Source organism: Lepidothrix coronata, unplaced genomic scaffold (genome assembly GCF_001604755.1).
Source record: "Lepidothrix coronata isolate B3197 unplaced genomic scaffold, Lepidothrix_coronata-1.0 Scaffold182, whole genome shotgun sequence".
In the NCBI taxonomy this organism is placed as follows: Eukaryota; Metazoa; Chordata; class Aves; order Passeriformes; family Pipridae; genus Lepidothrix; species Lepidothrix coronata.
Window position 1 is genome coordinate 70,559 of NW_016690362.1, and position 72,089 is coordinate 142,647.

The 72,089-nt window shown below is 39.9% G+C and overlaps 1 long non-coding RNA gene across 1 annotated transcript; it reads right to left on the reverse strand.

Annotated features, from left to right (window-relative positions):
• Positions 1-22,844: 22,844 nt before the first annotated feature.
• LOC108505030 lies at positions 22,845-56,872 on the reverse strand. The gene is made up of 3 exons (XR_001877349.1): positions 56,702-56,872; positions 41,012-41,116; positions 22,845-22,856 (listed from the first exon to the last, which is right to left on the reverse strand). It is a non-coding gene; the product is annotated as an uncharacterized LOC108505030 (long non-coding RNA).
• Between the last annotated feature and the right edge of the window lie 15,217 nt (positions 56,873-72,089).

Here is a 72,089-nt window from a genome sequence, read left to right on the forward strand (position 1 = left end):
ACACTCAAATTTCTGAACAGAAAAGCGTATCAATTACTTTCAATAAACAAAACTGTCCTCAGTCCTTTACCCAAGCCCCTAAACAATAAACCTCGCTGGTCCTTTCTGCAGGAGCTGACCCACTTCCTCTGACTCCCAGAGTGCTGTTCAGGAACGTGTGCCAAGCAAGGGGTGCAAGTGGCTGAAGAGCCATACCACGGACGCTCTTCTAACAAGAGCAGTGTGTCACAGTGCAACACGGGGAGAAGAGCTGTGATTCATTTAATTGTCTACTGAACATGAAATAAGTTTGTTTCCACCTGTGATAAACTGTGCTACCACTTGTGATACATATAAGGCATTGCTGCTACCGTGTCTTTTAATACCACGGTAAAATTAAAGGTTAAGCAGCAGTGAGTTCTCTAGCTTCTGCTGCATGAGACAGTGATAGTTTTGGCTGCCCTGGTTTCATTTCTAGACTCGATGATCAGACCTGCAAAAACAACAGAGGGTCAAGTGTTGGTCCTTTATTTGTCAAAATGTCCCACAGACATCGACACCAAAGGCTTGTTCACTCCTCATCATGAATTCCCAGCTGGGACACAGTGAGGAATGTGTGATTCCAATTATTAGGAAAATAAGTATTTTAGTAGCTACTCAGAACATGCATAATTTTTCTAGCACCAGGTCATGAGACCTAATAGCCTGCCATTATCCAATCATGCAGTCCCAGCAGCTGAAATACATGAATCCCAAGAGCTTTTCAGAGTCAAACATGGTTCCCTCATTATGCTCCTTTACTCAATCCAGTGCAGGCTAAAAATGATACACCCTGACAAGTTCCCTTAGCCATATTTCCACCACGCAGACCTCTAGGGCAGCACCAGGCCCCACAGCAGTGAACGCTGCTCGAGTCAGTATTAGTGTCAAAGAGGTGGTGACCAAACAGACACCTTCATACAGTTGTTGTGTTAGAAGTCTCCATGTGATTGATCTGCCATATGAGTAAAAATGGGATGGCATGTAAAAGTTTAATGAATGCACACAGATTTCAGCAAATATTTAATGAAGTGGCATCAAAATTTATCATGAAATAATATCATGAAACTAAATATTTTGACAGTCAAACAGTTTCCACTGTCACCCTTCTTAGGCAATTATTATGTCATTTCATATCATGACAGTCAAAACAAGTTTGTGTGTTAGGACACAAACAGGTAAGAGGCTGCTTTTCTTTCCAATTCTGAATGGAAAAGCATGAAATATTGTGATTTCCAGTACAGTGAAAATTTCAGTTTGTGGCTAACTCAAACTGTCAAATCTAGGAAAGTCATTATCTTCCTTCTCCTTGAGAAGTACTCTTAAGTTTAGGTGCTTTTAATGAAGAAATAAAGCTCCAACAGAAATTCTCAGCAAGGTTTCAGACTTGTGTGCATTTGCACTACCACTGTGCCAGTACTATACTTGTTTTATTTGCATTTCAACAGAAAGTCATCAAAATTAAAGAAAGAAAAGAATTACTTTTTCTCCAGACTGGTACATTTAATGGGTCTCAGAAACACAACCTTTCCTTCCCCTCTTTGATCAAATGCCAAAGGTGTGACAGATGCAGTATAGCTACAGGAGGTTCCATAACTGTGATGCAGTTGTAGCACAATTTACCTCAAAGTGCTACCCGAACACTGCCCCAAGAGCCTAACATCTCTTCCTGAGCACAGGCACAGCTAGGCGCAGAGCCAGGAGCCACTGCTGCTGACAACAGTAGCATCTTTGCAAATCTAACTCAGGAAAGCCAATTTTTTTAGTGTAGGACTGGAAGTCACAGGCTTCTGAAGTTTAATTGCAGTCTAAAAATGATTCCCCGAGCACCCTCAGGTACATCATTGCTTTTCCTCACAGTTTCATCTTGGTGCCTTTCTCAGCTAGGCATAAGGTAAGATTTCATATACCCAAATCCAAACACCTTGAAAATAACAAGCGTTGCACTTCACTAATTTTTATAAAAAGGTGAATGGACATTAGACCAAGCACTCATCCTGCTTTTGTATCACACCGCACTGTTTTTTTAGGAATCAGATCTGAATTTCATGGAGTGTTGCTGGAAGTAACTTTAAAAGGAAAAACAAACAACCAAAATGCAAGGGTCAAATATTGTGAAAGTATTTAGACATTTAAGAAAACATTTGCTCTTGGTGGCAGAAAAAAAAATGCAGCCCAAACAACAAAACAGGGCTCCCCAAGAATATTACACCCCAACCAAAATGTATTTTCCTGCCAGAGGACCAGGACATAGCAGTGTTTGCAGAGGGGAAAAACTAAAGTCCAAGAAGCCCATTTCTTTGTGGGTTAGGTTAGACCCTAACAGACAGTGACAGAGTGATGAAAAATACCTGTGATTTTTTGGCATTTTACTAGGAACATTTTTACTCTGAAACTTGTTAGATACACAGGCAAAGTCAAAGTATTCAAGCTTGGGTAACTGGAAATAAGGTAAAGCCCTGTGCCTGGGAAGGACTGCCTTCCCTCAGGGAAATCCTGCCACAGCTTGCCTATTCCAGAGGCAAAAAATTTTCTCTGGAGAAATTAGTTTTATGAGCCACCAATGATTCATCCTTGGCAGAGTGATTTAACTTCAGTCAGCAAAGCTGAACTCAGACAGAAGAGGAAAATCACCCCGGTCTGTCATTTCAGTGGTAGAAGTGAATACCTTCTTGTTACCAAGTCCCCTTCAGAGCATCGTTGGATGCAAGGAACACTACGAATACAATTTATCAAGGACACACCACCACTGGCAGTAAGTAGCTCATTAAGGGGAGTACTATCATCATCCAACAGGTAGTCCCACCTCCAGCATTTTTCGCAGCACAAAGCTCCTACTACTCAGCTCGTCTCCAAGGGTTTAATTACCTTCTGGAAATGAAGTGTGGTTGTATAGGGGAAACTTCTGGGAAAGATTTAGTTTCATACAAATCAGTTAAATCCCAGAGGCTTTACATGTGCTAAAAGGTTTTAAAAGACCATGTCATTTTGTCAGTGGGCTGTTTAGCAGCAGATGTTTGCTGTATAAAGATCATTATCTGATTTAGTCTTTTATTAGCTTTGTCACCACTCCAGAGAAATGAGATGAACTAATACCATCACAGTTGCTGTTTTAGAAACAATATATGCTCAAAATTAGCAAACACCTCATTCATAAGACCAGGTCTATTCTGACTTTAGCAAAAATCATTAGAAGACATCTGAGGGCATGGTAATCATCTCATTTTTCTTCAGCTAAAATTATTTATAGAAAAGATCCTTTGCTGAGAAGGTCTAACAGCAGTAAAGACAGCACGTCAAAGATGATGACTCGTGCAGCTAATCCCCATATATCATACTGCATATTTACCCCTTGATATAACAAGATCTGTGTTTCTCTAAATAAGAATTCATCAACACTTATATCGCTGGTAAAAAGAAGACAGAGAATTTAAATTTGTAAATAGTCTTTATAAATAATATCAGGGTTTTTTTCTTTCCATCTAGCTTCCATTCCAAAAGCCATTCGTAACAATTCAATAACATAGTCATGCTGGCAATCTACAGTACAGCTGGTGTTAAAAATCCCACCACCTTCAACTAGAAGACACATGCCCGATGAAGTCCATTCATAATTGCAACCTCTTTCCTAATCTCAGATATCTGAGGAACCGCATTTCCCTAGGTGAGGCATGGCCTTCACAAAGCCCAAACTGGATTTTCAAACATCTTTGGTGGGTGCCCAATTAGCATGTGCCTACAGAGATGCTGATCTACAGCCTCCTGATCCAAGTTGGCTCAGTAATGGCTCACAAGCAGCATGCATTCAGGTCAGCACACACTAACACACAGCTCACTCTTGCTCTTCCCAAAACTTTATGCTTCCCAGCACATTCCCCTTCTATAATCCAGTTGCAGGGGATAAGTCAGAAGGCCTCGTATTTTCACTTCCAATTGGTGAATCAATCTCAAGTTTATGGCGGTGAAATCAAGACCTACACCTCCCTTCCTCTTTCCCAGTCTTCTTTGGTTGGGCTTGCAAAGCCCTCTCTTCTGTGGGAAGAGGGACAACATCCCTCACTTGCTGTCCCCTGAGGGACAAGGACAGGACAGCATGGTTGTCTCAGTATCCCTTTTCACAGAGAGTCTGGTACACCTCATAAATATCAGGGTACCCATGTGTCGAGTGGGCAACTGTGCAGTATCCAAGGTTAATACCATGCAGCAAACAGAGAGTACTGAAAACGGAACACAGGTGTTCAGGTGGCCAGAGCAGACAGGTTTCTGTCACAGGTTTCCCATCCTTGCTCTAGAGCTCCTCATAACAGCACCGGACTTCCGTGCACCGCAAGAATTGCAATCCCTTTATCTTTCTTCCTAATGGAAATCACAGGCCTGTTAGAATTGTATCAATAAAAGGAAAGATACTCTTTGCTCAAGTTAAGGAGATGAGCTGGAAGACAGTTGAGTTGAAAGGTTTGCTAACACTAACATTTCAGCAGGCTACTACAGGAGTAGTACAGAGCTCTGCTGCATTATTTGAAATAAGCTGGAAAAGTTTCAAATATAACATAAACATGAGACTATTACCAGACTAGCACAGATCTTGGAATTTATGCCTCTCAGAAAACCTAACAGAGAATGCTCTAATTGTCTATATATTATAAAAATCAGAAAGGGGAGGTTTTGAAACAGCAAGAGAATCCACACAGGGGTGATATGTTGATATATTTCACTGTGATTTGTTATGATTTTCTATAACTCTACTGTAATTTCATTGTTTAACTGCTTTAAGATAAGGACTGCCAATCTTCTGAAAATCCACTGAATGGGTCTTCTGTAAAATACTAACTTTTTAACTTCAGAGGAAAGGTGGAGGGTTTCAACCCACTCTATGTTCCACAGAAATTACATTACCAATTTACAGTCATCTACTCTTAGGATAAATGCCTACTCGTCTCTCTGCCATACTATGAACCAACAACTGGAAATTAATCCAAATTATCTATGAACTCAGTGCAACCACCGATCCACTCCAGAACTGCTCTGTCTACTCAAAGCACCAAAGAATCTGGCTCCAAATGCTTCACTGCATGATAAGGAGTGAAAACATACCAAAGCCACATTTTCCATTTCAGAATTTTAAAAAATTAACAGCTTATACTGCTTCATTTAGTCATACAAGGCCCCCATTCCCCAAAAAGCAGGGTAAGGGAGAGAATTATGTTTTTCTTGCTAAAAATCATCACAGAAATGATATATCCTGGCAAAACATCTTCCAGTATAAATTGATTTTAAACGGCACTACTTCCAGAAGTAGACTACCCTGTATCATGTCCAAAAGCAAGTATAAACATCTGGAAAAAAACTTACAAAACTGCTGAAGTATTTATTTTTTTCTTTTTCCTTCAACTTTTACTTTTTCTTTTAACCATTTTATTTGTTTATTTGAGGGGATACAACAACAACAAAAAAAAAGGCATTTAAATATGAGCTTGAAATTGCATTTCATTATGTTTTATGTTTTGCTGGGAATGGAATTATTTCTTTCCCTAATTCCACACCTGAGTTACTGACAGCCGATTCTCAGCATACTAATTTACAGCTAATGGTGACACAGGAGATGGGACTGTTCTAGATACTAGCTAAATATTCAACAGAATGGCTTCATTCATAACATCAAGCTCTTGTCATTGTGTAATTTTTTTCACTTTGAAAAAAAAAGGCAACACATGATTGGTTTACTGAAAAATAAAATTTTAAAAAAGGAACAAACTCACTACTACCTCATGTTTCCTCCCACCCTTGCTGCATTTAGCATAGCAATCTACACTACATTGAAGCCTTCATCCAATTGTCCTGCAGGACAGCAACAGAAAAAGCCATTATAAATTCTAAATATAGCATTATAGATATAAAAATTAAACAACAGTTACACAGAATTATTATTAGTCTCACAGAATTATTATTATTATTATGCATAGTCTTACAAATCAATACTTATTTTGTAGCAGAAAAATAGCCATAAAATGACATAGTTAATGAGTTTCTGGTAAGTAGGTATTTCAATCCACATCAGGAAAGCTGAAAAAAATACCTTCTGAAAGGTGAGAAAACTCAAGGTAATGAAACAGAGACTAGCTGTGTTGCACTTAGCAGACATTGCTGAGAAGAATAAACACATTTATTAGCCCACACTTACCACACATCTCCTCTACTCTATGGCTAAATGGAAACCACGCAGTAGCTATTATTTAGCTTTTACATTTCAAATTAGTTTAAAATGAAGTCATAGAGGTTCAGGCTTGTACAAACACTGGAACCATTAGTTCCTGTGCATTCCTTCATCACTGTTTTCTGCATGTAAGGGGAACTCCAATTAAGAAACAGCAAAGGACCCACAAGGGATGAGATTCAAGCTGAACAGCGAGGTCATTCATGATCTTTCCAGAGTAAAAGAATCATTTAAGAGCAAAACAGAAGGACTCCAATCAACTGACAAGGAATTTTCTCCTAGTAGTCTCACTGCTTACATAGCTTTACATGTGCCTCACTTTCACAGAATGAACAGTGAAGATGTGTACAGAAGAACTGACAACTTGACACTGACCGTGGTTCAGTAGTAAAAACCTGCCTGTTGCATCTCAGGTGCAAGAATGCATTGCAAACAAAGACAGGGAGAGCGTGTCCTTGCAGCAGCTGAGCTTTACAATGAGTTACAGTGCAATGATTCTGTGAACCAGCAACACACACACAGACTTGGCCTCCTGCAGTCCCAATGGACATCAATTGTCTGTTTCCAGAAAGGTTGCACAGCTGTTCCCCACTCTCTAAATGCTAAATGGTGACATCCATTCTTCTGTGTGAAGCATGGTGGAGAAGAGAAAACCAGAAATCCTGATCTACCTCCAGAAGAGTACCCATGGCAGTGTGACAGCAGCCATAAATACCTGTCAGAGACAGAGGCCATGTCTAAAACTTTAGAGCTGGCCAGAGGCAAAGCCTGTGCCACACTGAGTTTGGCCCAGCACACACAAAACTGAGTTTTGGGATCTTTCTTACCCCCTGCCCTGTATTTGTCTTCTCAGTCTGCTTGTGGCTTCATCAGGTGAGAGAAAGCTCTGAAGCCCCTGCTCTCAGTGCAGCTCAGCAGAGAGATTTGGCTGTCTGGGACCAGCAGTAACAGCAGGCTCAACACAAACAAAAAAATAACAACAAAAAAAGGCTTTTAAATGAGTCTGCAACAAAACCTTTCAAAAAAGCTTCTTTCATGATGGATTTAAAATCAATAGAGCAGTGCTCTTGATGTAATTACTCATTGATAGTACAGGACAGAAGTACAGGCTGCAACGGGAAGAGAGGCAGAAGGCCAAATCCATTCCTGATGTAAGCAAAGAGGTTTTACAGAAGACAGCAAAAACCATAACCTCTACTTATGTGTCTGAATCTGACCCACAGTGCTCCAAAAATCACTGCTGCTGATCACTCAGATGAGACTACATTAACCAACAAAGACACAGAAAAACTGAAATATACCAGTTATTCACTTTGTGATTTAATTATTATTTTACAGAATAGTTGCAGCCTTAATAAGATATTTTCAATTCATTAAAATGGCTTCTGAAGTTCTTGCATATGTTCCATTTTTCTGATGTAACTTATTTACAGCTGAGGGAAGCCTCCACTTACAAGGCTACAACTCTCCTCTTTGTCAGTTAATAGCAATTCCTACCACCAACATTCAAGTTGTCAGTCAAACAGACATCTGTTATAAACAACTTAATTTTTTTTTCATTTCTGCAGACACCTTTAAACAGCACCACTTCTCAATTCATAAGCCATATTACTGTAGTACAACATCTCTCCAGACCCTCTCACATAAAATTAAATGCCCATTTAGCAGCTTACAAACCTTACAGCAGTTGGTTTATTTTCTCTCATTATTGTAACAGAGCAATCAAGAACAGCAGACTATTACAGCTTCATGTGACGTGGCTTCTCTATCAACCCAGTGGCATAAAATTAAATGGCTATCTGAAAGATAAAGTAAAACATTCATTTATATCTGACAGTTTTGTTACACTACTAAGCAAATAACCATTGCAGACAGATTTCTAAAATCAGGACAGCTCAACTTGCCAAGGGTTAACCTGTTCATACACCAGGGCCTAAGCTTTTCTCTTGCTTAAAGACTGTTTAATTATGTATATCAAGTGCAGCAGCTCCAGCAGGAAAGATTAAAATCGACTCTCTCAGCCTTATGCAAGAACATTTAACCAGAACATTGCAAGGCTACAGACCAACGTCTCCCACATTTATGTGAATATCATAAGAATCAAGGTAAAAATTTCGTCCCCCAATAGAATAAATGAATAAATAAATAAACAAATAAATAAATCTGAAGGGTCTCAGTTATACAGTGAAGTAAGGTTTGGAAAACAGCTTTCATATGAAGCTTGATTTTCTAAGCCTGAACATCTCATGAAGTGCTTAAAAAGTGTCTTTGAAGTACCAAACAGAGAATGCAGCACGTCCATCAAGTGATCTTTTCCACCTGCACGGAAATAATAAGGTCCTTTAACTTAAAACTGATTTTCACAGGGAACAAAAGCTCTTAGAATCAAACATTTATGATGCTTCATGGCACCCTTCATCATTCATTTCATCATCAGTTTGCCCGCAACACACACAATTATTAGGAATACTTTTGAAACATTCTCAACATAACCTACAAGTGATAGAGGACATCCTTATGTTACCTATTTTTAGTTCCGCAGTATAATCTGCATTCACCATGTTCCTTTGACCAAAACACATGAATCCTGTCTACCTTGTCCAGCCTGATCAGGACTGTTTTAACATTAAAAGTTTCTGAGCAGTTTGATAGTTAATATTTATGGAAGTTGGAGGGAAAAACGTCCGCACAGCCATAAAACCCAAACTCATCACCTTTACCTAAAAACAAAATTAAAAATAAAAAGACAACACACAACCCCATCTCCAGAAGAATGCCCAAAGCAGCTCACTCCTCCTAAGAAATACATAAATATGCCATGGCACGGGGATGCACGGTAGTGGCAGGTGCAGAGGCAGTCTTCAGAAGGAAACTGCTCCCTCACCTCATAGGGCCTCTAAAGAGCAGAAGAGAGTTACCCAGGACTCAAATGTATGCAGCCAACACATTCTGGCTGATGCTGCAAGCCCTGGATGACACTTGGAAACCAGCAATAACATGGCACAGCTTTTCTCCCTTGTGCTGCTCTTTCTTTTTCTGACTACTGTAGGATTTTCTTTTACAAGCATTGTAGCAACACATTTGCACCAATATGAAACAAACATGCATATGAATGTGCAGTTCTCTGCAGAAGATACTAAAATTATTTCTGGACTGCTTTCCTGTTCCAGAAAAAATGTGGTTAAAAATACTGAAATTTTCTACAAATTAGTGCAAAGCAAAAATAATTTATATGGATGTGTAATTAGATAACAGGGAATAAAGACAGTAACAAAAGCAAAATAGGTGCGTAAAGGAAAGTCATCCTTCTCATGTCCCTTTCACCACCTCTCAGCAGAAAAACCAAGGAACTCTCGATAACAATCTCCTTTTTTTCCACCCTTTCTACCCATCGCATTAAATTTCAGAGAAAGAGGAAGCATCTACAATTTTATTTTACAAGCCCCTTGGAAAAGATAGATTTCTCAAGCAACAGAACTCTTCAAGTCTCTTTCATATCTTCTTTTCTCACAAACAGATGCCTCCAGGGAGCTCCTCCTGCCCCCCCCTTGTTAAGCCCAAGCACCTACATAAAAATCAGGAACTCTAGGGCTGACAAGCAGCAGATTCCCAGAAGCCCAAGGTATATTAATATGAAGCTCTCCAGCATGGTCTCAGAACTTACCAGCGCAGGTTTTTTTATTTTCTGTAATTTAAGGTGAAAATCTTACAAGTAGAACACAAGCAGTAAGTGGAGGATAACATGTGCTGTGCACTTGGAGCAACCTTCCCTAGACTCCTTTAGCTCTGTACAAAGAGCTGCATTTTCCAAGCCCTGTTCTCTGTGGGGCTTGTATTAAAAATTAAAACAACAAAAATATAAAACACTGCACAGAGCCAGTGTAAAAGTTATGGTAATTGAGCATGTGTGCTCATTTAGTGCAACTTTTTAATAGGCATTAAACAAATTCTAAAAAGCAAACTATTAGCAAAGCAGCAAAATCCCTCTCCATACCACACTGCAGTCCATGCACTCTGGTCTGCTCTTTTAGGAACCCCATTTTAAGCATTTAACAGTAACATGGAGCTGACCAAGCACCTCAGTTCCCTGAACAAATTAATTTCAACTTGAAATGCTGAAATGAGATCAAGGGAAGCCAGTGGATGTAATCTTTTGGGATTTCAGTAAAGCTTTTTTTCATACGGTCTCTCACAGTGTCCTTCTGGACAAAACGTCCAGCACATAGCTCGATAAAGATGTAATTTGATGAGTGAGCAACTGACTGATGGGTTGAGCACAAAGGCTTATGGGGTTACATCAGGCTGGTGGCTAGTCATTAGTGGGGTCCCACAGGGCTCCTTTTTAGAGCCAATTCTTGTCAACATCTTCATAGACAACTTGGATGCAGGACTCAAAGCTATACTAAGCAAGTTTGCTGATGACGCTAAACTGGGAGGAGTTGTTGGGTCTCTCAAAGGCAGGGAGGCCCTGCAGAGAGACCTCAACAAATCACAGGGATGGACAATCATCAACTGTATGAAGTTTTAACAAAGACAAGTGCCAGATTCTGCAGCTGGGATGGGACAACTCCAGATGTACGTACAGACTGGGGAACAAAATGCTGGAGAGCAGTGCCATGGAAAGGGACCTGGGGGTACTGGTCGATGGCAAGCTGAATATGAGCCAGCAGTGCCCTGGCAGCCGGGAGGGCCAGCCCTGTCCTGAGGGGATCAGGCAAAACATTGCCAGCCGGTCAAGGGAGGGGATTGTCCTGCTCTGCTCTGCACTAGGGCAGCCTCACCTCAAGTCCTGTGTGCAGTTTTGAGCATCACAATATAAGAAAGATATTAAGCTAAGTCCAAAGCAGGGCTGTGAGGATAGTGAAGGGCCTTGAGGGGAAATCAGACAAGGAGTGGCTGAGGTCACTTGGCTTAGTCAGCCTGAAGGAGACTGAAGGGAGATCTCACTGCAGTCTACAACTTTCTTGTGAGGGACAGTGGAGGGGTAGACACTGATCTGTACTCTCTGGTGATCTGTGACAGGACCTCTGAAGGAATGGCATGAAGCTGTGTCAAGGAAGGTTTAGACTGGATATTAGAAAAGGTGTCTTCGCCCAGAGGATGTCTGGGTACTGGAACAGGCTCTTCAGAGAAGTGGTCATGGCACCAGCCTGTCTGAGTTCAAGAAGCATTTGGACAGCACTCTCAGGCACATGGTATGTTTTTAGTTGTGTTGTGCAGGACCAGGAGTTCAACTTTGATGATCTTTGTGGGTCCCTTCCAGTGCAGGATATTTTATGATTCTATGAACTGCAGTTTTCTTCTTTTGAACATCCCAGCAAGTGTAGGTTGGTGGCATCTATATCCACAGGAAGCAAAAAATCAGAGTTATATGTGTCAAAAGTTATCAAAATTACAGCTGGGCTTCATCTGTGGCTCATGATTGACTGGAAACAAGTTACTGGACTGCACCAGCCCCTCATAGCTGAGCGCTCAATGTCACACAGGCCTGCACAGAGTGAGCCGGTATGATAGAGTACATTCCCATCAGTGAACACGTTATCACTGTGTGCTGCTCGCTGATACCTAGCTAGCAAATATTTAGTGAGCTCTGGGTAACCCAGTTTTCCATCAAGCAGAAAACCTGACAAGCTTAGCCAGCATTGCATGCTCTGTCATTAGGGGCATATCATACTTGAGATTTAGAAATGCTAACTGCTGCAGTCCAAAGAATAACAGTGCCATTTATTCAGAATACAGCACACTTCCGAGCACAGCATTAAGTGTCAAAAATGCAGGTTTGTATTGTTTCCTAAGAACATAGCTATGTTACTTCCAATAAATCCATTTCTATGCTTGCTTCATATTTTTGTGCTCAGATCTGTTTCTGAATCCAATAGGTCAGCTCTGTAAGGTGGCAATAAGTTGCTGTTCATGCTTATTCCTACTCAAACCACAGCATGCCTGAATATTCCCTTCTAAGGGCCTGATTCTCACAATGATGAATGCTGTGGTGATTCAGTAAAAGAGCAAATGGTACAATTAGTATTACATAAAAACAGTTCTCAAGAGTGGGTAACTCACAGCAATTTACACTTACTGGGTGAGCTAAGGAAACGGACAGAAATCACTTCCTGAAGATGCTTCAGCTGGTCAGTGGCAGAGGCAGCAACAACAGAAATTTAAGCTTGCTGACTCTTCTTCCAGCGTTCAAGTAACCATAATAACCACTAGTGTGAGCACTATCTTCTTTATGTAACTTTCCACAGACAACATAAACCAAACCAACCTGAAAGCCTCTGGTTAAAGGACAAGTGTAAGTCATGATGCGTGTGTAAGACAAGTGCATGTGTACAGCATTTGTCACTTCTGTGAGTCCTTTTCACTAAACTCTATTCATAATATGAGATCCAAACCTCAGCTCATCACAGTGAGGGCACCTCCAACAACTGCAGCAGGCCCTGCTGCAGTTTCCTGACTTAGCTCTCCTGGCAACGAGCAACAGTCCAGTTAAAGGGATCTAAAAGGATAATAAGCAGAGGCTGATCAGCCCCCATAAAAGTTTGCCATTTCTAGACAAGGACAAAGCAGATAAAAGACAAATTTAGATGTAGGTCAGCAGGTCTTGCAACATCATCGACACTTTCTTCAACATTTCATCACTAAGGTGTGACTACCAGGCCATATTAAACAGAGAAGTGTGTCAAATGCCTTGCCTTAAAATTTGGGATAACTACAGCCTTTTTTGAACATGAGTACTCCTAAGACATTAACATTTTGCAGTTTAGGGTAATGTGTTGCTGTCATTGCAAAAGCATTTCCTGGACAAGAACAAGAAAATCAGGACATTTTATATAAAAGTTTGGAACTCAAATATTAACGATGGTTAATATGACAAAATGTTTGCATGCATTTTCTCAGTCAATTGTGCTATGCAAAAGCTGCTTTGTTCATTTGGTTATAATATATGGCAGGCAGGTAAATTGACAAAGTTCAGTCTTATGCCTATCCTTTTAATTCTTCCATCAGTATCGATAGGACTAAACCACATATTAGCTGTTCAGATCTTCATCAGGAACCACTCATCAGTCCTTTCAGCCTCTCTTACGCAGCACCACAAATACAACCATCTTCATGTGGAATTTTCACCACACTGAGAGGAAGCACTTTGCCATTGGTACCATTCTATTTCCTTTAACATAGCTTTTGGTTATGTATCCAAGTTTGAAAAGTAATAACAACAGATTGAATTTGAACTTTATGTTGTGATAAAATCTTAGCCCTCTGAACTGCCCATTCAACCCTGGTTTCTATTTCTCAGAGCCCTTCCATGTAGCTCTACCATGACTTGAATGAAGATCCTTTTATGTTTGCAGCTGCATTTATGAACCCTAGCACTGCCCCAGAAAAAGAGGAAAACACATAGCCTTGTTATAACACTAAAATAACAATCTACTTTTATATATATATGGTCAAATCCTAGGTAGACATTGACGGGAAGGGACAAGGGCATATAATCAGCACTGCTCATACTGCTGCTTCTGTAACAAGATTCGGCTATCATATATAAAACTGAATTTTGAAACATTTTATTCTGCATTCATTGCTATGACTTGGAAAACACAAACTCTGCCTGAAATATTGTAGCAGTGTCTGGTTTAGCAGCAATCCCAAACCAAGCCTGGGATAACTGTGAGTGATGCAATCCACGCTGACAAAACGCTGAAGCCTACAGCTCTTCACCACTGCAGCAAGGCACATTGGGCAGTACTGACACCTGGACATCCTCTCAGACCAAGTGGTTCCTAGATGTAATTCCCAGGACAGAAGCAACAGTCTCTTGACTGTTCCAGAACAGTCGTGACTAACCCTCCAGAAAAATCCATTTTTCCTTTGAGGTAGACATAAATTGTAAATACAATAAATTGCAGATGAATAAGAAACGTGAGCATGCAAAGAGTATATTTAAGAGAGTTTTGCACTTAGCGGCACAGGTGCATTTCTCCTGGCTAATCATTTTGTTACTCCTTTCATTTCAGATTTCCAATACGCTGATAACAGAATTTCTGATTTGCTGCACCTGAGCACTACTGCCTCCAGCTCCAATAGTATACATAATAAAAAGGGCTTTGTTTGCTGCAGAAAAAATACAACCACTATTTTAGATATCATAATCCTACAAATATCCATTTGAACCTTTCAGCATAGATCCATTACAAATTAAAATGCACCACAGCTCATTCTATTGTTCATTTCCAAACAAAACGTAATTTTATAAATTTATTTTCATTTATATTTTTCTACATTTCTGTTGTAACAACTATAGCATCAATTGCCACTGCAGTTTAAAAAAAAAAGTAAAATAACAATTCATGATCATAATATACAAAAATAGCAAGTAGTAAAATTTGAAATTAAGTATGTTAGTGTTGCTAAAAGCATATAATATGCCATGTTCAAACTAAATTTTCTGGGGAAACAATGTGAAAGGAGACAAATTTCCAAACCTCTCCTTTTTTTATGTGAAATAGAATTATCAGTTCTCCAGCCTTCATGGGAAGGCTGGCCACCTTCAAGTCTCTCCACAGGGAAAAAGAGAGATACATGTACCATCCAGAAAAGCGGAAAACACAGCTGTCCTTCATCTTTTTAATACAATGTTCAGGAAATAAAGATATCCATAAATACCTGATTAAGTACTCCAAGCCTATAAGTTTTAAGATTTCTACCATTTAAAACAACTAATATTTTTGCAAGCTCATGCAAATAACTGGTAAGAGGAATGTTCAGTAACTGTTTCTGAAAAAGCATTCCTGGTTACCTGGAGGTCAGTGTGCATTTTTTTAATCCAGAATCAGTTAAACATGGCATGAAGGCTAAGGAGAACAAAGAGTGATCTTGGCCAAAAGGCTGGAAAATGATTGAGTCAATTTGCAGTCACAGAATTTTTTTTCAAAGAAAGACCCCAGACTTAAGAAGCTGCTCTTGGTGGCAAATTGGATTGCTAAAATATTTGAGCACCTAGTGAACATCAACAATTTCATTAACAACATTTGAATAGTACAACTCATCCATTCTCAAAAAACACTGCACATTTTTGTAGACAATTCTGAAATGAGATTTCTTGGCTTCAGTCTCATCCAAATAATGGGACAAAAATAAAATTAAAAAAAAGCAAAACCAACCAAACAACAGCAAAAAAACCAAAACCACCAAAGCACACCCCACACACACCACCCACCACCCCCCCTCCCACAAAAAAAACCAAATCCAACCAAACAAAAAACAACAACAAGCACCAAAAAAACCCAAACAAACAAAAAACAACCAACAAGCCAACTAATCCAAATACTTCAGCAACTTAGGGAAACACTGGGCTAGTACCAGTGTGTCAGAAGGTCACTGTAAAACAACTTTGCCCAGTATATAACACTAGTCTGAGAGTTCTCAGATCTACAAATCTAGGAGAATAGGAAGAACTACAGATAAGCTGGATGAAGCTGCTGGCTAACCTTTATCCTGTGGGAAAGCACCACACTCAATACTGCTTAAGAGAGCTACACTCTGCTCAACAGAAACAAAACATGTTTAAAAATTATTAAGTAGAAGAAAGAGGGGAGAGGGGTGGAGTGGGGGAGAGGAAGGGGATGGAGAGAAAGAGAAAAATAAAGACGTGCCTTCAAGCACCAAGCTGTCCTACATAATAAACAAATGAAGACATTCAATAAGGTCTGGTGGTTTGACTTGTAAGACATTCTAGGGCCTCAGATGCTGCACCCTTCCCAAACAGTCCATGCACGTGTGGTGAGACCTGAAGACACAGTAAGGTAGTGAATGGCAAGCTGAGGAACAACTTTACAGTTCACTGGCTCTTCTTCCCCAATTCCCAAGTATATTCATAGATATTTTCAAAGTGAAGCAAATAAGCATGTTTGCAAAGGCTCTTTCTCCACTGCCCCTGGAAACGCATCTGAGGCTCTGTAAGCTCAGAGCTCACCCCACCACACTGGGCATTACCTTACCATGGCAGAAGAGCCCAAAGCCCTAAGAACAAATAGCACCATAGCATACAGAAGACAAGCTCTTAAATTACAATGCAATATCTCTTATTCTGGAAGCTTATTGCACGGAAGAGTCATTCTTGTGAGAGCCATCATAAGAAGCTGTTTGTACTGATCAGCTGTATACAATTGCTACAGCCAATCTCACCTAATTCAGCTCCAGGGTAAGAAGAGGTATGAAAAGGTATAAACATGATATTCCACAGGTATTAAGTTTCAGACATTTTGGTTAAGGGCAAAGAAGAAAAGTAGGAACAATATCTTCATACGTTTTAAAGTAGAAAAACCCCTCCATAGTGATCATAGTGATCTCAACATATCTTCAATACTAAGAGTAAGCAACAAGTAACCAACAGAAAGAAAAAGAGATTATATTAAGTCTTGGTGACTAGTGTACTTCACTTGTGTATGAAGTAATGCCTCTCCTACCCTTTTTCTTGACAATCCAAAGAGTGAAAGCTTTATTATCTACCCAACCAATCCACAAATAAGGAAGTAGAACCATGCCAAAGACCGACAATGGATAAAAAAGTCTGTTCAAAAAAACATGGATATCCTATATTGTAGTCAGTAAACACAAATAAGCATAGGAACATGTTATTTTGCATATCCATGCATAAGCCTGGTTGTACTTAGGGATATATCTATGTCAGAGTACTTAACTAGATCAAGGAAAAATGAAATATAAGATAGTCAGGTTTTACCACTGGCTAGATTGCATCTCTCTAAAAACACATTCTTGATAAATCCACTAACAACTTAAACACCAAAACATTTCTGAATAAATTTAGTGTTAACTTTGCAGTAGTCAAAAGCACCTAAACCTGAGTCTTGCTTACACAGATTTCACAGGGAAATTAGCCTACATTTGAAGCATAAGTAGTTAGTAAATCTTGTAACTTACTAAGCATGACTACCCTATCCTCAGCAGGTTATGCCAAGGTCAGCAGAAACCAACAGTGCATCTTCTGCCTTACAAGAAAATCATCAGTTGTTTCTCTGTGAGCAGATGACAGCTTCACAATAGACAGCCGTCACCAAAGAAGTCACCCAGAAGGCTTGATCAGCAGTCAGTAGGCAGAGCCCAGCACTTGACAGTGCTAATGAAGCCAACTGCTACATCTGATAAAGAACACCAAATTTCTATAGTCATGTTACTGACAGCCTTTCAGGGAACAACCCATTCCCACACTGTCCTCTTGAGCAATACATGCTGCTGGTAAACCTGTTATTACCCCCCAGTACTACAAACAATATCAATGGTTGTTAAGTCACAAGAAACCTAAACCACTAGTACACAGCTGAGGAAGTAAAATCACATAGGTAAGTCATGTCTTGCACCACTACATAGTCTGTAATACATCACTTTTCTCTTGGTGAAAGTAACTAAGATGCCTCTTCAGAAGAGTTTACTGACAACACCATATAAATAAAGCCCCTGCCAATGCACACTGCACTTCCGTCGTGCTGATGCTTGGGATTAGGTTCCATGATGCAATGCAAATGTAAAAAGGGAAAGAGTGTTTCACAGAATTTAATGTATGGAAAATTCATACTTTGAGACGATTGCATTTCTGTTTTCATGTTTCAGACATATATTTTGTATAAAGTAGAAAGAAGCTTTCAAGAAGAGTCTAGGAATTACCAAGGGAAAAAAAATAGAGAAAATTGATTTTTAAATGCCGATCTTTTTCATATTGACACTCCTGTTCCATGCTAACTTCTTTTTCTAAGATGAGTTTATCCAATTTTCAAATAGATTATACAAAATGACTATACAAAATGACAAGGAAGCACATCTAGGTTGGAACTAATCCTAAAATATTTCTTAATATCCGCATCTTTATTGTGAAGACAAGGTCCCCTGGCTTTAGCATTCTTAATACCGTGAGAAATTAAAATATTTTCTTTGGAATCATTTTCTCAGAGGTGAGAGAAAACTGATGGGAGCACTTTTGGTTAAGAGAGTAGACTTCATAGGTCTACATATGGGGAGTGACAGACCTCCACTTATACATGCACCCACATCAGAAGAAAGTAAATGAGAATGACATTTCTGATTCAGTACCAACTAAAATTTACAAAAGGTAGAGTCATCCAGAAGTTGTCCTCCCCAAGCAGTGTACATACTTTACACAGCTTTACTGTCCTGAAGACCACAGTGATTATGATCCATGCCTCCATGCTGTTTAAAACTGGCAAGTAGGGAAGCTATTAGACTGCTCATCAAGGGTATCTGCATTTCAGATAATCACTCCAGCAGTAGCACTATGCTATTGCAGTCCAAGGCACTGAACAAATCATTCAGGTTCCAGGAAACATACTCATTTATGGTGCCATTACTAAGGGTCAAACAACAAGGAAACATGCTTAAAGAGAGAGGATGTTTACAGCATAGATTCACATGAACACCAGATGTTGTACCGAGCCACACCCTGAAACTTCTTCAGACTTTCCGTGTTCATACCATATTTCCACTATAAGAGCTTTAATTATCATAAGTTAATCACATCCCTGAGGCATTACAAGGCAGCAGGCAATGGTGGATGCCTCTAATCCTTCTGGGGTGTAATTATTTCATAACCACTATGCTTCAGGGTTACCTGATTGCCATTATGGAAAATTTTATACTCTCTCTTTTCTCAACCCAAGTCTTTTAAAATGAAATACATCTCTGACCTATTTTACACAATCTCAATTCTTTCCCTTAACATGCAGTGTAGGACTTTGTTCTTTTCTAGACAGTAGAGGAAAGCTAATCTTCTCCCTCCACCCTCCGCTTTATGGCACATCTAGCACAGCGTAAACTACTTGGAGGCAGTATTTTCAAGGTGACAGACGGGATTTGAACAGAGATTTTTTTCACTGTTTGATGTAGGAAGGATTATGATGCTCAGCTCCACAATGAGAATTCTACAAAAGACTTGTTGTTGTAAGAAACCAGGGTCAAATACATGCAGATGTGTTTTCAGCTACAGCTTACTACCCTTCTAGTGGAAGGGATTTTTTGATGTGATGATTCATTCCTCTCAAGTTGCTTCCATCTAAGATAAAACCAGATGTGGATCAACATGAACTTTTTTTTAAATTATGAAGCCCTTTTTGCTTCGTCTATTTTCCATCTCAAAATTCTAAAAGGAGAGTCAACGAAAGAACCATAAGTAAAATAAATTTAAGAAATTTTGCTTACAGAATAGGCCTTTCTATTTTTAAAAACTGCCAAGGGCAGACGAAAAAACCATTTTACTAACCATGAAAGAAAGACTAGGTTGGGAGTACAAGGAACTTCAGAGAGTAAAAGATAAATGAATCCTCTTTTCCTCACCCAGACCCTGGCAAAGTACCCCAGCAACTTCCCAAATTACATGCAGGCCTCTGAATGGGAACAACTAGGACAAAGTCAAGACTTTTAAACTAGTGTAGTGCCATTTCTAGGTCTTTTCAATACCCATCTATGCAGCTCTGGCAGAAAACACAAACCAAAAAATTGCAATGACACAGTTCCCACACTGATGTGAGCAATAACTGACTACGGCAATACCTGGCAGTGCTCTCATGGCCTTGGTGGGTCTGACATTAGGCAGTGTTCAGACACAAGCAGAGGAGAATGAACTAGACTGCATTTGATCTGATGATGCAAATCTTGGAACATGCTAAAAATAAAATTCTTCCTCTTAAATTTTAAAGATCTCAAAACTTGGTAATATTTCAGGCTTTCCTCTCCCTGTTCAACAGGTTTGAGGTCCTTATGGCATTTATTTTGTGGAGTGCACACAGGAGATAAGGGTAAAGAATAAGTAACAAAAGCAAAGGGGTGAAATAAAAAGGGGGAAAGTACATTTCAGACTGAGATTGCTTGCTCAGCTAGAAACCAGGCAAGAATACTGCTGCTATAAGGCAGAAGCAATAAAAAATCAATATAAGTGTAGATGTCATTAGATGTCACACACCTTAACCAAAGCCTACAGTACCTGCCACTTGATCTTGCACCTGGACATCTCTCTCTCTCTGACTATAAACAAATGGATACATAAATAAAAACTTAGGGGCTGAGTTTGATTTAAGAGTGCTCTTTTAAAATTCTGGCTACAGGATAAACCTTCATCTCCTTTGCTCTACTGCTGGTTTAAGGTGACACTCAAAGTATTGAGAGTAAGCTCTGCAGTTCAGATGCCAAGCTGTCTCTTCTAAGGATTACTGAAGCAAGATAAGAGGGAAACTGTTGCTGGGAAGGTAATTTGTCTGCACCAATTCTTCTGAGGTAAATTGTGACTCATTAGGTAAAAGTATTTCTAAAAAAATGTTGTCTGCAGTTCATCGTTTACTTTAAGATATTGTTAATAAATCTCCTACAGATATCCTATAATAAAATTTCAGGTAAATTAGGGTAATAAAGGCAAAGATGTCATTATTTCAAAAATAATGATCTCATCTACATAATGTGGACTATGAAACAGGAATCTTTAGTAAACTTTGTTAAAGTTGGAAAAGGAATCTATAAATTACTTTTAAAAGTCCTTCAATTTTCTATTCTTCAGTGATTTCTTGATGTGTTTCTATAAATATTAAAACAAAATACTGTTCTCCTTGATAATGGAAACATTTTCTTAAAGATTAATGACCAAAACACAGGAAAGTACTTGAGTTCACTGGCTTGCAAGTCCATACCAAAATAAGGTTAATGTCGTTTCATTAACTGGATAAAGCATTGGGGGAGGGGGCCAGTTTTAGCTACTTAAACACATATTAACTCTGTATTCCAAGAAAACAGAAGCATTGATAGTTATCTAAATCATGAAAACTGAAGGTCTTATCTTTCAAATGGCTCCACCTTACACAGAATTACAAACACCACTCCAGAAGCCTGAAAATAGCACTTTTTGAGATTGTGGGTTTCCTCCTCCGATTTAGTTATTTGACACTGTTATTTTCTCCTCAAATGGAGCAGAAACGAAGACAGCTAGTCAGGACAGAAAGAGATCGACATAACGGTAAAAATAAACAATTTAACACATTTATATATACAGCCTTCAACCTCCATATAACTGCTTGGAGTCTAGCACTAAGAGGGTAAATAAGATAAAAATGTAGTTCTGTTTCATTACACAAGTGCTTATCGGAACTGCCTGATTTGGTTGGATTGTCACTGTGTAACTGAGAGCCACTGTAACAGCAACAGCACAATACCTTAGTTACTGAGTGAATTGCTGTCTCTGGCAGTCTCAGAGGAGAGTGACGGACTGGGAAGAAATTGAAACTTCAACCATCTATCGTAAAGTACATACAAGCATGAAGGGAAACCTCAGCAGAAGGAGAACTCACAGATGTTTGATTAGAGGACTTTGAACTCAAACACTGCCACATGAGAAACTTCCACCAATATTTTAATACTTTGAGGAGGAAAGAAAGATAAAAACCAGAAAACAGCTGTTGGAACTCAGCATTGTCTCTTCTTTCTGTTTGCACACCTTAAGACAGTTCAGGCCCAGTCCAAACTGCAGGAGAAACCTTTATTAGTTTCTTCTAGACCACAAGTTCTCACTTAGCATTATAAAATATATCATTTCATATATATATATATATATAAAGTATATAATTTCATACTACTTGCCACTGAAGATCAAGGACTCAGCAGAACATTTAAGAATATTTAAGATCTAGTGGACTACATACACCTGCTGGCTGCTAAGCACAAGGGAGTATGATGAAGAGGAGATAGCTGGTAGAGGGCAGCTTCACAAGCCAAAAGGCTGGTTCAGAAATACAGTCAATTAATCTGCTCTACAAATTTAAAACATAGATAATTTGACAGTCTGTCTCCTGTCTAGTGGTAACAGAAATCTGAATATTTAATTATCTTTGTGTTTTGAATAACTATGGTTTGTGGAACTGCAATTTAAAGCCAGTGGAGCAGAAAGAATATAAGCTGTTTTGTTAATCAGGACTTCAGTTACTCTTTCATTTGATTTCTAGTTCTAAAAGAATACAACAATGCTTTGTTTTGCTTTAAAAATCATATCTACATCATAAACCATATGTGTATCTTAAGTAATAAAAAACATTATGATCTGTCAGGAGGCAAATGCTACTCTCATTTTACAAGAGAGCTTTAATTAAAGTATTATAAGCCTCTCCCCTTGGGATGGGGCTCCTTCTCCGTAACTCAGAACCAGGACTGAGTTCAAGTCACGGGCCATTAGGCTAAGTGCTGCACAGGCACAGGCAGAAAGGATGTTCCTCTTATAAAGAATAGGCTGAAAATATGCTAGAAGGGATGTAGTAATGCTAACAGACTTCTGCAGAGTTGGTTTTGGTTTGGTTTTTGTTTGGTTTGTGGGTTTTCTTAAAGCTTTAGAAGTTAAGGCTTTTAGCCTAAGTAACAGAGGGCAAGAGAAATATCAAATGAAAAGAATGACGGGAAGTAGATGAGAAGCTGTGGAAGCAGAAAAAATATGCACAGCAGGAAGTGACTAGTTTAGCTAATGACAGAGCAAACCAACAGGTTAAAGGCTAGACTTAGTCTACTTAGATACAGGATCTACTTAGATACAGGAAGATATAAATATAGTGAGCGATGTCTTCAACTTATTAATATAGATGTATACTGGTGATTAAAAACAATGAGGGGGCTGTGCTGAGGGACAGAGCTCCTCCAGCAGTGCTGACCCTGGGCTCCTCCTGAGGTGCCTGCTTGCAGGACCAGTGGAAACCAGGCCTGGCACTTAGGGCAAGCTTTAGTTAGGATGGGATATTCACCTAGTCAGTTATACAATTCTTCAAAACTTACTTTATTATTACCTTAAGTTTATAAGATACCATGTGCAGAAATGCTTTCATGCAATATGATTATGATTTCATTTTAATTCTGGGATAGTGACTCTAGAGGATCATCTTCATTTCATTTTTGATATTTTTATGGTGTGTTGGTTTTCCTTGGCATCAGAACAGAAAGACATGCCAAAGCCTTCTCAAAAACAAAACATGAGTTATCTTCTGGCAAACTGTACTAGCAAGAAGTTGTCACTGATAGAGGAAGAAGTTGTCACTGATAGAGGAAGGGAATGATACAGGAAAAGCAGTGTTTTGAATAGTTTTCATTAAATGGACTGAGGTAGAGTGAAGTCAAGTGAATTGAAGTAAGAAAGAAAAATAGACTCAATGAAATTTCTCTCTGCTACCTACATCACAGGATATTTCTCCCTCTCTTTTCAAATATGATAAATCTGACACAAATATTCATATACTGTACTTATGCAAAACCTTATGCATATACACGTTATACACATATATATGCATGCACCTTTATATTATAGATGCAAAATATGAATATTGCACATAGGTATGTTGCATTTACTAATAGAGGATGTTTTCTGTATAGCTTACATCTAACAGCCCAATGGTTACTATTCTTAAATTTCCTTTTCCTGCTTAACTTCCTACCATATTAATATTCAGAAATTGCATATAGAGGATTTAGACTTCTATCACTAAAAAATTTAGCCCAGTCTTCTGCTGCAAAATTATAGAAAGAATTTATACTACTGTTGAACACATCTAGAAGGATTCAATAATCAAAGATAAAATAATTTTATTGTATAAAGCAAATTAGAATGATCTGTGATACCAGTATTGAGTGATGCCAGCAGCTGCCAGCCCCCTCCCACAAGCTGAGACAGAACAGGCAATAAGTAGTAGAAGGTGCTACAGCCTTTATTTTCACAGGTCAAATCTGCCCATTTTCAGAAGTGTACCTAGAGAACCAGGTTGGCCAGGAGGGAGCACAGGAGGGCCTTTCATCTGCAGTCCCCTCCAGATAGGCTGCCATGGTCAGAAAACCTCCTCAGACATCACAATAAGCCTCTTTGGTAACATATTCAGTGAAGCATTGTCCTTCTAGTGAAATTTCCTCCCCCTAGCACTCAATCTGAGCTTCCCAAGCTGCAATTCCCAGTCCATGCCCTTCGTTACATCATCTGGATTTACCAAGAAGTGCTTGTTTCCTTCAGCTTTGTGATTACTCTTTAATTGTCTGCAGACTGCTATTGGATTTCCTCTTTGCCAGGCTCAACAAGCCCAGCTGCCACAGTGTGCCTTCATGAGACACGTACTTCAGGCTCCTGATCATCTTGGTATCCTGTGCTTTTGGACATGAAGCTCTCCACTGAACAAGCTTTACCCTCCTTGTGGTGGTAGATCTCAAGTTTTAAAAATCATATGCCCTAACTTTAAAAAACATCCAAGAATATCCCAATTTCTACCATAACGGAGTTGGCCTCTCAGTAAAAACAGACTTTGACTTTTTCACTTACTCTTTTAAATTACAGCTGACACTCAAGAATAAATATAGCTCAGCACACATCAAAACATACATGCACACATGAAAACATACATAAATACACATACACTTTTCCACATTTAAAAAAAATTATTTCAGGCAAAATCCAGCAACCCTTTTCAGTTATAACTGCACAAGTCCTGATCAAAAGCTTGCTGAAGGCAAGGGGATTACATTCAATGACTTTCATTGCTTTTGGGTTGAGCCATTAAGAATCATAAAAACAGCTAAATCTGAATTAGCATTTTTGTAAGAACAAGTCCAATTAATAAGTGGGAGAACTCCAAAGTAGATGTGGTGTGCCTCAGAAGCTGTGCTGGTAATTCACTGGGTAAGATCAAATCCCCTGCTCAGTACTGTTTTAAGGCAGCTCTCAGACTTTAATGTCAGCTACTGACTGAATACTTTTTTTTTAATGATAGTAAAGGTATCAATCCCAGCATCTGGGACAAATTTCAATTTGAGTTATTACACTCAGATCAAGCCACATCTTTCTACAGTATCTTCACATACAGAACACTGTTTCAGCTCTTAATATTAAGCAGCTTCCAGCTCTGAACTCTATACTTACTCAAAGAGTGGCTGTATTTCAGTAGTTTTATGAAATTATTACGTATAGCAAAATCTCTGGAAACACTATGGGTATTTATTTCATTTTAATTTGAACCCATAAGTTAGGAAGAAACTCCATTCCATAGAGGCACATCCAATACAGCAAATTTAGCTTTGATTTTTTAACAGTATTACCACTTAATTACTTTCCTGAAATTACAGTGGGTGGAAGCATGATGTTAATTTTGCCTGAGACTAAACTACATACTGAAAGACTGGTCACTTTAATTAGTTCAGCACTCCCAAAATCATTAAAATAAAAAAAAATGGAGAGCAAACAAAGAATAAGCTGCATGCCACATGCTTAATTTCACCTGTAACTTCATATTGCATGTTTGATGTAAAAAATGTTAGTTCAATCAGCCACAACAAGGTACTCAAATGTGGCTTTTGCACAGACAACCCAAATCATAAATAAAACCACAGTAACTTAAAATGCAGGTGACAGAACAGAGACAGCAGTGTGACCTATAGGGAAAAAAAGCACAAGTGATATGGAAGGCAGAAGACAGTGTATTTACCCTGTACAGATCAAAATATCAAACCTCCCTCCCCATTCCCAGTATGAAAAAGCCACCCTTTGTCCCCAGCATCACCACGATGTCAAACACCACAACTGACCTTCAGCTCGTTCACTACTCAGAGACTGTAACACAAGCTTTTTGCAGTTATTTCTTTGAAGCTTTGCTCTCAAAGGTTCTGTTATAGAGTCAGACAAATTATCAGGACTACTGATGCTGTTAAGTATTACTGATGCTTCAGCTGCTTTGCATACAAATAAGTAGTATCAGCTTCTTCTTCCAGAGGACCTAAAACATTTTCACCGGGATACAGGCACAGGGCAAACTTCTGTAAAAGGTAAGAGACCTGCAAGCTTTAAAATGAGCCCCCATCTTCCCCAGGAACCAAGTAAGACACAGATGAACACTGAGGTCAGCAACAAACATGCAGACTAAGTAGCCTCCTGGATCCTCCTGTTCTTATGACATATTACTTATAAAGATCCTCTTGCACAGATGAGCTGGATGAGGCAGAAACAAAATGTGCACGTCCTAAGGTGACATTCCCTGCACCATCTCAAAGTGAGTCAAGACACTGACCTCAGTTTCCCTCCACTTGTACATAAGGTTTCAAGACAGTAACTTTGAAGGTGCAGCTGGGAACACCAGCACAGAGTCTAGCTGTAGTTCATACACATTTCCTCAGCTGCCTGCCCTGGGAGAGCACTTGCTGCAGCAATCAAGTAACCATTATGTTTAAGTAACAGATTTGATGCTAGCAATATTTCCCTTTTAAGAACAAGCAACTTCAGGATGCTATTTAATCAGGCCACCATCTATCTGTGCATTCTCAAATGATACAAATCCAGCAAATCATTCTTTTCTCTCTGTTTCAAAGATCAGATGGGGGAGGGGGAGAAGCCACAGTGAAAACATTACAAAAAGCCATTAAAGTAAGAGACAACTGATTTTGTAATCAAATTCTTTATACACTGGACACAGACTTGGACAACAGTACCACAAAAGCATTACCCATTAAGAACTCTTGATTTAACCATTTTGAGATGTATTTTAGAAACCACAACAACAAAACCTCCGAAATGTCAGATGCATAAATTGAGGCCACCATATCCCAAGTGATTAAACCAGAGTGATCTAATATTCATACTTTCCCTAGACTATGTCTCTTTGTCTTTGAGTGCTGTCTTGAGACTCCTTGGCAGAGAGGAAGACCATGAAGTGCAGCTGAGCAGCCCTCTCGCCTGAACTGCTCTCAAGACAGCACTTTGATACAGGAGGAGACAGGACTCAGGAGAACACATAAATATCTTATAAGGTGCTGGAACACTCAGTAATTAATTTTTCAGCAAGGAGAAGCTTTTATTTCAGCAATGTGTAAAAAATAAATTTCTAATTCCATTCCCTCTGCCTTGCTACTCATGCTCTGACCCAAAGTAATAGAAGAAACTGAAGAGTAACAATTAGAAACCTGCATAAAAGAGGCTAAGAGTTCCTGTTTTTACTTAACCTAATTTCCACAGCAGTATGTGAAAGCTGTATTTCCATTACAGAACTCTGTGGAAAATTTTGGGTTTTTTCTGTGTGAATCTAAGAGAAAAAGAACATTTTGGCTTTCATTAGGACAAGAAGGTCGAGGGGGGTGGGTGGAGATCCTGAAAGCTTTACCTGCTTCAGCACAGACATACTTTTGTCATTCTGAAGTCTGGGGTAGGTTAGACAAAGCATGAAAGCATTAGTCACAACAAATGGGAATGTCCAATTTTTATGGGAGCATTACATTAAAAGTTATGATGAGTCAGATTCAACACATAATCTGATGGAAAAAAGCATGTTCCTCCATCCCTCCTCTCCTTCCTAAGCACTGATTTTGCCTGAGACTCTTCCTACACAATTTTAACCCATCTCTTTTGGATATATTGCTCTTCCAACATGAGAGACCACTTGCCCTGTTCCAAGCTCTTCCCTGAAGTCCTAAGTAAACAATTAGAGATACCCTCTATTAGCTCCCTGACCTGCTATGTCTGGCAAGATCTGGGGGACAGCTTCAGATGCGCACCTAAATGGTTTGCTACACACTTCCACTTTCAGTCAGGAAGTCACAGAGAAGAAAATCTGTTTCTTGTGATGATTCTAGAAAACCTTTCAAGAGCTGTGCACCTCATGTCGCAGCACCGGTTTCAAATACCTGCCGTCAGTGAGAAGGCAAACGAATCTAAATCAAGGCAATGTGTAGGGTAGGTGCATTGCAATACCTAAGCTAGTCTCAGTCTCCATTTCTGCATTTGCTAAACACACCACCAGGAACCCAATAAAAATCCTTACTGATACCTTGTTCAGAAGTTTTCATAAATGGCTTATTTACATAAAAAAATTCTCATCCTCATATCCCCAAACAAATGTACCTCACAGCATTCAGTTCCTCTGTGAATTATAGAGCCATTTTATAATTCAACTATGTTTCAGCTGCTTGCAAACATACTGAGCTAATTCTTATTAAACAATTCTTATTAAACATTTCAGATGTTTCCCTACAAAGGTCTCATCCTTAGGAATCCAGGAAGATAATACTGATTTACATTAGGTAAACATTTTGTCAGCAGTAATTCAAGTTTTGTACACTAGGCATTCCAGAGAGGTAAAAAGACATTTCTTGGATCTGATTTCAGCACCAGCAATGAATGCTTACAATCTAAGGCAGCAACGTTTGAAGGAAAAAAAACGAAAGCAACAGAACTCAAACTTAGTAAATACATATGGACATGGACAGTAAGGTCACTAGATTACCAAAGACAGAATATCATAAAACACGATACATTCAGTGTTCCAGGTAGAGGCAGCAGCAGCCACATTGCCTGTCACCTTTTTGCTCTTAACAGTTACAAACTGGCAGAGGAAAAGTCCTTTTCCAGGAATCCCTAAACACTTCATTAGGCATTTACCACCATATTCACCGTACTCACGCATTCTATTCAGTTGATGGTGGTGTTTTTCTCTGGGTTTTGTTTTGTTGTTTTGGTTTTTTGGTGTCTTTTTGTTTTGTTTTGGTTCCATGTGCACCTCACAGGCACTCTCCTGCTTCAGTCTAGAGTTGGGGTTTGACCTTTCCAAGAGCTTTCCTTAAATTTTGCTGAAGTGCAATTGAAAGATAACTCAAGATATAGGTATGATTTTTATCCGAACTGCTGAGCACCAGGGGGATGACCAGAACACCTAAGAGGCCCCTTCAGAAGTCAACCCTTATGAGGTGACAGGGTGCCTGAAGAGCTGGAGGGATTCCTTTGTGCTGAAGCTGCTGCCTTTCCTTCTAAGCCCCTGATTTCCCATAGAATCAAATTTTCAGGTCCTGTGAATACAGAACCCAAAACCATCAGAGCCAAGATGGACAGACTGGTATTGTCTGGACATCTCAATTCATACCACCCAGTGTCTCCAGGGTAATTTTTTTGCAAGGGGTGTCTGTCTGCTATAAAATCAACCAGAATGAAGTGATTTCCAATAGACCCAGCAAGAGATGGCAAAATGTCACTGTTTTCTTATTTTTTGAATCACATCTGGCTGTGAGGTGGAAGCCTAGAAGCTAAAACAGCCACCTTCTCTCTCATTACAATCTCCCTCCATTAACCAGTTTCCCATCCCAAGGGTTCTGTTTGCACTATTCAAAATACACGTGAAGTGGTACAGCTGCCACAGAGAAAGCTGGTCAACTGCCATAAGTATGAAAAAAATTAAGACACTATGGAGAAAATAATTAAAGTAATAGAGTCAGTGTACCCATTCCTGCATGTTTTTGTAGTTCATTTAGAAAGAAGCATCTGAGCTGCTTGTCCTTGAATGCCCCTGGAAGCTCTCTACAACTTGACATATTTCAACGGTTTCTCTGGTCATTAACTCTTTTTCTTTGCACTTCAACTGAATGCATCAAAATCAGGAGCGTAAAGCAGTGTCCACCACAGAGTATATGCCCCAGCACATGACCATGTCTCTCTTTCATTGCTCCCCCTCAGCCTGGTAGGTGAACTCAGTGCTACTGAACAACAGTGGCCTAAAGGGCACTCAGGTTTCAGTTGATTTTCACCAATTTAAAATAGCTACACTGTGAGAACGGCCAGACCGTCAAATGAAACAAGAGAGAAAAAAATAAGTGCAACAGTGCAAAATGGAATAGGAGCATGTAGCTTCTGTAAGCCTTCACCTGCACCTCAGTGGTAACTCAGGGCCTCATTCTATGGCCAAATGCTTCTTGAATAAATCAAATTTATGCAATTAAAGACAATTATGTCAGCCACTGGCTACAGTTAGTGCTTGTGTGCAGCCCACAGTGAACTCAAATACTTTTAAGACTGCTGAAAAACTGCTTTAAGAACTGGGATTGTTTAGTCTGGAGAAGAGGAGGTTGGCGGGGACCTCCAACAACCACCTGAAAGGTAGTTGCTCCCTACAGCTATCTGAAAGGAGGCGGCAGTGAGGTGGCAGTTGGTCTCTTCTGCTATGTCTCAAGCGAAAGGATGAGAAGAAAGGATCTTAAATTGCACCAGGGGAGGTTCAGATTAGATATTAGAAAAAAAAAAAAATTCTCTGAAAGAGTGGTTAGGCATTGGAATAAGTTACCCAGGGCGGTGGTTGAGTCACTCTCTCTGAAAATGTTCAAGAGAGGTCTGGATGTGGCACTTGGGGATATGGTTTAGAGGTGATTATGGGGGTGTTAGGTTGACAATTGGACGCGGTATGTTGAAAATCTCTCCCAGTTTCGATGATTCTGTAAATATCTCTTGCAATTCTAAGTCAGTAAATACTGCTTTTTAAAAAACAATATTAAGTCTTAACTCTCTCTCCAACATGGATCACCCTTCCAGTTCACTTATCCATTCTGCCTACTTTTGGTGCATCCTCCTTCAATCCTCTATTTTTCCTTCAAGTAGTATTACTCACTAATGTGAGTAACACAGAAAAATAACAGTTTAGCAAAGACAAAAACAGTGCATAGGTTGTCCCACAAAACTTCTAGTCTGTCACAATTTTATGCAAGTTTGGGTCAAGGCTATGCTTCCTGAAACCCTCAGACATCTGTTAAGTGGGAAAAGAGTACCACTGATGCTCATCATCATCATCACGGCCAGTCTTTGCAAACGAAGATTTGGGAAAGGTCATTACCCCCGCACAGTGGATTTTTTAGGTGAGACACAGTGTGCGCTGAACTGAGCCCACCCTTTAATCCTAAGGTTCATCTGCCGGGGCCGAGCGAGCTCGGACGGTGGCAGCAAGGTCCTCAGGACGTAGGTTTGTTTAGAGTGACCTTCTCTTAGATGGATGGCCTTACAGGGCTGACGAGCTCCATCTGCCCGGAGGAGTTCCCTGACCGGGAATCGAACCTGGGCCGTGGCAGTGAGAGCGCTGCATCCTAACCACTAGACCACCAGGGGCCCCCCTACCATTGATGATAAATAGACTATAAATTACTTAAACACCATTTTCACTGTTGAAAAAGAAAATAGGTTTATTTCTCACATGCAGAAAGAAAAAGTTGGTATAACTCAATATATTTTAAGTGCTTTCCAGTCAAAAATACTTTAAAAAAATCAGTACCAAAGTAGGTCACCTTTCCTAGTAAGAGGACCAAGGGAGAAAACACTTAGGCTCCCTTTTTTCAAACAGATGCTTTCCCATTATTAAAAAATGCGGTTTAATCACTGTTTTTCCACACATAACTTTCCAGATACAAACCAATGGTTGGACTATCTTCAATACACAAATAGACAACAGTACTGCCATTATTGTAGCTCTGTTTTTCCACACATAGAAAAAATATAATTAACACAGCTCCTGCTAATTTTACTATTAAGAGCCTGAGAGGGACAGTGCAAGTGAAAAGAACCCAGTGCTGCCAAAGTTTTGTGACATTTTGTGTAAGTCATTGAATGAGCTAATTCCTATGTAGCTACAAGCAACACCTAGAAAAATTGTGTGGATTTACTGATGGGGAAAGGCATCTAATTACAACATCAGTCAATGAAATATTCCCTTTATTTGGGGCATCACACCAAGCCAGCTCCTGCAGCCACAGTCATTCCAACAAGCAAAGGAGAATTATGTTCGCAAATAGAGGCTGTTAGATAGTTTCCACAGCCCTCCAGTTCCAGGTCTCCTTGCTAAAACTTTCAACAAATGCAAGACATAAGGAATAAATATATGAAATGGTAAGAGAACCAACAAGGAAAATTCTTAATATGCAATTGCCACCAAAACTATTTTCATCAAATGAAGAAATGGTAGATGAGGAAAACAGAAGTGACACCTCTAGCCCTATACTCTGAGAAGACTCTAGTACGCAAAACCATTTCCATCTAGAGCTTAAATATGTAACCACAAAACATTTGTTTGACTTGTATCTCACAGAACCATGCTTTCACAAAACTAAAGTATGAATGAAATTGGAGTTGATGCACTTTTGCTCTCAAACAAGAAATAGAACTGACTAGTTCATTAATGTGTTCCTTGGCTAAATTATCTTCTTATCTATTCCACTTAGTCTACTCCTAATTAAACCCTTAAAAACACATATTTTGTAATTTCTTCTTGTGTATGCCACAAATATGTATAACTTTAGCTTCGGAGGCCCTTAATTATTGGTCCAAAGTATAATTTCCAAACACTTTAATGGATGGTAATAATAACTAGCTCCATTAATATTTAAGGAAAACAAGGTATGGAGAGGAGACATCTCATTTAAATTAACACCTTTGTCCCCCACCCCAAAAAACAAGTAGCTTTTGAACTAAAATACTGAATATACTCAAGAATGAAAATACAACTTTTTGTTAAGCAGACCTATGCATTTTCTGCAGTTCAGTTAACTTTGAAGAGACAAGGAAAAAGAAGATATAGGACAACGGGAGCACCAATAAAGCAAAAAGAATAAAAGTAATTGCTTCCCCTTGAACACGAACTGCTTCTCATAGAAAAGAGCAAGCATGCTTCAAAATGTCTTAGGATTCAAAGCATGAGTTTTTTAATGGACCTTCATTTGTATATTTTCATGGTCCCACACATGTAATGCTATTTATTGAACTAAATCCTCCAACTCAAATTTATTGGAGAGCCTTTCGAAAGAAGTTTGTAATCCTCTGAAGCGATATTTTATTAAAAATTATGTAGTTGAAGTTCTAATACAAAACGAAAAGACAGGGTTTCGTGCACATTTCATCCAATTCCACACAAATTCTTTTCTCTTAATACTAGGGTTCAAGATTGCATCTGAAATAGCCAGAAACTGCCTCCTGGAATGATCAGGGTGGCAGCTCTATACTGCTTCACTATTTCTTTTGGTTTGTTTGTTTTTTCTTTTTAATAAATGAAACAAGCACGTGGCTAAAATAAAGTATTAGGCAGAAAGAAAACACTCATATTCAGCATCCTGCCAAAACAACATGCAAGAGTAAATCACAAGTATAAGTAAGAAAGTAAAAGTAAAGTAAAGTAAGCAAAATTAAACACTATGAAAATACTTCAAGGCCATCACTTAAAATGGTGACAACAAATACACAGCAAATCATGTGAGAAAGATGCTAGGGGAATAAAACAGAACTGTTTTCAAAAATGCAAGGCACTAAGTGCTACAGCTAGAATAGCATAATCTTACCCTCTAGCTGAACCTTCCCTCTTTATCTCTATGCTAAATTTGCACTAGTTGCTTTGCTAAAAATATACTTAGAAGTTGTCATAGCTATTGGTCCTGGCTCATCTTTTTTCTGCCTCTGAGAACAGTTAAAGTAATAGATCATTGTAATTAGACTTTTATGGGTGCAAGAGACAGTTTGTTTCAGTCACAAACAGGAACAGAGAAACGATGAGCCAGAGAGGAAAAAGAAAACTAAGTAAGTTTAAATAAGGCAACCGCTTCTGAATATGGAGAGATTGAAAAAAACAACAACTACCAAAACCCAAACAAAAAGTTATAGGTTTATCACCAAAATCTCTAACTACAAAGAGGGATCCAACAAGAACTAAGGACATTTTTTCACTAGGGCTAAGGCCACCTTTTCCTAGCCAAGAAAGACAGATTCATATGTGTGAAATGCAAATGAATTACTCTGTGCATGCATTATTTGAGTAGAAAGATTTAAGGCATATAAGATATATAAGGAAATACATCATATATACATCTACATATAACATTTTAATATATATTATATATGTTCTGAGAATGTATCTCATATTAGGCTATGCAATATAGCCAGGATAAAACATAAAGGTTATTTATTTTTCCTCATTACTTCAAAGGCATGTAAATACACACACGTGTGTGTGTGTATACATATATGCATGCATTTATATACCTAAAAAGACAAACAAGAAAATAGTTATTTGAGGGTCTTCCTACCTATCTACCACATTACAAGTATTTCCTGATTTGTAACTTTGCACACTGCCTACCAGTCTGAGTTGGGTCTTCAACATCAACTAAGTCTTAACTATTATGGCAAGACAAATAATGGAAAAAACCAAAAAACCACAAAGTATCCAAAAGCCCTTCCTCCAGGTGGATCACCTCCACCTGAGTCTAAAAACATGTTTCTGCCACTCGTATGACAGCCTTATTTGCATCTAAACAATGATGCAAGTCAGCTTCTGAAGTCCTCTGGGCACTAACTTCCTGCAATTTTACACTAATGCCTTAAATCATTAATAATTCATACCATCTAACAGACGTGGAAATCAAACCCACAGCCCCCAGCTTTATCACGATGTTTCCCTGACAGCTACAGTCAAGGTCAGTGGCATTAGTGTTGTTCAAGGACACTGACACGTGTCAAACTTCAGCAGTACAAACTGTTTGGTATTGCATGAATAAAGGGTGTTTGAAGGTATTTTAGTCAGTCCCTATTCAAGGTAATCTGAAGAAGGTACAAACATAAGGCTAGAGAGACTTCTTGGCTCACTGTTTCTACTTCTCTCCTTTTGCAAGACACCACGACGTACAGACCTCTTTAAAAACATGCCTACACGTATCTTAAAACCAGATGGCTTCCTGGGTCTCAATACTCCTTGCAGTGGCTGCTCCAGAACTCCATTTTTGTGAGAATTAGGAACCACCTCCTAATTCCAAAATCGCTTATATCCATCAGAAATTTATAAAATTTGTCTACACGCAAGTACCAGCTTTTGCTCAGCTAAATAAGCCACTTGTTTCTAGTCCAGTCTGTGCAACCTTGAAGACAGGAGATGACAACAGAGAAGACTACACCATGACCAAGAAGAGGCCATATCACTGGCCCTTTGCATAATACTACTGACACCCATCACTCCTCTAGAAATATTTCTTCAAGACACTCTGGGATTATATTTGTGATTTTCATTGCAACTGCTCAATACTGGACCATAACTTCCCTATGACTTACTAGCATACTCAGGTCTCTCTTGGCTGCTGCTCCTACCTGACAGGCCTGTTGCACATGGCCATTCCCATCTTTGACACCCACTGTACAGCCTCTCTCTCTCTCTGTAGAACTAAATTTAATGCCACTACTGTGATTATTATCCCCAGGATTTTACTATATGAGTAAGGGAAGGAGAATTATTGAATACTACTCTTGTTATTGAAGGAAATGCCAAGAGGGAATCTCCTCAATAAAAAGCAGCCAGTTCTGCCATTATTGCACCCACAATTTAATGAATAGCCCATCTTGCACACTGGCATTTTCCCCCTTCTATGCAACACCGTACGCAGTCAAAGTTTTTGACAAGGTAATCAGCTGAATAAAGAAATTAGCAAGGTTTCAAGAAATGGCCAGCTTCTGTTTTCAGCCAAGGTACGTGAGCATTTGCAGTGATAAATTAACTGAAACCTCCTTTTCAATGTGCAATACAGAAGTTCAGAGTTAAAGTTGCCCTGCTGCCTAACCTGTATGTCAACACATCTTGGTAACAAGACTGGGTTTAAATTTATTTTCCAACACTAACAATGCTAGTTTGGGGGCTACTTATCAAAAATTGTGCATATTTCAATTCCCAAATTACCAATAAGGGCTCTCAAATTCAACCCTAATTTAATCTTGGCTTACCACTTTCAGTCTAGAAACAGTAAAAAAAAAAAATTAAATCACGAAATGTCAAGAGTAAGACAGCTTAAAATACCATAAAGGGATCTCTAATAACAGTACAGAAAAATGCTTGGGTAAAATCTTAAGTCTATAGGTTTACAGTATTATCAACTCATGCATTATCACCATCAATTTACAGTTTTATGTTAAAGAACCAGTTACAGAAGCAAGTGTGTAAAAACCTCAGATTTCATGTACAAAAATACGGTTCAAGGCCTTTGCATGCAGGAGAATCCTAAAATATATAGACACAAATAAAATAATGCCAGAAGTTTTCAACATTTTAAATACATTTTAGATTCTGCTGCCTTTCATTAAAGCAGTGTGAACTCCCAAAGGATTTGGGAAACCTCAAAAAAGGTGTGGACTGCTTTCATTTAATAAAAAATAAAAGTTGTATTCATGAAATCCACCTTACTTTAAAACAGTGCAGTTTTTTCTTTCTTTACAAGAAGTCATCATTTGGACCATACCCTTATGGGGTTCGTATACTTTTGGTTGCTTGGAGAGTGTCCTACTGAGATGGTTTTTCACAGCATAACTTGGAAGCAATCAAATAGCAGTCTTGGTCTTCTGACTAGCTCATAAGACCAGCATTTTTTTTTTTTTAATTAATGTGAACAGCTAATTTTAACAACAGTCTCTTCCCCCATCTTTCTGCCTCATGGTCCATACATTTTTTGCATGCATACACCTGTCTTCACAACTGCTTGTTCTCTCATTTCCTGCCCTATCAGTACATTAGACCAGGCCTGACAGCAAGATTCCAGCCTCTTGCCACAACTGAAACCCTGAAATCTGCCTGGAGAAAACCTGCTAATGTAAGGCTGCTTCTTTTTCTTTTTTTCTTTTTTTTTTTAATGATTTCAATTCAGATCTTAAATCAGCATTTAAAAAGATGGTAAGGCTGCCAAATACTGAAGGTAGCAAACAACTCAGATTTTTCTGAAAGCATCTTGTGGCAGCTGCAAGTTCGTGTTACATTTACTTAGAACAGCAATTGCCTTTGGAAATAAGATTTTCCTGCTTGTTCAAAAGATTTGTGATGAGTAACTATAAAAATTCAAAATTTAACTCGCTAAGTGCCAGTGTTAGCAAGCAGAGGTAGAAGATGTGTCTGGTAAAAATTAAGCAGAAATGGAAATCAACCATCAGATAATGCAGGTCATTTCTTTGATAGTACCCTCTGATACCCCTCAGAGCATGTATGCTCACAGTGGTTCTAAATATCTCTAAACAGTACAGTTTGCAAACTCTTCCCCATTACAAGAGATCTCTCTCAGGAACAAGTACATCTTGCTATCCAATCTAGATTTTAATTTCGGTCTTTTCATCCTTCTTGTTATATTCCCCAGGTACTCCTCCTTATTGGTATTTTCGGTTAGTTCTTCTTTAGTCAAACCCTAAATATTTCAATTTTTCTTTCAGTGACACGACAATTTTCCACCATCCTTTCTGTAAGGAGATTTGATTTGCCAAATTATTTTGTTATTTTGGTAATAGGTCACCTAATAGATCTGGTGCCAGAAGGTGTCCATGAACCATTTATCTTTCAATATTGTCTGTAAAAGACGAATTTTCAGACGTGGATTATTGGAACAATGAGCCAAAGGGCCCCTGGGACACAGTAACCAGCACTTGGAAGACAGAAAGGCAATCAAGGGTGGCTGGATTTCAAGGGAATGTGACAGGCATTTAAAATCAATTGATATTTTCTGTTACTGTTTGCTAGGAGTGTTTTTTCTCCTCTCACTGGCTTTTTGTTGCATTTTTTTCCTCCCATGCTGCAGCACCCACACAACACTCAGAGACTTAAGTGAAGACTGGGATGTCACTCCCTGCTCCCATGGAAAGGAGGGTAACGCATTCCAAACAGACTAAGCACTGTGCACCACTCTTCCAGGAGCAATTCCATCAAAAAAACGTATTAGTAACTTCTCCAGACGTGGCCAGACTGATTAAAGAAAACATGGTTCCTACATTTTACTCACAGAGCACTACTTAAATGGCAATGCAGTATCTGCAGCATCCTTACATTTTTCATTAGGTATCACTACGCCACACGAGATAAGTTACAGCACATCCTTACTGCAGCACTACTCATAGCCCTATAACCAGCTTAGGGCTCAGCACTGAGACATACAGACAGATGAGAGGAAGCACAAGTCCAAAGAGTGGAATGCAGCTTGCTTAATTATAGATGTCTACCATATGACATAAGTACCTGACAGCTAGGTACTAGGTACCCATGACTGTCACTGGAGACCTAGTCAATACAGCTCGTGTAGTTTAGGGTACAATTCATTTCAACAAGGGTAGGGTGAGGCAAATTATACTCGAAATACTACCAGCACTAACAAGTGCATCTACACTAATTCACACACAGGTGTCTTCCAAAACAGTGAGGCAACACTGAATATTTTGGATTAAAAAGTAACATGCCTCACAAACGGATAAATATCAACCCCCAAAAGGTTAACACTGAAGGTAGAAGAAAATAAGACTTATCTTATTGAGACCATCTGCTGTAGCAATCAAAGCAGTTAGAATCCATTTGCTTGCAGGAGTCCATAGAGAATATCATGAACCAATTTGAGTCAAAATAAATTAGTTTATTTTGTTCTGCACGGCCAAAACCCATCCCACTTAGTTTTACCTACCTAAATAAAGAGCACAGCCTGTTCTAGGCTTTTCTCCATAAACAAAACAAAGAGAGGTTGCTCCAAAGGGACACTCAATACCACCTAAGGTCTTATTTGTCCTTTAAATGTGTTTATCTCTTGTTAGTGACTATAAAGAAAACCAGGCTACTACCACCCTCTTGGTATATCAGCTTCAAATAGACTCCAGTGACTCTCAGTAAAGAAAGTATGAACAATTTGGGGTTCTACTTGCAGGGCTTTCCTCCTTCAAAACCCACAAATGTGACAGTTATGATAAGCAAGAAAATAGTTCACACTTACAGCAGGATTTACTGTGGTCCCATTATTGAAACCCACTCCTATTTATTCTTCCTAAGGGGTATCAACAATTGCATCTCAGGATCCCTGCTGTGAGAAGCAAATTTTTTCTTCTACTGTGACACAACACCAATTCTGAACTGTACAGTATTCCAGCAGATTGTGTTCAATATTTCAAGGAGTCCAGTGCAGTGTTTTTCTCATTCATTACTAGCAATCAAGTCATTTGAAAGGAAATGAGAGATGAAGAGCTAAACATTCATTTGGAGAGAGATAATCAAAAGAATAAAAGTCTTGTCTCAGATTTTGCATATGATTTTTCAGCACTAGGGAACATATAATTGATGCATTATTGATACATCTAACTAATATCAAACTAATATCAAAAATAATATCAGAATAACAAATAATATCTAATACTAACACCAGAAATAACATAAATTTAGACACAAGTTTATCATATAAATTATATTATAAAATAACATAAATTAACTTTAGAAAGTTAATTACCAATGGAATATTACTCTGAAGAATAGGTGATATTAACCCTTTTTATAAAGCAACAAAAACCTGACAGACATGCGTTAGCTTGTTAACATTGGCAATGCAAAATACAGTATTACTGCACAATGCATGGGACATGCTATTCTAAAAGACAACTATCTATTTTGACAGATGACTGCATTATGAAAGGCTGATAATACTGACATCTGAGGAACACCAATAAGGACAGATGAATCAAATGGTATGAGTATGTTCCCTGTTGATACCACTCAAGCTGTTGATAACTCTCAAGCCCTATTCTACAGTGACAAAAATGAAACAGAAAAACGCAAAGAAATAGAGAAATCCTTAAGTAGAAATGCCATAAGATTAATAGAAAGTGAGGCACACAAATAAAACCATGTTTTCAAGAACAAGTAAGTGGATACTCTGCAGAGTCACAGATTTAATGCCCTAATTCTAGATCACGCAACCAAACACTTCTTTCATACTCCATGTCTACTTCAACCTGCTGGAGTGTTGGACCTCTGAGCAAACAGGTTTTAAAAAAATAATCTGACTAACCGACTACTGCTACTTCCAAATTAGCAGCCAAAGTGTGTTCATAACACATTCAAAACAAACAAGCCTACGCATTACCCAGAAAATTTTCCCATGTTAACAATTCCAGATTCCAAACCAAATATGGAACACCTAAACCCAAACTATGGTTATCAAAAAGTAACACTTTAAACAACTTATGCTCTATACGAAACCTAAAGTATTTTCTCAGCGTATGAAAGTCATCAGGATTGCAGTCACGCAAGCACATACCCCATTTCAGTAAATTTACCCAGGATCATTCTACAAAAGGAAACTTGATCTGAGCTACCATTGTAGCTCTTAAGTTAACAGAATGGTAGCTTACTTAAGATTTATAAGAAATTTTCTTTTTGTCAGAACTATACAGCACTTTTCCATACTACATAAGAAATATTTTGCAGGCTAAATAAAAGATATTTACATTATTTCATTAAACTATAAAAAGACTCAATTTTAAAGCTAACGGATACACCGACCCCACAATAAAACAATGCCATAGCAAATGGCATTGCATAGATTGCTTTCCTTCATCTTTTATATTGCCTCCAACATACTTCAGAATAACATATTTTATCATGGTGAAAGAATGCTCCTTAATATTGCTTTTAGTGTACCTTTCTCTAATTCATTTTTCCCCAGCACTTGAGAAAATTCTCTTTTTTTTTCATTTAAGCAAGGCAATAGGAAGTAAGAACAACCACCTGCAAAGAATCAAACTGTGAAAGAATCAAAACTGTGAAGAATCAAAATATGAAAATAGAAAAAAATGTACTAAAAGATTGTTGTACGGCAGCTGCTTTATGCTTAGTGTGATAAAACTTGAAAGGTATGCACAATTATTTTAGCTAGCTTTGGTAATCTTGAAAGACTAGCTAAAGTCATATCACAGCTATTCACAAAAAGTTACAAAATTAAAGTTATTAGTTTTTTGTCAAATATTTTATACTAACAAGCTTAAATGCTTTCACCGAGCAGAATACAACTTTCAAGCTCTCAAATGCTGTAGTTTTAAATACCTCCTTTTCTGAAAACTCCAAGCCTTCTGAAACATACCTCTAAGTTCAAAGGAGGCATGGGATCCTTTTACACATAGAGAAGGGATTTTTGCAAACAATTCCAAATCCTTACCTTTCTGTAGACTATCATATTTGGAGAACTCTCCTCTGGGTCAGCAGTTTCCGCACTACTCGGATCAGCGGGCACTTGGGCCATGTTTGCCTCCTGTCGCTCAAACTGCAAGGACAGGAGCAAAAGTCAGCATCGCTTCAGGCTGCACTGGAGCATGGCAAGGACACCTCCAAGGTAGGCAGACAGAGGTAATCACACTCCAGACTTCAACCCATGCAGGAATTTATCACACTGTGTCAGAACTGTCTTGTCTACTGGATAATGCCCCAAGAACGAGGACCACCAAGTCACATACAGCTGTGGTTTGGGTCATCACACACACATTTCTTTCCTCATTTTGATCTTTTATCATACAGTGAAAGTCCAATTAATACTTCACACACTTCCTTTCCTTGCTATGTAGCACAAGCAGCTTTGACTTTTCTAGAATCTTTGAAGTACCTGCAGACAAAAAGCCAAGAAGGATAAAGAGCTTGCTGTGATGCAGAGTAAACCCCACTGCAGCTGGGGGGTGCAGCAGACTGTCAGTCACACTGCCGACTGTCGCCTGCAGACACTTCAAGTCATTTACGGCTCTCTGCAACCCCAGAGCAGCAGCCAGGAACCAGGGAGGCACGGCTGCTTGCTCAGAGTAAGCAGTGTCTCTCATCTCTTCTCATGACACAGCTGGGAACAGGCAGCAGGACAGGCAGACTACCACACGTAATACTCCTTATCTTCTAAAAGCACAGAACTGCTGCCTCATCTCCTCCAGGTCAGGCCAGGCTTGAGGCAACAGCATCAGTTTGAATAAAGGAAAAAAGGGGCCTGGTGCAGGGAAGGCACTTCAAATTCTAAGTCAAATGTTATATTTTAAATTTTATTTCCACCAGAATATTTGACAAGTTCCATCTCAAATTAAAGGCTACTGTGGAGCTGTTTGGTGACCTCTCCTACCCTTAGAAGTAACATTGCCTCGTACAGACACTGGCACTAAAACTGCCTGACAAGTTCAATTTCTTTAACGTTGAAAGTACTGAAACGTCCCATCTCAACATATTTTATTCAAAACTAAGACAAAAAAAGCACCTATGTTCACACAAGCATAATCTACACATTCATTTCTAAAACACAGTTCACCACTAAACTGTCTCTCTTACTTATGGAAGATACTTTCCTATTCCTTCCTCTACCCACTTTCACATTGCCACAGGCGACAAAGTGCCCCGGTATATAATATACATACATAGCATACAATTATATGTATAGTACAGCCCTGAGCTATTCTAGCTGTCAGTTATCAGCTCCCAAGGACAAGTCAAGAGCCAGAATCAGAAAAGCTCAGACTGCATCCAGCTCTGTCCTATCTCCGCAGTGAAAAGGCTACAGTTGTAATGTGGCATCCTCCACTGAAGCCAGAGCAGCTGAGATACCCCTTTAAGCAAGACATAAAAGACACCAAAGTTTAATAATCTACATCAATCCAGATTCCTTCATTTCCTATATAAAGTACGAGTGCACACACACACACGAGTGGGCACAAATGCATTTGTACATGCACATACCAATTTTGAAATTAAGTAATACAGTTCAAGCTCAAATTAAATAATATATATACAAATCACCTTTTCAAGGCATATTCAGACCAATTTAGATGCTGCTTTATATTTAAAGGAAATAAATTTATTTTTACCCCTATTAAACCTCATGGCTTCCTAGAAGCCCAAACACTATACTGCTGTGCCAGGTCATGAGCTAAAAAGGAAACATAATAAATTCTCTAAGCAAGATTATTAGATGCAAAAACAATCAAATAGCACAAATGTTGAAGCGTAAAGCATTTTCAAACTATAGCACTTTGAATTATTTACACTAATGTGCATTTTCACAACACTGCTTAGTCATGATTTCAAGACACTGAAGAATTAGGCTCGAGGTTATCATCACTCAGTTGAATGGATCAAGAACAGGGTAGAGATTTTATGTAACTTTTTGAAGGAAATTACAAAGCAGAGTTGAAAGCGTATGTCAAGTCACCTGAGTTTCAGCTTCACCTCCAATATATAAAGACCACATTCACCGCTTACATTATATGTGAGATTTTATAAGCATACTTTAAAAGAAAATTACAATTAACTTTCAATTGAGCAATGATCTTTAAAGAACAAAATTACAATTTCTAATCGAAAAGCCCTCTGCAGCATTACTTAGCTGCGCTTCACTCACTGCATTATTCACTTTGAACGTCCACATTTACAAATTCTGTTCTCTTGTTATACTGTCAGCTCACTTGATCTTTTCTGATACTTCAGGATTTTCCCCCATAGCAATTCTTGAAGCTTTTCATCTACTCTAGTGCAACAAGACAATAACATCTTGTACAAGTGCAGTAGTAGCTTGCATGCTGTTCATGGTGACATTGAAGGAGCCACCGATTGTCTTTGAAGGTTTACATAAGGTAATCAATACAAATGGACCAACCTGTTGTTGGAAGATAGAAATTTGCAAAAGTGATTCCCACTAGTGCCCAGCATCTCCTACTGGATTTCAGACAGGAGCAGCAGGAGTTGCTTTGCAGGAGTGACAGCAAGATGGACATCTCAGAGAACAAGGCTGGAGACAAGGTAGGACTGAGGTGCACCTTGGAGCAGGGACAAGTGTGGACAATCCCTCCACATAGCCCAGGCATTGCTGCTGCTGAGATGGGCCTTAGCAGGCCAAGCCAGGGCCTTTGAGGAATTGTGACGGCTCTGACCATTGTCCAAGTTTTTTTCTCTTTCTTATAGATTTAAAAAAACAAACAAACAAACAAACAAAAAACCAAAACAAACAAAACCACATAATAATTTCTCAGATGGTATTCTACAGGAAAAAAAGACTACAGATAAAATAAGACAGTGATATGACAAGGGCATGTTCTTGGCTCTTCAAGGTGAAAGCACAGCAATGCTGGGTCCCAAGGATCCCATTACACCTGTACTTTTTAACATACAGGAGTTGAGTGGAGCTCAGCACCCAGTGATGCAGGACTGCTTCACACAACCGCAGAATGGTTGGTGTTGGAAGAGAGTATTGGAGGTCATCTAGTCCAATGTCCTGGCTCAAGCAGGGTCCCCTAGAGCACATTACTCACAACTGTGTACAGATGGCTTCTGAGTATCTCCAGAAAAGGAGACTCCACAACTGCTCTAGGCAACTGTTCCAGTACAGTCACCTGCATAATAAAGAAGTTCTTCCTCATATTCAGGTGGAATTTCCTGTGGTTCAGCTTCTACCCATTGCCTCTTGTCCTACTGCTTGGCACCACTGAGAAGAGCCTGGCTCTGTCCTTGTGACACCCTCCCTTCAGATACTTAGACACTGATGAGATATCCCCTCCTCAGTCATCTCTTTTTGAGACGGAATAGGCCCAGCTCCTTCAGCCTTTCCTCTAAGACTGATGGTCCAGTCCCGCAATCATCTTCGTAGCCCTTCACTGGACTTGCTCCAGAAGCTCCACATCTCTTGTACTGAGGAGACCAGAACTGGACACAGGATCCCAGATGTGGCCTCACCAGGGGTGAATACAGTGGCAGGATCACATCCCTCGACCAGCTGGCAACGCTCTTCCTAACGCAGCCCAGGATTCCACTGGCCTTCTTGGCCACAGTGCTGGCTCATAGACAGCTTGTTGTCCACCAGGACCCTCAGGTCCTTCTCCACAGCACTGCTCTCCAGCAGGTCAGACCCCAGCCTGTACTGGTGCATCGGGTTATTCTTCCCCAGGAGCAGGACCCCACACTTTGTTGAATTTCAAAAGGTTCCTCTCTCCCCATCCCTCCAACAAGTCGAGATCTTTCTGCAGAGCTACACAGCATTCTGGGGAATCAGCCACTCCTCCCAGTTTTGCATCATCAGCGAACTTGCTGGAGTCACTCTGTCCTTTCATCCAAGTCATTGATGAGCAAGTTAAACAATACTGGGCCCAGTCTTGATCCTTGGGGGACACCACTAGTGACAGGCTTCCAATCAGACTGTGCCAGTGATCACAATTCCCTGAGACCTGCCATTCAGCCAGTTCTTAAACCACCTCACTGTCCACACGCCCAGTCCACACTTCCTGAGCTTGCCTGTGAGAATGTCATGGGAGACAGCGTCAAAAGCCTTATTAAAGTCCAGGTAGACAACATCCACTCCTCTCCCCTCACTTATCCAGACAGTTGTCCCATTGTAGAAGGCAATCAGATTGGTTAAGCATGATTTCCCTTTGGTGAATCCATGTTGACTATTCTAGATCACCTTCTTGTCTTTCACATGCTTAGAGATAGCCTCCAAGTTAAGCCATTTTATCACTTTTGTGGAGACTGAGGTGAAGCTGACTGGCCTGTAGTTCCCTGGGTCCTCCTTCTTGCCCTTTTTGAAGACTGGGGTGACATTTGCTTTCTCCCAGTCCTTGGACACTTCTCTTGACTGCCATGACATTTCAAACATGATTGAGAGTGGCCTAGCAATGCTATCTGCCAGTTTCCTCAACACTCATGTGTGCATCCCATCAGGGCCCACAGACTTGTGGATGTCAAGTTGGACTAAATGGTCTCTAAACCAATCCTCCTCAATCAAGGGAAAGTCTTCCTTCCTCCACACCTTCTCCCTAGGGTTGGTAATTCACCAGTCTTGAGTGTGGAGGAAGTGATCCTTGAATACTGGCCATCTCTCTTGGACCCCTCTTCCCATTAGCACATTCCAACAGGATTCTTCCAAGAAGGCCCCTGAAGAGGCCAAAATTAGCTCCCCTAAAGTCCAGAGCTGCAATCTTACTCATTGTTCTGCTTCCTCCTAGCAGGATACTGAACTCCACAATTTTGTGGTCACTACAGCCAAGGTTGCCCAAAATCTTCACATCTCCAACCAGACTTTCCTTCTTAGTTAGTATAAGGTCCAACAGCACACCTTTCCTCATTGGTTCATCCACCACCTGTATCAGAAAGTTACAGTCAATGCTTTCCAAGAACCTCCTGGATTGCTTTCCTGTACTCCTGCCATACTAAAGTCTGATCTCAAGCCAATTCTCAAATGGGGCATTCTCACTAGCCTGAGGATTGTGGCACTGACTTAACACCCAATGAACACAAACAAACCACTGGCTACAAGGCAATAACACTTCTGACCAAGGAGCAATTTTGGAATAGCCCCAAGAGAGCACCTCTCCGTCTTTGCCAGGGAAAAGAACGCCAGGGAGAAGGGTAGAGAACACAGAGTTAGTGCTCCAGTGATGCAGGCTACTAGCTGCAAACACAAATGAAATTGTTCATGTTCAAAGTAAAGGGTTTTTTACCCTAACCCTATGTTAACATGCCGCATTTGCAACTCTTTAATTATTATAATTGCATGTGAAAGTCCATATCTGACTTGCACAGTTCTCTGATAAAAAACAAACCAACAAAACCTTGTAGCCTGGTGTGAAGGAATCAGACTAATTTTTCAAGGGATACCACTGAAATCTATTCTTTCTACACATTTTTTCATGTCAGCCCCATCCACTCAAATGCAAGCAGAAAGTCAACCCTACAACGCTACAGAGACTGAAAAACAGTTTGCCCTCTCAACCTTCCTCTAAGCACATGTTTGTGATGCATCAGCCAGAAGTGAATCCAGCTTGGTCTTATAAAGAAATTTCAGCTACACTTAGCCGAGAAGAAGGAAAACAAACTATTTATTTAGGCTTTCAAAAAAATAGAAGTAGTCACACACAGCCTCCAGCTAAGAGCTTCACCAATTACTACCTGAAGAGTACTTCAGCTCCTCCCTCCTACAGGCAGTTTGCTGTATTATCAGGGGCTAACTCATACCAGCCTGCATCCACACACCAGAAATCTAGATACAAATGCATCTCTTAAAAAAATAAATGGCCTCTAAATTCCAACTTTCATGTTCAAAGATGCTGTTTTCCCACAGCTGTTTTTCTGACAATAGCAATACTTGAAGTATTCTGGACTCCTCAGCAGCTAAAGTGATTGAAAATGAAAAAAAAGAATATTGAAAACCATTTGTGTAACCATTTTCTCTTGTGCCATGCACAAGGAGGAAATCAGCAGTCTTCAACTTCTTGTTTATGGAAAAGATGGCCTATTAAGCATTTAAAAAGTACTCCCAAAAATATGCTAAAAAAAGAGGGTACATTTGCTTCTCACTAATTTTTTCCTTTTTATATTTTATTCTTTATTATAGAGCACATCTGCTTTTACCCCAAGAAACATAAGCACACTGGACTAGACAGGCAGCCACTGACAAAATGAAATGAGTCACAGCAGGCGTTCTCTCTCTTATCTGATCAGAGTCCTAACACCCTCCCAAAACCCAGAAGCTGCAAAGAAATATGGCTCCCATATGTCAGAAAAGGATCAGTGAACTTTAAACTGGAATAACCAAATAAATATATGCTCCGAAAGCAAGAAAATAATTTTTTTCACAGTTCATCTCTTTAGAGTTTCTGATACAGAAGTGTAATGATAAAATTTCAAAGACAACAACTTTTACATTTTAATCCATAAATACTGTCAGCATTTCATCTCTCTGTATATGTAAATTCAACACAAACAGCTTAACACTAATTTAGGAGATTCCCATTAGTGTCCTCAAACACCTTGACTGCTGTAAGAAAATACTATTGTAAACAAGATTGCTCCAAGAAATCTCTTACAGACACACTACCCCATGTGTTTCGTAGAAATTAGCCCATCTAGGAGTCCTTATAGATCTGGGTTTTATACATAACAGAGAAAGAAAGAAGAAATACAAAGTGAGAAGAAATTCTGTGAAACAAACTATTTCTTGAAAATATCACCTGAATTTAACAACACAGGTTCATATATCAACTTTCATTCTTTATTTTATTAGATAAGTTGTCAACTTAATAAGTAAAATTTGCAGTGCAAAAGATTTCTTGCACATCTGAGATAAAAATAAAGTTTGTTATAGTATGGAAAAACTACATCCCAGAAGACAGAATATACTAAATGAATTCCAGTGTAGATATCTAACAGCACTGCTCAGCTGAAATACACTTCTGAGTGACAATAAATGGAAATTACCTTTATGCTATGTAATTAATTTATTTCAAGGGCAGCTTATAACTGACATGTAGTATTAATGTCAAATTATGAGAGATTTAGAGCTTTAGTACACAGTCACAGAGAAAAATATAACTTCATATCATTAATACCTAGTTAATTTTTTTCTAATTAGTGAAATACAACTAGACTACATGATTTTTCACAGACTTGAGAAATCATATAACCACATGATTTGCTGAACTGATAATTACCTAATAGGAAAAATCCCTACCTACTCTGCTAGAATATTTAGATCAAATAGGTCATGTTATTAAGGTTACAGGAGGGAAGGGACAGGGAAGGAAAAATTACTTACTCTGAATTCAATTAGAACCCATTAGTATCAGGTTGATATTTCTCATCCATTACATAAATCTCTTTAAAATTGCACTGTGAAGAAACTTACCTTCATGTTCTTTTTCTGGTTAATTATTATTCATTAAACCAGGACTTGGGCATGCCAAGCAAGGTGTGTATACTAGAGGACAACATACAGCATATCATAGAAGTGATCTTGTTAACCAGGGTGAATACATCAACCAGAGGATCCCCAGGCCCTGACTGGGATAGACTCTGCTTTTGACTGGTGTAGCTCAGTCCAAGCACTGCACAATTCACCTCTACTCCTCCTTCACAATTAAACCTGCATGATTAGTAAAGTAACTTTCCAAAGAGGAAATGATACGGCACCTAACTGAATGGAGCAAAAGCCAGGAAGACTGGAGCTGAGATCAAAACTCCACCATCTCCACCAGTTCACTTACAGGTGAGGAGGAGGAAATGCTGGTGTTAACATGGCACCGCTGACCACTGTGCCCAGCAGGTCAAGATTCTGCATGTTCCTCCCCTGAACCAGATGAGGAGGACATAAGGGCTAGTGAAACAGGGGCAGGGCGTCCCCACGGAGGGAGCCACACCACAGTCAGCAGTGACAGACTGAAGAGTCTGGCGCCACTCTGGATAGCACAGCATTGCTCCCCTGCATAAAGGGGCAGCAAAGGAAGTCCGCTTTCTGTCAGTGAAGTACAGCTCCCAAAGTATCTGAAAATCCTTCCAATGACTGTTTAGGACATCAAATTGTAATGGAAGTTACTCTGAAAATAGTTTCCTAGTAGAAGATCATCACAGACCTTTTGCCCCTCCTTGCAAGTGCTGAGCATTGCAGTACTATCAACAATACTCAGTGCATTGCCTTTTTTAAGGAAGGAAGTATAAACACTTCTAGCAACTGCACTTAATGTTCAAATTTTTGCCAAACAAATTCCTCTTTGTTTGTGGGAAAGCATTTTTGTACACACTAGGAGAATTCAAGGACTCTAAAGGACCCTATTCCTCCTCTTTCTGAGGTACCAGTTCACAGGGAGTCCTGTGCTGAAGCAGTAAAGCTCAACACTCTCATTCTGCAACCATCAGGATGAAAGGCAAGTATCCATCTAGGCTAGTGAACAAGCAGAAACTTTTCTGCCTCACTCTGACAGAGCAAGAAGAAAGGACCTAATTCCAGACACTCCCTTCTTCTTCTCTTTAGGGAAACTGGGATCCTGATGAAGGCTGTGATTTCCAGTTTCTACTACTCTTACAGACATTTTCTAAAGGTGCAGTCTCCTTGCATAACTAAGTGCTTCTCCTGTGGAATATTTGCCTCAAAGCATCCTACAGATATGTCTGTTTCCACACAGGGCAAGGAGCAAGCTCTGGGCTCCTGATCACCCACAGTGCTCAATCACTAGTTTGATCCCAGGTTCTCTTTGGGAGAGCTCCAAACCTAAGGGGATGTAGGTCTGGGAACACAGATCTCCACCATCAGTACTTGCTCCAGAGCATCAGCATGGGTGATCTTATACAGGATTTGGCTTCGTACTTAGTCATTCCTGCATCAGTCTCTCGATAGGATCTGCAACACCATACAGCTTCCCAGCATGTCTCAAGTCCTGCAGTGCATAACCTCATCCTTCTGGTCAGCTGCAGGACAGTCTCACAGCTTTTATTAAACATTGTGCTTGGAAAAAAAACATACACAATGATCATTGTATCTTCAGGCCACAGAGAATACCATCTGGGGGCCAGAGGTCTGAGACCCCTCTGGCCAAGAATGTGCAGTGTGGACAAGGCCATCATTTAGACCAAACTAGCTCTCAGACATGTGTCAATCCAAGCTATTTGGTTTCCTGCAGACATATACAATCTGCAAATTTAAACTCAGCCCCTTGTGTAACCCAATGTGAGCATTCTGTAGGTACTTCTCTCCAATCACTTGCTGTTCCCAGTTATGTATGTCCATTAATAAAAAGAACAAATATTCACAATGTGGTAGTCTAAGCAGAATATTGCTTACCAGGGGTCACCAAGGTCTTGTACCACTTCCAAAAAGGGTGCTCTCCATAGTCTTGAGCAATTTTCTCTCCGAGACACCTGTGATAGTGCTCATCCTGTCATGCAACTAACAGACGACACTAGGGATGGACAATTCCAGTTGTTTCATTTGTGTTAGCCACTGGTGATCTGCCTCAATCACGTGGCAGATGATCAGATTGCTTCTTGGTAAACCACTGAAGTGGATTACTTTCCTCTCCTTTCCTCATGATGCCACACTCCATTTCCATTTTACGTATTTCTAAATCTGCAGGTATCTGTAGCTATTTTAGAATGCTGAAAATACTGTCTGCAACTGGATGCTACGACCAGGAAATCTAGGAGTGGAAGCCAATATAAAGTAACTTTCTTGGCATCTGACACTAAGTAAGTCCTGACTTCCCTGATGCCAAATTAGAGGCATTCTCTCTTTTTTGTTTTAAATAAAGAAATATACCCTACCTGTTTTCTGGTCTGTCCACCCCAAGGTGTGCTGGAAGCACTGCTGACTTAACAGGAAGAACTTTCCCACTTTCAGAGTTCTCAATATAGTATCTGACAGATAAATAAGGAGAGCAAAATAACCAGAAGGAAAAACGGTATGGGGGTGGATGGTAGCAAATATTGACAAAGAATGGCTGATTAACTAGGCAATTTTTTCCCTTTATGAAATCAATCATTAAAATGGGCACTTGCATGCTAAATTTACTTTTAATGGACCAGAACGATGTTGTACCCAGGAAGAAACTGCCTCCAATACATCCACCCCTCTTCCAAAGAATTCAAAAAAGAAATGCAGTATTTACCTGTAATCAATCTCCCTTCCAATAAAATAATACTGGTGTGAGTGCAAGGGCTCTTAGAAAGGCTCTGAGCCAAAACGCTGTTACCAAGGATAGCTGCAAAGAATGTAATAGCAAATATATGCTGAATATTTAACTAAAGCAAGTGTCAGTGCTATTGAAATTTAGAAATGCAAAGAGATAGATATAGCACAACTCTGAACTTCATGTGAATTGGTGATCTCAAGCTACAGAAGTATTTACAACGCACTATCAGCCTGCAAAGAGCAGTTACAAAGCAGAGAGCTGAAGCTGTATTTTGGCTTTTTGCAACAATGCCAACTTATTGGCCAGAATCATTCCCTGTGGAAAATGAGTAACTGCACTGATAATACAGAGCTTGAGGGTAGACTTCTAATCCATTCTCCAGGATAAAACCATCTTTGAAAAATCATTTTGCATTAGGTCAGTTAAGGTGTACTAAGAGCATCCTGTTATATGAAGTTGGTCCATCAGACACCATCTCTGCAAGCGCCTTGCACTTTATGTACCATAGAAAATACTAATTGCAACCACAGTAAGCTACTTCTGGGGGATGGGCTGCATTTTGTATTTTACACTGTACTAGTAAGCTGAAAACAACTGAAGAAAATTGATTCAAAGATACAACTGAATGAGAAGCACAAAATAATGGATGCTTTAATACAGACTGGCAAGAAACTACTAAAATAAAACAAACAAACAAAAAACCAAAGGCCTCAGTGTCTGTTAGATTCCAAATTCAGATTTACTCCACTTAAACTCCCTGTTGCAAACAGAGATTGCTAAAATGAAGCTCCCTTCAAGCAATCTTATGCAAGCTGATAGACTAATCCACCCCTGCATTGATCGGCGACTGCACAATCTCATTTAAAGCACCCCAAAGTGCTGAGAATTCTTGCTGGTTGTACATCTCAAGAGGAGGAAAAATTGCAAGTATGCTGCAATCAAACTAAATGTGAAATTTACTACCCAAAAGCATATGTGTCCTTGAAGATGTGGCACCATGCAATACCCCCAGTGAAAGTGAACACAAATGCTTGCATCCCACCTACTTCAAGGACATGATGCAATATACTATGATTTCAGTGCCCTCCTGTTTATCACAACAGCACACATCCTTTTCAGATGCAAATTACACCCAAATCACTTCAGTAATTGCAATGTAAAAAGCATCTAAGTCACTCCTAAATTAGCTAGCTCAAGTCCACACTCCCATACAGTTCAGCAGAGTCTACAAATTCCACTGCTGTGGTTCATCTAAACTTGAACTTCAAAATGCCAGAACTGGACTACTATAAATACCAATATATGCTACATACATTATAAATACTAATATACTTTACTACTGCTGCTGTTATACTATAATACTCCAATAAAGACAGTTCCTTTAATTGAGCTAATACATGTCCATGCCAGTTTGCTGTTATACTGGTGAACTCATAATCTGAAACTATTTTCCTATCTGTGACAGAGATATTTTCTTTTACGAAATTATAAACTAAATCACAATGAAATTAAGTGACTTCCCACATTCATATAACAAATGAGACATAACAAATTGGACATATCAACCTTGACTTTCAAACCATTAGTTACCACTTGCTCAACACACACCCCAATAGCCCAGTAGGTCTATAGTAAACAGTCTGAGGAGCTTTAAACTACCCTGTGAACCTTTCACCACTGATACCAAGTTCTATAAGCATAGTAAAAAAAGATTAAATATTGTCCCTTTCCACTGGGATATGTTTTTAGTGTGGAACTGAAGACTCCTACAGAAATAGAGAACTAATTTCTCTTCACTGCCTCATGGTCTCCAGCACACCCATGTAGGCAAAGGACAGTACCTGTGCCTTACTCTGCTGCTGCTAAGTCTAGGAAGAGATAGCTGTTTCCAGCATGACAATGCAGAGCTCCCAGAACGTCAAAGTGTCAGAACCTTATTGCTTACTTAAATTTTAATCTGCTTTTCTTTCTTCTCTCCACATTCTTTGCCACTAGCTACAGAGATGTTAAAAAATAGTATGAGATATGATGCAACACAAGTGGATAGCAGCAGTCTCTCGACTCCACAATCTTTCTAGAGCTTGACAACCAACGAGTAAAACACAAATTAGCTCCTCTTTCTTGCTCCTCTTCATAGATAGAGCACAACAACAGAAATTAGTTCATTCCTCAGTCACCACAATATGCTATTATTCCATCTGAAATCAAGGAAACGTCTTTTCATGGTAAAATTCATATAGATTAAGAAAACATCGTGGATTCACTAACATTAATATCATTCTTTATAAAATTTAAAAGCCACTATATCATTAAAGGAAAATTGTGATCCAACAATTTAGAACCCTCCACGATATGTCTATTACTATCGTCCAAAAACACTCCAAGGTGATACCCAACACCACCTACAGGCACCCAGGTGTTTCTGAATGTGCTTGGCCAGCACAGCTCTGGTCAGCTTGTCTCTGATATGCTGACAGAGATGCAAATGTTTAGGGTTAAAAGTACTACTACACCTTCAGTAATAACGCTGGCCCATGATCTCTCGTTTACATTTTGTTTCACGTGGCAGAGTGCTGTCTTACACCACACTGGTGACAGCAGCTCAAAGTATGACATCAAGAAATCAACGTAATTTTCTTATTGTACCCAGGTTTTCTTTTTAATTTTAATACTGTGGTATGAATTGACACAGATAATAATGCAGCCATGAAGAAGTTGATAAGAGTCCCATAAGGAACCAGGAGCATTTCAGTTCCAACAACTAGGTGCAATATTTGTCCCCTGGAACAGTCCAGTACTGCTTAGTGAAGTGGACCTGTTTGTTTCTACAGTCTCCCCCCTAGAGCGTCCACGTGTGCTTGCAGAAATGCAACTGAAGCTTCAGGTGATAAGCACAAACAATACAACAACCCATCATAAGGGCAAAACTAACATTGGGCAAGGGAAGAGCAGCTTGCTCTTGTTCTGCTGCCACTTTACAACTGCTGTGTTTGATTTAGATATCACAGGTATACCTGGCCAAAGCCTCAAGGTTAGCTATCCTCGTTCTTGAAAAGCTGAGGACTCATTACAAAGGAGAGAAAAAAAGTAACCACCCCACAACAACGCTGTATTCCTGTTAGAATCTTGCAGAGCTATGGCACTGCAAGATTCCGAAGTTTTACCACAGAGTAACAGCATCCTAACGTACATGCTAAAATGACACACCAGCTATTTTCTCTTCCTGCTACTCCACATACATCAGCTTCTTCTCTTTCCCCGCCATCTGTTAGTTTGCTGCAGTCTGCTGGGACAGGGCTGCCCTCTCCTTTTCTCCCCTTTTTGGCTGCTCGAAGGGACAACAACAGAGCCTAGCATTTCCAGTCCATAAACTCAGCCTTCCTCCAGCTGCCTCAGAAACATTAACAAAAGAAGAGTTACTCCCATAAATTAAAAGTGCTCTGCTCACCTCTGCCATACCAGTGTGCTCCACCAGAATTCCATGCTAGACACTGAAACCACCTTGGAAGTGGTTAGCAAGGAGGTAACTGCTGCTTCAAGAGGACATACCTTTTCCTCTTATCCTCAAGTATCATTGATTAAAACAGATATCTGCATCATGGGAACTGTCAGAGAGAAACTAAGGCAAGCGGCCTTGACAACGATTATAAGCAGCTTCTTATTGCGTCTTTACTTAGAAGGGACGGGTAGTAAGAAAAAAAAATCAGTAAGGTAGGTGAACAGTAATCTTCAAACATCTATTACTATAAACCTCAGTATAAGATGTGTAGCAAACAACTAGTTCTCCTTCTAACAGAGTTCAGAATGGGAAAAGGAAGGGCTATCTAAACTCCACTACACTTGTAGCCAGTTAGAAAGGAAACTGGAATGTTGGTCATCAATTGTTCTATCAGCCGGGTCATTAGAAAAAGGAACAGCTCATCTAAAAATAAAGTCAATACTGGCTGAGTCTAAACAGTTTCTTCAGCATTTCACACGCATATTCAAGCAATGAACGCTATTATTCCGTGCTTGTAACCACATGCCCCCAAGTCAATAACTGTTCTCAAACATCCAACCTCTTTTTAAAGCAGATTTACAAGGAAATATAGTGCAAGTGTTCCAAATCAGCTGGTGAGAAAGTATTATGGATCATAACATAGTAAATAATTGCTAGTTCTTGCAATCTGCAAAATTAGAATAAATCTGGCATTAAAAAAAGAAATTTATTATATCAAATATACACAACCTTCCACTTCAAAATAAACCCCATTGGACTTGGAGAATATTTAGGATGATATTAAATGTCTTAAATCCCCAAAGCTTTGAACTACAGTTAACCTCTTTCACTATGTTCTTCAGCAAGCAATTACAAAAATCACTATACCTTTACAAAGCGCTTTTCACACTCACAGCTCACAAACACACAAACACAAATGAAACGCAGCTTTCTTTGGGATGGGAAACCACCAGTATCTATCGTAACACACCGACACAAAGGTTAGTTTTACAGTATGACTTTATTTAGCAAAGATAGATTTTCCTGCTTTCCAATCTTTACACACTGGCAGTCAGCAAATAAAAAACAATCAAGAGCAATTATGCCTATCTTTAATTTCAGGGAAGCATTCAAAAGCGTCATGCTGCTCTGTAGCACGCAGACTATAACTGGAATGCTGTTCTGGCAAGTCCCTTGCAGGTCAGCTGAAGGAAGCCCCGACTTACCTAGGCCGTCCCAGCAAGGGCTCCGATCGGCAGCGAGGGCAGCGCCGATGCAAACGGGACGCCAAGCTCCGAGTCACAGGCGCAGTCAGCTCCTTGGAGAGGCAGCCCTGTCTGCTATTATGTCTGCAGCGTATAAGGGCAGCGTACCGGTATCTATACAAAAATCTGCATCTTCTTCAGAGGAAAACACTTGAAGCTTCTTACTGGCACCGCAACCTACTCCTCTATTTATGCCATCACAGCTAGTGACTAAGAAGATGCTTTTAGTGTCACAGGAGATGAAGGCTCTGGAAGCAGAGTGCCTGGCAGCTTTACTCTCACACACCGATCTGTCTTCATGCAAACGCACTTTGTCAGCGGATGGAAGTGTATTATTGCCATACGCTACCGAAGCGAAACAGTTTCCAAGTTTTCCCACAGGGCACCAGCTCCCCCTTCAAGCTGTACCCCAGTGCTTGTTCCTTCTCGTCCTTCTCCGAAGCCTCCCCCCGAAAACACACACACACACACACACACACCCCGCCTTGCACCTGTCCGCTACTCCCGACTGGGAGCGACCTCCCACCCCGGCGCCGCCCGCGCAGCCGCTCCCGCCGGGGCTCGGGGCTCCGTTCTCCGCGGCGGGACCAGCACCGGTATCCCGCTGCCAGGGCAGAGCCGACCGGCAACCGCTCGCCACACAAATGCGGATAAGCAGGAAAACAGCGGCAAGGAGAGCAGCCCACTCCCATTACCTTAGCAACCGCGGCGCCGCCGCCGACCCCGGCCGCCCCTTCGCCTCTCCTCAGGGACGGGGAAGCGCCCTTAGCATGGCGTGAGCCTGCGGGCGGGGCCGGCGGTCAGCCCGGGCTCCTTTCCGCGCCTCTTCCAAAAACCTCCCGTTCTCCTCAGCGCCTCTCAGGCTGCGGCGGGGACGGCGGCCGGGGCGACGCCGCTGCCACCAGAGCACCGCGGGCACACCGCGCCCGCCCCGCCCGGCCCCGCGCTGCCGCCGCCCGACCCTCGGCCGGGCGGGCGGGGGCGGTGACGGGGCGGCCCCGGCCCCACCGCAGCAGCGCCCGCTGCGGGCGGCCCGGCCGCGCCTCCCCCGCCCGGCACCGCCGCCGCTTCCCCCCGGTTCCGAGCCGGCCGCCCTTTGCTGGTGACAGGGAGGAAGCTTCAGCCCCTGCGTCCCGCCACCCCGGCTGCTTCTGGGGCACTCGGCGCAGCCCCGGAGGCAGGGCCTTGTATCTGTGTTGCACTCTTGCTTATGTGTTGCACAGCGCAATTAAAGCGTTCTGCAAAATTCTTTCTCCTGAAACCAGGAAAGCCTCATGTCTGAATGACAGTCCTCCAACAGCCAGGATTTCCTAGCTAATGTTTGTGCTTACACGATATTTAGGGCTCCACACACCACCATCAGTCCTAACAAGCACCACATCTCGACAAAATGGTTTGGAGACCCAGCTCTTTTACACAGAACTGTCTCATGGGCAAAAGCCATTGCTGTTGGCCAGGAGGAGTGTCCGCGCATTAATTAGGTGTGTGAAGTAGCTTGCATACTTCCTATGGATATTATCCACCAATTTCTCTGTTGGATGAGATTTTTACTCCATTTCTTTTCCTCCAGAAGGCAAGTTAAGCCCACTGTGCCCAAAATTGACTGTCAGGTCTGAAAGCCATATGCTGGAAAGCAGTAGGGCAGACCCTGACAGGAGGCACCCGTGCCTATCTCTGTGCTAAAGTTTGTGCATTTCCAAGGTTTGGTTTCCACACATCGGACTCACTATCACAGTTGAAACTCTGCACAGAGTTGTGAAGGCTGTCAGCTGCGCAGAGGAAAGGCTACTTTATTAACCTGCGTAGCTTGTCTTAAAGGCCCTTCTGTGGTGACCCTGTTCCCCCCTTTCCTAACATCTTATCAAAATTAGGCTTAAATTTCACAAGCCTGATGATTGACACCAAAAGCTGTCATGTGCAGGGATATCCTGTTATTTTATGGTTATAGTCTGCCCAGGACACTTTCTGGTGATGTCTGGTACACTAAACTGCTGCAATAATTCAAATGTTAAATTAAGAAGAAAAAATTATTTCTGCTGCAACTCTACATCACTTCCATTTCTACTGGATCAATATCACCATCTCTACCATTACTGGCTACTCTTTCCTTAGTCTTGCAAAAGCCAGGTTCCAACCTGTACAGTTTGTACATGCTTCTTCTAAAATGTACTTCATCATCACAGACTATAGATTTATTTACCTGTCACACTCAAAATTGCATCTTAGTGGCAAAATTTTGCTGTGCCTCACACAAGCTCATTGACCCTTACCAGACTTCACAAGGTGTTGATTCAATTGATTTGGTTCAAATATCAGCTGTGGGCATTTAAAAACTTCTGTGGCAGGTTAAAACATTCTGACCTTGGTGGACCCTGATTTTTTTGTTCAAAGAGATTGCACCTTTCAAACATCACAGGATACTTTTGGGATACTTTTAAATCTAAAAAGTAGTTCCATTTATATCAAGTTTGAATTTAAACTACTTGTTGTTCCCTTAAGATTAACCTGAGCATGTTATACATTATTTGCCACACAAGGTTGTCTGGCAAAGGAGGAAAGAGAGAATGGCTACCTATGAAATAAAGATTTCTTTTTTTACAGAAATTTTCTCAACAAAACATTTTAAATCAATAGTTATATTGAATTATGCTGGGGTATGACTACTTGTAATACCAAGGATTAAATATTTCAGTGTCTTATATCAGGTTTGTTCAGGAAAAACTGTTTCATGACTGCTCTACACAATCTTTTTCTCACAGCTCCCTCAAGGGAGTGTACATGCATTACACAGTGCTTAAATATATCAGGTTAACTCAAACTAAAATGCATGTTCTATAGAAATGCCATTTTCAAAATACGAGATGATAGAAAATATTTCACATATATATTAACATTGCAATTCAAAGAAACTACTAATATGTTTCCTGACAGTAATTCCAAGCTGAGTATTACTGTCTTACAGCAGCACATGATGCTGAAAAAAGAAGCTGATCAGAAACATTAAAGCAAAAGTGACCACTGGGCTTATTTTAATCGTGCTCAACAGAAGAAATTGTAACCAACAATTACAAACAAAAGGAAAGGAAAATGATAAATAAAACCAGTTTCAATGGCATTTCAGGTTTGGATAATATTTCATGTCTTATTTCCACATTTTATACTATAATTAAATAAATCTTTGCCTAGTGGCTTCTCTTAAGTAGCAACTATTCTTTGGTCCATGGAAGTAATAAAAGGTGTGAAGAAAAATGGCTTAGCAACATTTTTTAATTTCATGCATTAACTACTAAAATAAATGATACGTAATTATAACCAGATAAAACCAAGCTAGGTTTGTATTTGCATGGATCTTTATGCTGAAAACAACGTAGTCAGACTTTGTTCATCACAGAGATTGTTTCTCAGTTTAACCTCTTTCCCAGTGGGAGAGTCCAGCGGTTTGACGAGCATGATTAGAGATGCAGGAACCATTCCGTTTAGATCAGTTGGACATCTCGAGTTGATATAGAACTATGCACATACAACAAAGCTTGCAGAAGAAGGCCTTCCATCTGAAACACTGTTACGCTTAATAAACACTGGGGAAGAATGCATGGGGAGAGACCGGCACACATTTTTCTGGCCAGGAGGGCAGACTTTTATTGTTCCCTCTCTGCTGTATTTTATGATGAGATCTAAAACCCAGAAGAGATCACCACAGTCCATAGCAGGTATAGAACATCACCTATCCCTAATGATACTGAAACTGAAGAACTTGAGCTAAAATTTTCATTTTTACTAACATTTATTATTGAAAATATTTTCTTTATCATAAATTGCAAGTACAGAAACACACCTTTTGTAAAGTTATCTTGTCGTGTACTGAAGACTGCAGCAGTAGAAAACTCCCCCCATGCCAAGAAATACTCTCTTAAAGTTGTATTATCCTCATTGCTGTAAAGAGGTCATTTTATCAGCTTTGAAATGTACAACTTTCAACCCCTGCATATCGTGGCTCTGACTCTAGAGTTACAAACGCTCACAGGGCTTGAGCTAATTCTTACTCACAGCTCAGCACTGGGAGTCTCCAGGGTATTTCAACAGCTTCTTCACATGGGGAAAAGAGTCATATCACAGCATGTTCCCCTGTGATCATCTGGAAAAAAAGAGTAGATATAGCTAACTTTCTGCCAATAGCATCCTCCTCTCCTGGTGCTTGAAAAGCTTGGAAAAGCGGAAGCTGGTGCAGCTGCAGTCAGTGGTTGCCGTGCTCTGAGGTAGGGCCAGTGTTTTCTTTTTAGTTTGCAAACCAACAGCGTTGTTGATCCAATGAGTAAGTGTTACCCCGTGACACTTCATAAATATTCAGCAGTTGTTAATTACAAGAAAAAACGGAGCTGGCTTGGGGGGTGGGTGTCCAGTCGTCAGGGAACTGGTGCTTTTTCCCATGAAGGTGTGTCTCTCTCAGGCTGAGAGCATGAAAAAAAAGCAAAGAGGTTTTCAGAGTTGTTCAAGGTAGGTTATATTTTTCATAAAATGTTTAATTTAACAGTGACCTAGTTTTACAACAGCTTTCAGTGTCTTGGCTTTTCTTATCTCCTGTGTCTTAGCCTACATCATTAGAACAGCAGAGCAATAGGCATTACAGACTTTGTTAAAGCAAATTAAATAAGACCTTAGCTGGGGGATTAATTCTTCTCTCCTATTTTGTTTCAGGCAGTCATTATGTTACAGTTTCTTTGCAGTTTTAAAGAGGTTTTAGCACATCTTTTATTGCACCTATTATAGGTTTGGGGGTTTTTTTTAATGTCAGCTCAAAGCCCTTTCCTTATTTCATGGTACATTTTTGAGTATCAACCTGTAGCAGCAGTCTTGAATTCGTCAGCCTTTTTACAGAAGGATCCTTTGTTTTGTAAACATTCAATAACTCTTTGGAACTGATGGTTAGCTTTACTAGCCAATTTGGAAGTGTACAGGCAGTACAGACTCATGCCAGCTTTCAGCAGGAGTAAGTTGTGGGGTGCTGTTAATTTTACTTACCTTACATCACCTACCAGAAGAAAAAAGTTATTCTGCATTTTGTCATTGTGACCAATAAATGGCAGGTAAAGTGATGTTTGCTGTCTCTTTTGCCATGTGTTACATACGGTGCTCTAAGATATTGTTTGATGGTACCCCTCTGTGATTCCTTGCTTGTCTTTATGGAAGTATGCTTTAAAAACTCCTTGTACTCTATTGTGTGTGCTGTGTTCCATAAGGATTCAGCAGAAAAAGGGATCAATTAGACAAATGATTTCAACCATGCAACACCGAAACACATCAGATCTGCAGAAAAAGGGCTCTTCCTTCCACCTCCATCTCAGAGATTCTCGGGAAGTTTTGTCCTTTGAGAGTCAAGTATAAGGAGCCTTGCTGTGCTGAGTCCTTCATGTGTACCCTTTAAGGAAGGAAACAGCATAGGAGATGATGCCACATACGCCAGGTTTATATGAGTGTGAGTGCTTTCCCTATAGGGAGAATTGTCCTGTGGGGATCTCAGCCCACATAGGTTTCCATTGATCCACATTAACGTGTGTTGCAGAAATTGAACATGTCATACTGAAAAATGCAGGTAAATGTACACTGACAGTGTCTGAGCCATGACTTAAGCAGCAGCAAGCCAAAACCTATACGTCTACACCTACAAGGATCATGCAAGCTAAAAGAACAAAGATGACTCAATAGGAACCATTCAGAGCCAGTGTGTGCTGGCCTTGTTGACCTTCACTTAATTCCTCCCTTTGTGCAAAGGGATTTCAGCTGTCTTTGCAAACGTTAAATTTGTGCCTGCTCTAACACTTCTTAAATTTTGCGTGACTTCTAACAAACTTCCCAGTGACTTGTTATGACTGGGAGGGAAAAAAGCCTTGGTGATGAATTTCAGGCATGGAAGAACTTGTGCCTTGAATCTAGAAAAATCACAAACCCAAAAGTATTGAGAATATTTTTTTTCTATAAAGCTAAAAACATCAGAAGAGCATTAGTAGCAGTCCCTCTGTTCATTTTTGTCAATGAAGAACACTGTGGGAAAGCAAAATTCAGAGCCTTTGTAAATTCACCTGGGAAATTCCAGGAGAGCCTGTTTGCTGGAAGTGTTGAAAAGAGATTTGTGTAAGAATCTCTGCCTCACCTTGTCTTACCTAGAGTCCCAAAATGGACTAAGAGCAATACAACTAATCAGAAGAGGAAAGACTCCATTTCCTCAATGTCCAGATTCTTGCTCAACCACAGCAGAAGCATCCTTTTCTATTCTGCATTGGCAATCTCACATCTGAACAAGTCAGAGCACTGGCGGAGTGAGGAGGTAAGCACAGTCTCATACTTTCCTGTGCTATAGACAGGTCTATAGAGGGGATTTTAGGTTTTTCTATAACAACTAGAAATATGCTAAGATCTCTCCATGTCTTCTTTCAGTTCATCAGGAGATCAGTTTCTTGATATCTAACAATGTTTATTCTTTTCTGTCTTTTAGTCAAGAATGGCCTTCTGCCCGGACTCCATCCATCTGATCTGAACTTGTAAAATTTTTCTGAACATGGTAGAGTCTCCAATTCTGCCATGTCAAGTGTCCAAATATTATGAGAACTCATGGTACTAAGTGGCAGAAATATGTGAATTCCCATAGAATTCAGTTTTTCTCCAGCTGGTCTTCATCTGATGGTCTGGAAAAGGTGCAGACGGAGTACTTATTTTGACTAAATTGTAACATCCTCGACTTCTTTCTTCTGTGATATTGCAAAAATTTCCTTTGGACATTTTTTCTACTTAAAGTAGGTTTTATGATGATTAATTACATAAGCTGTGATGGGAACTGCTGCGCAGTGGGAATGAGGAGCCTGAAGTGTGGAGGATGGCATGAAATGTATTTAAAAAAAACCTTAAATTCAGCAAAATACAGTATGTGCCTTTCATAGCCCTGATCATACTGTTTGTATGCTATATCTCTCTCTCACCACTATTTATCTGTGTCTTATTAAAATATGCATTTTTCGCAGCAGAAACTATATCATCTTCTGCTTTCGAAAAAGCATTTACCATATGGAAAAAACTGCAAACACCACCATAAACCATGTTTCTTTTCTGCACTTGGATGATTTATAGTACCCACCAACACAGTTCAAGTATTGAAATGCATGTCTATGTGTTTGGGTATCTATTCTATATATATATTCACATCGTGTGCACATACATTTTTTTATATAAAATCTTTTCTCTAAAAAATGTGCAGGGTGTTGATGATTTATCTAAATCACATGGTACCACTTCTCCCTCTTTGGCTAAACATCACAGTGCATGTTCTGGTTTTGGCAGGGAAGATTAACATTTGGCATTTGCTTTTGGTGAATACTCAGTTACTTAATTTTGTTTCTTTTTTTTCCCTCCCTATTAACAGCAGTTAAGCCTGAGCAGTCAAACATTTCTACTATTTGAATAAGAAAAGTCCTTAAAATTCACTTACAAATTCACGTGACAGTTAATGTATTACTTTTCAGTTATTGTTCCAGCTTGTCTGTTGCTGAGAAAGTACTGCATAGGGAGGAGATCTGGCTGAGTGGGGGTCAGTTGTGCAGCACTCACTAAAACGAGTGGGAGGTGGGAGGCAGAAGGACTCAAAAAACAGATACTAGCCTAGGAAACCTGATTTTTCTAAGCTCTCACTAGGGATGGTGGGAAAAGACACTTGGAGATTCAAAGCTGGAGCATAACCTCAGATGCTCAGAGCCGTGACAGAAAGAATCTTACTTTTTCTCTTCTGAGCCCAGGAAGCCCATAAGAGGGTTTGCCTCTCAGGAGTGCAGTCATCCTTTCCTAGGTTTACGAATCCCCCTTCCCTAAAAAGCCAGGAATCCAGATGCCAGTTTTGCAAATCTCAGCAGTGTGAAATATGAGATGGATCCCAGGGCTCAGTTCTGGTCTTATCTTCCTCCTCTCCAGCCAGAACAATGCCATTGGTAGCTCTCATCTTGAAACACACTCCTTACTTCAGTATTCAGCCTGCCAGCCTGCGACGAGACTGATACAGCCCAATTCAATTAAAACACATTTCAAACTGTTCTGCTCTCTTAAACTAGAATGTGAGAACAAAACATTTGGACAATGCATAACTCAAAATCATGCATAGGGCCTATTTAAAAAAAAACCCCACAAGTTTAATTATTTTTTTTCCCTAATTGTCTAAGAAAATGCTTTAAATCTGCATCACTGTTAACAACTTCACAAAGCTTTAAAAGGTGTAATACATATCATGTCAGGATCTCAAAGAGCATATGTGTGTGTGTGTGTATATATATGTGTATGTATGTGTATATATATATATATGCTAGTATATAAATGCTAATGAAACAGCGAGTTCTCAAATCTACTTGCAGGTAAATAACTACGGCAGGCATGGCTGAAAATCTGCCATCTTCAGCTGCTTGGGCTGAAATGTTTCACTTTATGGATCAGCACAAGGCTGGATTCTAATATTATTTTTTCCTTTTTTTTAATGTTTCAGCAAAATCAGTTTAACTGGCTGCAAGAAGATTTGATGAAAAAAGTCTTCTCCCCATCTTAAATATATTCTTATAACTGAATATGCCAATGTTTTGAGTCTGTTGGTAAAAATGTATCACAGAGATGGGCCTTGGTGACAAGGATATGCTATTCTGTGAAAATCTGCCCAAATTTTGACAAGTTACAAATTCTGAAATTTTCAACTTGTTCCTGCTTGCATTCTTAGGAGATTGAATGCTAAATTCCCCAGAAGCTGATTGCAATGATGTAGATTCAGAATGGTATATTTAATTTTAACTAAATTTGTAAAGTACTGAGTTGAAGATGGGAGTCTTATTATCATCAATTTTTAGCCCAGAAATGGACTGAAAATCACCAAGTCTATGCTACTGCTTAAGGTAGGCTCAGCTATGCCTAAGTTAACAAGTTCTTGAGGACATTCAGTGCTTTAGATGCCACAGACACTCCAGGAAATTTATTCTGTTTAGTTAAACATTACCTGTGCAAGGTTTTATCCTAGTATTGAAGATGAATCTCTTATTAAAATTAGAGCTCATTATTTCTTGTTATCCGTCATGGATGTAGAAAGCAGATTACCACTGTTCTCTTTGGAACAGAATTTCACATTTTTTAAGACTTTTACCCATTTTTCTGTGTCAGATTAGATAGTATCAATTTTCCTGCCTTACAGCTTGTTTTTTTTCAGTGCCTCACCATTCTCATTATCCTTCTCTGGGCCATCTCCAGTTGTTTCATATTTTTGTTGTGTCCACAATTGTACACACCACTCTTGCTGATGCCTCACCAGTGCTGAGCAGAGCACTCTGCACCTGCACAGACAGCTCAGGGTGGTGTTCCCCTTTTTTGCATTATTTTCTCCTGTTCAATTTTTGATCTGGGAAGTCTGCTAAATATTTTCCCACAGAATTGATGTGAAAATAGTTCCTTGCTGTCCTGTGTTTCTGCAGTTTCTTATTCCTGTCTAAATGTAGCTCTTATTCATATTGAATGCTATGCACATTTTTCAGATCATACCTGCAGTTTATCAAGATCACTGAATATTAATCATCTCTTCTAACATCCCTGCAGTCTCATGCTGCTTGAAATTATCTGCAAATTTAATAATGATTCTTTTTGTGTCATCATCCAACTCATTAATGAGTGCTACCAGACTTAGAGCAATCCTTTGTGGAACTTCATGAAACTCATCCTTACCTTTTGACAATATAATATCTGTAACTGCTGTTTGAGCATGGTCTGCTAATGCAACTCAGCACTATATTTTCAGAACAAATAGTTACAAGTTCACAATTTACCTTCTGCAAAACTTTTGTTTAAAACTCATTCTTTCTTTCTTTTTTTCCCTTCCTTTTTGCCAGGAAATTATTTTATTAAAATATTAACAGACTTCAAAGGAGATTGAGCAGGGGCAAAGCAAATTTCATGTTTCATTCAAATACATAATTGTGGGAAATATCTTGAGGTGCACTTCTATTAGTATTCACAGAAGATAGTCACTTTGTTAGATACTGCCTATCTCGCATCATCCTCCCTCCCAAAAAGTTTTCTCAGATTTAGCTCAGCAGCTAATGGCAATAACATACAGGAAAACATAAGTATTGAAAGATGGAGAAAGAAAGTCCTTAGTATTCACTGGACCACCTCACTTTGAGTATAATCTTTGTATTTGCAGTGACTTAGAGATCTTATGCTACGGTTTTGGTCCTTTGAACTGCATGTTGTGCAAAGGAATAATATTCTCCATGACATAGAGAACATAGAAACAGCAGAGCATATTTAGAAAAGTCTCACAGATAGCTCATGGTTGTTAGCTATAATTTACTCACACAAGCTAAAAAAACAGAGTTCTCTACCCTCTTGTAATCAGCTCCTCATCCTTTCAGAATACAAAGAAACATTTCTCTCTTTCTAGATGCTCAACTATTCAGTTTTTGGAATGATCAAGAAAAAACAAAAAGTATTCCCAGTGTCTCTGTCTCTACAGGCTAAGTCTTCCTTGCTTCTCCATGTCTGATACACTGACTTACCAAACTGAATTGTTCTAAGTACAGTACCGAGAATCAAAGGTGTTGCAACTACCTTTGGAGAGTTAGCCTAGCTGTGAGCTCATGTCACCTTGAAATTACAGCCGTGCTTCTGTCCTTTATTAGATGTCATGCTTTTGTTTTGCTTTGTAGCCCTGAAAGCTCTCAGTGAAGATGAAACTTCTACTGTCCTGTCCACATCTGCAAGGACCTTTATATTCACTCAGTAGTGCCCCTGTGGATGTAGCTCTCAACGGTCAGTCCAACTCACCAGTCCATCAGAGCAAGGAGCACAAGCTCAGTGTACACCTTATCTAACACAGGCACCTGCTGCCAAAATACTCCCTCCTCACCCAAGTCCTGGCCAAACATTCCCTGCGCTTCCATCAGATCAATCTAGTGGCCAAGCAGCTACAGGACAGGTCAATTTGGCTGGCAGATCTGATGGAAAACAAAGGTAACAAATGAAGATGACTCTGCAGCTGGAACAGGGGGGCAAGACTGCCTTTGAAAAAGGCTACTAGGTTTCGGCTCATTTAGATGCAACTCAAACTGTTACCTCTGCCTTCTCTCTATATATTTATCTCCTTCCAACCCCCGGCCTCCATGCATAAACCCGTGGCCACATGTTTTAAGCCACCTTTTTTTTAAATTATTTTCAGCAGTTTTCATTTTTAATCTACAGTTTAAAATCCTATGCTCCATGACAAAAACCAGCCTTGGCTCTACCCTGTCTTCCCCAGCAGTGTGTCTTTTTAAAGACAGAGGCACTTGCTTGGTCTTTGCTAGACCGGTGTATATGTTAATTTTCCAGTAAATTTCACAGGAATTTAGATTATCAAAAATGAATTTCAAACAGAGGTAAAAATACTCTGCTCATTCTCCAGCTCAGCCTTGAAGGACAATGTAATCTTAAGAGAATGGTGACCCAGCTAGTAGAACTGTTCTCCTACACTCCTACACAAAGTGACTGATTCACCTCATGACCTCTGCCGGGCATGAAGGTGGGTCCTACTCTAAGACAATTTCCCAGACTTCCTCTGTAGTCACCAGGGGACAAGTACTTCACCTATTTTAGATACAAATTTGTTGAGGGGATATGTTGCCCTCTGGGGTTGACACCATTTCTTCTTTTGGTGAGGGCCTGGGCAACCAGCTCAGACCAGCCACTAAGGTGTGGGAGCTGGGGGAGAAGAAACTCAGATAATGGAGTAAGAAACTCAGGGGCTTGTTTCTGCAAAGCACTCTGAAGTCTCATGGAAGTTTTGCACAAGCCATTACCCTTCAGGATTGTTTCCTAAACCTGAGAAGGAACCAAGCATCAAAAGGCTAAGCTGAATCACGCACACCTAATTCTTGGGGGCTTAAAACCTCTTTTTTGACATTTAATGACCTATGCTGTTACATAATTTTAAATGAAATTGTTAAATATTACAAAAGAAAATATCCCAATATTGCAGCATCCTTATGGATGTCATGTAGGAGATCTCAAGGAATTCAAGGTTTCTAGCTTTGCAGCCACCACTGAAATGAGATCATGAGACCATCAGTTCAATGCATAACATACACAGCAACACTACATTAGGAAAAATTCAAAAATATTTTTTTGCACGCAGCATTGGCTGCAGGCTTATTCTGTCAGTAATATCAAACAATTTTTCTCTGTGACTGACCCTGTAGAGGATAGTTTTCAGTGCCTGTACACTGCATTGCTAGCTACAACCCCTGGACTGTCAGGAAGAACTTTCAAAGAGGAAAACCAATAACGGCAAAGAAAATGTGAAAGATGAAAACAGGAGTTAGAGAGACTAATAAAACCCCAGTTTCATCTTCCCAACCCATTCACTTGCTGCCTCAGGCCATCCTATCATGGTCATGATGTAATCCACTGTATCTTCCTAGTTGCCACCTGATTGTCTTAGAGCTGGTTTTTTTTCCCCACTATAGCGTCACAACCCAGGATATGCACCAACATTTAATAGTATTCCTATGTAGGTATTCAAGTTTTAGCTATTGCAGTTTAAGAAGAAAATTTTGGCAATATTTTAACAGACTGCTTTATCAGTGAGTTTCAAATAGCTGGAAATTATCTGGTTTTAATGTAGCATCTAGACCCATGTCCACATTGAAAGAATTTTTGGTCCAAGCCAGATTAAGGTTTTAAATAGTCTTGGGCAGGGAAAAATACCAACAGCGGGAGGGGGGGAAAGGAGGGGATATAGAGGCCATGGGAGTGTCCTGTAGTCTTCAACTGCCCATTGTCTATCCCACAATTTTACTTACACAGAGAACACTTTTACAGCAACTGCTGAAAAATATCCAGAGCCAGTGAAAAAGAATGAAGAGTAAAATACTCTTTTTAGAAGTGTTATGCCATGTGGTTGTTACAATGCATGTAAATACCACTCCTTTAGAAAAACTCCCTAGTGCATCACAGGTTTTACTCAGTCTCTTCTTCCTTCAGTGCTTCTGCCTTAATTTTAACAAGTACTACAGATTCTGGAAATATGTATGTATGTAGCCTATCAGCACCTTGCATTTCGCCCAACCTCATTATGAAGAAGAAAATTGCAATGTCTCTTTTGTAAGAAATTAACTTCCCTACTTAAACTTGTGCTTTCACAGACTTGCGACATTGCATGTAGGCTGCTGCTCACTACAATTAACAATCTCCAGAAATAAAGACCACAACTAATTTAGTGTTTGAACAGGATTCCTGTTTCTCATTCTCTCTTTATCTGGGTAGCAAATGCAATGATGCTTGCAATAATTTTTCCCTGCCTTTTATTTTTCGAAAGCAGGTAGTTCTGTTCCTAAATAAGTCTCTTAATTGGTGCTCCATCTGAAGGACACCATTCATTCATCATTCATTCATTCATTCATTCATTCATTCATTCATTCATTCATCCATTCATTCATTCTTTCATTCTTTCATTCATTTTCTATTGCCATGATACACCTGCTCTCCTCAGATATTACTCTGTTCATGTGCACCCTCTCCTCTACTCCCCATCACCAAGAGTTGGCTCTGACCCTCCATACCTGTATAAAAGCATGGCCGCCCATTCCTGACACTCCTACAGCATGTCAGGACTTCAGACAGACCACAGGAGGGTGACACAGCACAGCCCTTTGCTTTCTGTTCATCGGAGACCATAATGAATGTGGGAAAGTTGCGTGGAAAATCCCTCACTCAGCACTCTTTGTGGCAAATGAATCCACAGGAGACAGACTTTGTCCAGGCAGAACTCTCTTGTAACTGGTATTACTCCATTTATATACAGAATAAGGGTCCGAGCTACCAAGCCAGGCCAGGTGTTACTTACCTGCACACATACCATACAGACACTCCCATGGCCGCCTTCAGCCACAAAGAACAATCACGCTTCAAGCGGCTTTCCAGCTTGACCTTGCGATTCTTTTCACACAAGCACTTTGGCTCGCTCAGGACCACAATATTTTTGCTTTAATATTTTTCTTCTATCATCCAGGTGGCTGATGTTGTTTTGTTTAGCTGCTTCTACAAAAAGTTCAGGTAAAAGGGGATCCCTGAACAATTTTGTTATTTGATGTCTGTATGAAGTGCCCAGTTTTTCACCCAACTCTCATATTCTCATATTGCCACAACTGTGGCATTCATGTCCTGCAGGTTATTTCTTTCATTGAGTCCACATGGAATTTTGCACTTCTCTGAAAACAAATGGGAAGATTTGCATCATGTTTACAGGAAAGCTGCTCACTCTCCTTCTAATGGGGAAAGAAAGCGGCATGTGTCTCGAGTCTGGCACCAAAAACGCTTACACATTGATTTTCTTTACTGTCCAGAAATTATAACAACATTCCTAAACACATATTTGGGTCTAGCTTTGCAGAATTCATGTTCCAAATTCAGAATACATAGTTCATATATGAACTATGGCTCATAGTTCATATATGTAGAGTATATAAATACAGTAAATACATAATATATACAATTCATAAACACAGAATTCATAGTTCCTATTCCCCCCACCAAAGTACTACCTTCTGTATGCAGCTGTACAGAACAATCCTGAAGAGGCCGTGGCAAGGAGCCTGGAACTAGAGATTCCTGTTAACACCTGGATACTGAATGCCCTCCCTTTTTGAGAGAGTCCATTCCCTTCAGGAATTGCTGCCGTTCCCTCTGGGAGCTCCAGTTGGTACAAAGTTGCCAATAAATATTGTACTGGAACAAATGATGCATCCGTGAATGCCTGTGCATCACTTTGTCGGGAATTGTGGGCAGAGGGTGAGGTTGCACAACTGTTGCAGAGTAGGGGAGCGTTTTGCAGAAGAACTGATGCTCCAGTGGGCTCTAGTTTCTCTGATGCTGTAACTAAGGCTCCCCTACATGTCCATGCTCCTGCCTTGGGGCAATCGGAAAAATTTTTCACTCTCCAGTGCTGTGCACAATAGAAGATGAATCGTCCTGTACAGCACACGGAGCAGACAGCTCCAGATATGGCCTGGGGATCTGCGCTCATTAATGTCTTGCAGCAATGTCAGGTCTGGGCCCTTCTTCTAGTCCTCATCCTGTTCTTTGGTGTCTATTGGTTCCTCAAGAAATGGAGTTGTCAGGATGTCAGCAGCAGTTAGAAGGAGAGCTCCAGCAGTGACATCGTACTTTGGGATTAGAGAATTCAGAGGGCATGAGGAACAGACAGGATTCAGGAAAAGTCAAGGAGGCAAAACTGAGCCACCCACCCCCACCACCCATGTTGAACCACCCAGCCTCTTGCAGTACCTGGTGCAAGATCCATATGCCCACAGTGTGGCCATGCACGAGTGCGTTGGTCTGCAACATCGGCTCCAACAACTGCTGCTCTGCAGTCATTGAAAGAGGACGTCACACACAGAGCTGTGCTTGGGAGGTTCACACCTCATGATAATAATGCTCTGTAATTAGTGCATTTATCCCCAACCTGCTTTCCTGTTGCTTCAACAAACTGTACTATTCCAGAATCTGGATTTGCACGTTCTTGAACTTGACCAGACCTATAGTATTAGTAAATTACACTAGTTGTGAACTTGTGCAAAATGAAAATTCTCATCAAACTCAACCAAACCTGCTATGCTGAATTGGTTCTAATCAAAAATTAAGCCTATTTGCACCCATCCCTTCTGATCTCTGAGAACCAGCTGAAACTCAAGGGGGTTTATTCTCTGCTAAATTTCTATACCTTTAATGCACCAGACAGTCTATACCTTCCCAGGGATCTGGTGTTGCCTAATCAGACACAGAGAAAGGACTGCTCTATCGGCAGTGGGAATTACTCCTCACTATTCCTGCTTTCATCAGTGCCATCATTTCCTCAGTACTGGGTGAACATAAAATAATTCTCTTCTCCCAGGCAACTAGTGACAGGACAAGAGGACATAGCCTCACGCTGTGCCAGAGGAGGTTCAGGTTAGACATCAGGAGGAATTTCTTCATGGAAAGGGTTGTTAAACATTGGAATGGACTTCCCAGGGAGGTGGTGGAGTCACCATCCCTGGAGACATT